At 38.1% G+C, this 59,948-nt stretch overlaps 2 protein-coding genes across 2 annotated transcripts; one reads left to right on the forward strand and one right to left on the reverse strand.

Annotated features, from left to right (window-relative positions):
- Window positions 1–12,833: 12,833 nt before the first annotated feature.
- Window positions 12,834–31,280, forward strand: LRRC72 (leucine rich repeat containing 72). Its single transcript, XM_062495406.1, has 9 exons — window positions 12,834–12,863; window positions 14,403–14,476; window positions 17,824–17,893; window positions 19,943–20,024; window positions 21,234–21,347; window positions 25,584–25,673; window positions 27,564–27,728; window positions 28,936–28,963; window positions 30,459–31,280. The coding sequence occupies exons 1-9, from the start codon at window positions 12,834–12,836 to the stop codon at window positions 30,622–30,624; spliced, it is 819 nt and encodes a 272-aa protein (XP_062351390.1). The 3' UTR covers window positions 30,625–31,280.
- Window positions 31,281–31,397: 117 nt separating this feature from the next.
- ANKMY2 (ankyrin repeat and MYND domain containing 2) lies at window positions 31,398–55,748 on the reverse strand. The gene is given in 11 exon segments (XM_062495416.1): window positions 31,398–33,147; window positions 35,334–35,475; window positions 35,888–36,016; window positions 37,697–37,832; window positions 38,965–39,179; window positions 40,316–40,476; window positions 42,548–42,646; window positions 44,454–44,592; window positions 52,267–52,331; window positions 55,539–55,674; window positions 55,677–55,748. Coding segments are annotated over 11 exon segments (1,518 nt in total). The 3' UTR covers window positions 31,398–32,923.
- Window positions 55,749–59,948: the final 4,200 nt, after the last annotated feature.

A 59,948-nucleotide genomic window follows, 5' to 3' on the forward strand; every position in this document is an offset into this window, starting at 1 on the left:
CCAACAAATGAGTTAAATAGCCTGGACTTTTCCACATTACAGCAGCGTTGGGAAATATTATCAACACCACTATATTTCTAAAGAGGTATAATACATTTCTGTATGCTGGTTTCTAGGTTAAGTTTGGCTGTAAATTTGTACACACATGCAGCCGTGTAGTACTTTCCCATTATATGATATGATAAAGAATCTTAAAATACATGAATTGTGTATGTAAAACAAAGTAACCACAAATTCTTACCATTCAGAAAGCAGCAGTATTCCTGTAAAGGGAAGACATAATTTCCTGAAGTTATTTTCATTAGGCAAGCCCAATTTTGACTTTTATAAGGCCAAGATAAGTAACATGGATTTCTTCAGTTATTTTAACAAATACTCAAGTTGAACTACTGAACTATCGAACTATTCAAGCTTTATACTCACTTTTAGGATTAATAATGCTTAACAGATTGATCCTTGCATTTACCTAAAGCTCTTAGTTTAAGAATGCAAGAAAGGTTTTACTGGGTCAGACCAATGGTCCGTCCAGCCAACTTTTCTGTCTTCAGCAATGGAAATAGGAAAAGCTATTCAGAGATTAACAAACCAGTTGTTCTCAGAGGTCTATTCCACTTTCTCTTTCCGTGACATACCACTGTTTTGTCAGGCTTGTCAGAGATACATCCTCACCCTATTGTGATATTGTTCATCCATTTGTCTAATTCCTTTTGGAATGTCTTGATGTCCTGAAATCCCATGTGATAGCAAGTGCCACTTGGATGGAAGCCCACTACTTTGTGCTTAAAGAAATGCTTTTTAAAATTTGTTTTAGGCTGATATTCTATTATTTTGAAGTTCTCATATTATAGAATAGAATGAACAGAAATTTTGCTTCTACCTTACCCAGAATTTTCATGACATCATCACTTCTCTTCCCCACCTTCTCCTTTCCCTGCTGAAGACTCACAATCTTTTTAATCTCTCCAAATAAACTAGCTGCTGAATTCCATATTAAATTCTCCTTAGAGCTACATGTTTTATACAGAATGCCAAAATGTTTTTTAATTTTTTGAGAGCTTCCCATCAACTTTATGATTCAACTGCTATACTGCAAAATAGAAAACAGAAGCTTTACATATTATCAATCTGATAGCTTCTTTTCTAGCAAGACAGGTAACTTTTCTCTATGCATAGAGGTCCAGAAATTATTTCTGGAGAACACAGTTTGACTTTCCTCCTTACTAATTTCCAACAGGTATTTTATATGTAATGCTATTCATTAACTTAAAATTTAGTATTTAAACAGTACCTAATTTTTGCTTTAGCAGGTTAATATATTTAGCTGTGCTCAGTAATACTTACACTTTCCTCCAATGTGCTATTTGCTTATTCCTTTAGTGCATTTATCTAGATCTACAGATCTTTTAATTATGTTAGGTTCTCCTGGAACATCTTTAAGTGTTACTCAAAGACTTTGAATCGTGTATATTCGTTGCCTTCTCTGACACTCAGTATTTCTTCTGTTCTAACAGCTTCAACTGAATACTTTCCACTTTCATTTGAGGGGTGTTTTTTCTACCTCATCTGCTAGACATTTAATTTTGCATTATTATCTGGTGTTATGTAGAAGCACTGAAGCTCACGGCCACAGGTAGATATCTTCTTTTTCCTCCCAGGATTAAAATACAAGCATTGTGCTGACTGTTGAGATTTATAGAACACAAAGGCCTTATTCATTCTCATTTCAGGGTCATCGCTGTGTGATCTTTGAACAACTTGCAGATAAGCATCAAGAAGTCCTCATGAATAACAATGACTAAACTGTCAAGGCAGTAATAGTATGATTGAAGAGAGCATCCCCTAAATGCAACACATCGTGAGGAATGTGGAGAAAACTTCCATGCCTTACAGTTGTGATAAAATGGCAAGTGCCATTTTTAATATAATGGTGAACTGGAATATTGATTGGAATCAAGTCTTAAACAAATGGCTTATTTGACCAAGAAGGGGGGGGGGGGGGGGGGTGTGTTGTTGCATTTTGGATAAAGCGAGTGATGTGCAGGAAGCTTAGAGAATATAGTATATTTTTCTGGCTGCTTTATTCCTCTGTAGGAGGTCACTTTATAGCATTCAAGGAAATGCTCTGATGGTGCTGCTGAGTTTCATATGAGCACATTGACAGGACGCACAGTTTGGCACAATTGCCTATTTCTAATCTGAATTACAAATAGCAGTGGTGGCAAAGATCCAAACTGACCTATACTGGTGGAATAATTCAAGTAATTATTCAGGAAACTGTAATGCATACACATTTAGCCCTTTATTTTCCTGTGGGGTTCAACATGCTGCAAAAATCTCATGGTATGCTGCACAATTGTGAATTCTATACTGCACACATAGATTAATATGGTGAAGTATCTCATGAGACTGAGACAAGAAGATACACACAACAAGGTTCTAAGGAGTGATAAACTGGGTTTATTTGATTCCTGGATAAGTTTCATAGAAGTAGGACACATGTGAAAATTGGATGGTAAAGATTCCCATGCCCAGATCAACTAGGAATGTCATGTACACTAATTAAGCAAACAGAAACAAGAAAATAGTTTCTATGTATTTTTGAGATGCATACAATTCATGATAAGACAGGTTTCCAGTCTCAGTGCCAGATAAGCCTAGTCAAAAAAGATAATTGATTGGTTTTATGCACCATTGCACAGTGTCTAAAGGCATTCATAATCTATGGTTGATTGCATTTTGAATATTGCCAAAACGAACACAATCCCCTCACTGTTGTACAAGATCACAGTATTTATATTGACAATTGAGAACTTTGAATAATACATGGTCCCATCTTCTTTTATATAAAATTAAGACTCTTTTATATCTGAAATCAAAACCAGTCCAAATAGTTAGGATTTTGACAGCATTTTAAAATTAAAATTGCTTATTTGTATAAGTTGTGTCTTTGTCATATAAATATGAAAATACATTCTCACAGTATGGACTTGCATTCAATTCAATTTTCAGTTTTTCTTAAATGTTCTTATAGTAAGCTGTCTGCCATTACAAAATGAGCTATAAAGGAAGTTCTTAGTTTGTGAGACCGAAAGAAAAAAACAATGTTCCCATTTAAAAATTCTGTCTCAAAAGTTAGTGTTAAATATGGAGACATCTTTCAAGAAGAGTGACCACATTCACTTTGCCATAGCACAAGCTGAGGGAAGAGTATGTTCTCTCTCTGAGAAATGTCCTGCTTCTCAGCCAAAATTTGGAATGAAAAGCTATTTATACATTTCTAAGGGAACATGGGAACCATCACTATAACCTGTGAATGTCCCAGTCAAGCAAGAATGCTGAATTGCTTATAAGATATAAATTGTCAGGCACTTCAAAGAATTATTCTTAGGCTCAAACTTCACTGTATGCATTCAAGTATTTTAAAAGTTTTTAAATTTATTTTATTAAAGCATCTTTCAATCCATTTCCTTTCCCCCCTTCTAATTGCAGAGAGCTCTGCTATTTGGGCATCAAGATGAGAGTCAGTAGATCTTAATTTTGTTTCCATCATTACTATTTTGTGCTTTGAATTTTGCACTGATAAAAATTAATTCTTTAGTATAAAACTTCAGGATTTATTGATAGAAATATCTATTCACAGAAACCAATGAGACTAATTTTGGTTGCTGGCTCCCAAGAAAAGCTCTAAGTTATCTAGATATCCTAGAACAAATTCGAGACCTAAAACCAAACCAAAACTGTAAATGGAAGAGGTTCACCATTGCAGTATATCCAGTGAACAAGCAGTTACATTTTGCTCATAGAAGACTTGAACTGAAATTTCTGACACAAATCTAACAAAGGAGCAATTTGGGGTCCTCTATACTCATTGGACTTGGGGCATAAATGACCTTTTCAGAGAAAAGCACATGCAGAAGAACTGATGGAACTGACATGTTGTGTAGATGCTGGAGAGCCTCTGAGACAAGAGGAATCCCATTGGGTACAGGTGTCACTGCCCAAAAACTACCTCTGAATGTTCTCCTCATTCTTTACAGGCAGAGGAAGAGGATGCTGGGGTGCTTTGGGCACCTAGCAGATGTCAGAACTGCAAATGGCTTTTTCTCTTGGATAGCTCAGTGTACAATCTGCACTGCAAACTGATTTTGATAAATTCCCTTTTGGACACCTAATTTTTCCAGCATGACAAGTTCACTCAAAATTATGAATTTCTGTAAGTGAGAAGGTTTTCACTAGTCAGGCACAGCAATACTAACTTTTCTAACTCCTATGTTTCCCTTCTATAAAATTCTTCTGCTTGCAAGTATTGAATAAAATTTTCACACAGTTACATTTCATAGTGGGATTATTAAGCCAGGGATGCTTATTTCTGGTAGGTTTGATCTTATCTTTCATCTCTATTTTTTTTTCTTTCTTCTTGTCTACTGTTTCTCCAACATCTTTGTGATACAAAATGACATGGGCTATACAAAGTAAGTGATAATGGATTGCTGATTAAAGTGTATTGCTGAGACTCAGGGTATAATGAGAAGCTGCACAATTAAGAACTTTAAAGCCCAACAGTGAAGTTCTGAAGGCCATGAGAGCACTGAAGATAGAGACGTCACACTGTGGTGCTATCAGTAAGGCTGCAAAGGCACTTGTCCATGCTGGCTGTTCTGCAAGGGCCATGAGGTCTCACTGCCTTGATGAGGGAGATGAGGATGCTTTGAGGTCACAGAACACCCATTTACTTTACCATGGGAAGTCTCAGGTGCCAGCTCCAAATATTAATTTGTATTATTTTGAAATTCTGTGAGAATTCTGCAGAACTGCTTTCTACCTTTATTGACAATTTCCAGACCATTAATTAGGACTCCTTTGGTTCTTTTAGGCAGTATGGGAAAAGATCACAGAAAATTGTTCAGGATGTACTGTTTAATTTTAGCACACAAATTGTATGCCAGAGTTGTTTATGTATGTGGTTAGCACAGCAATAGAGAGGAGGAAAAAAGAACCAAAAACCCCAACAAAAACCCCAAACCAGAAAGTCAGTTGCAATGAATGGCAGTTCAGCTTGTTCTTATTTGTAGTGGATTTTTTTGCTGGTAATTATTTTGGAAAAAACCCAGCCTTTAACTACAATTCCATCTACTCTGGAGTTAAATATTCAGCACTGCTTACTAGTGACCTAACATTAGCACTAAAATGCAAAAGTGTTACTGGCAGTCATTAATGTTCTAATAGTATGTGGTTTAACGTGTTCTGAGAGTTAAGATGACACTGTGTAAAAAGGTTGCAGATATATATCCAGCTCAAGCAAATTCCCAGCAGAGCCCTGAAGATACAGGAAATCTTGTAGAAAACTATCACAGTACCGACTAGGGAATATTTTATTCCTGCCCTTGTTGAACAAAGTATTTTAAACATGTGAAATGGTTTTATTTTCAAAGGAGCATTTTTGAAATCTGAAAGTTCTGCTATTACAATTCTCCTTTCCATTCTGAAGTTACATGTTTCCTGGACTTTCTAAAAATGTTCAGTTTTAACAAAACAATATATTTGAATTCTTTAGGTAAAATCTTATCACCTTGAACAAGCTAAAATAACAAAAGTCAATGCTCTGTGTGTGTGTTTGTGTGCGTGTGTGTTTGTGTGTGTGTGTGTGACTGGAATTCTTTTTATTGCAAGAGACATATACTTTTTAATGGGAAAATATTCCTAATCCTCAATCCACACAAAACAAGGAGCTCCCTTGAATCAATAACCTTTAACTAACAGCAAATCTTCTGGTCCCTCAAGGCAAATAATGAGGTAGCTCTGACACCTGTAGCTACTGTAAACATTCCCCTAAGAAGGAATCAAGCTAGCAGGAGCCTGGGGGAATATAAATACAGTAAATGCATTAAAAATACTTCTGGTGCTTAGAGATTGCACAGTCATGAAGAACTATTTTTTTCCCCAATAAAACAAAACCCTAGAACTCAGGATTGTAAAAGTTAGCCTACTGTGGGGTTGGAGCAATTGTCAGATACACTTAGGAGAGGAGGTGTAGTATGGATTAAAGCCATGTCCATACACCAAACTATTTTAAAGTAGAACAAATGTCTACGATGACAATTCCTTTTAAGGTCTGCTGGCATACTTTACAGAACACATCTAGCACATTTTAAGAAAAAACACAGACTTTTCTGTAGAAGTGGAAATAGGCTCTATCCATATGTGACTTTATAACTTGTGCCAGTGTTTAAAAAAAAAAAAATCACAAATTCATGCTGACAGACAAAAAGTAAAATTATCAAAGGTACCAATGTACTTAGAATTCCAATTGTCTAAATGTTCTTTACAATTAATGTTTTTTCAGCAATTCCTCTATGTTTAACAAATTTCCAAAGGGTCCATACTGGATTCAAATTGCGTTCTGCTACACAGACTGTTACTTGCTCAATTTCCCTACCACTTTTACAGAAATACTCTCAATACTTTTCTCCCCAGTGCAGTTTCAAGAACTTGAATGTGTATCTTTGTTAGTCATGGGCCTAAATAATGCCAATACATACCAATATCCATACCATACCCTTACATATCATTGCACAAAATCACTGTGAAAAAATAAGAATATGGGCAAAAGAAAGTTTTAATCTAAATTTATTAAACTGTTCCTCTGTGACAGGGAAATCCTCATGCCTACCACCTGTAGAAAAACATCTGAAATCAGTAGAAATTGTGTAGTTTGTTAAAATCTTGACATTCATGAAGCTGCTCTTCAAGCATCTCCTCCAGCTTTTCACCATTAAATGCTACCTGCTCCTATCTTCTCCAACATGAACACAAGAAAGAAGAAACAAAATCAGAAACAATAGTGAAACAAAATTATGGTATTTTTATTCTGCTGCTAATTGACAAAAATGGGAGAAATTTATGAATGTGATTACATGAACCTAAGAGGAAAACAGTAGACTTGATCTAAAAGATCTGTTCCAAGTCTAGATCCTCTTTTCTGTGCTGGACACTGCAATAGGTGGCTTTTGCCATGTGCAAAAATTTAAGAGACAACTGAGAATTAATCCATCACTTGCCTTTGATGCACTGCTCTGGTGTTCAAAAGTCATTTGACCCTGACTCTTTTACTAGGTTTAGCTACTTTTCCATAGCTTTAGCCTAGGTACAGTACTGAGTATATGGCAAGAATCATAGAATAAGAACAGAAGTAGTAACACAGTGTGTAAGAAATTCATTCACACAGTTCAGGTCAGTTGAGCTTTGATAGACTAAACAACAGTTACAGGACACCAAAATATCAAATCAGTGAGAAAGATGAGTCAGAGTTTCTCCCAGGGCAAAACACATGAGAAACCAATTTCAGTGCCAGGTAGCCAAGAGACATAATGTATTCCATATCTAGATTAGGATGTATGATCAGTATTACATAAATAAAGATTTTTTATAATTCATATAATAATTTTAAGAGTCCTGGTATTAAAATTGCAGTCCTTTTCCCCTGAATGAATGTACATGAAAGTTCTTGCATGTATAAATTCAAACTCTTCTTTAGACTTTAGGTTTATTTTGTATTGCATATAATCAATTTGTATCTATCTAATATTACAGTATGAATTCAGCATAGGACATGTATTATCTCCATGGCACTAACTGACCAATTAAATTATTATACTTGTCATTAGGAATGCTTATGATCTCTGAGCACTTTCTCTAATCCCTCCTGGCTCCACAGAGAGTGTTTAGGGGTCAGCAGTGGTTACAGACCCTCCAACACCCAAGGAAATTGATTCAGAACTGCTTTTGTGCATCTCTGTGTGGTACAGTCTTGCACTATATAAGCACAGTCTCATTGTTAACATATTAAAAAGACAATACTGGAAGTTTACATCTGATATTACATTGGCAGATATCACTATTAAATATTATTTGAAAATGAAAAGTTAAGGGTTTTTTTTCAGTATCTGCAGGTTACAAAACAGCTCACTGGAAGAGAAATCTCTGAATTAACAGGGACACTGGATCAGTCATCAGTAAGAACAGTATTTACTTCTAATTGTAGAGAGCTCTGCAGAAAACAGCTATTACTTAAAGATTAAGGTAATCAACATTTCTAGAAAGCAATATTAAAAGTTTAAACATGCATAATATGTTTTAATGAAAAATACCATCAATATTAATATATATATATTAATATATATATATTAGAATAGCTATAAACCATTGTGGAAGTGCACATACAATATTTTGAAAGAATAGAATGTAAATTTCTGAGACTAGAGTATTAGGATCATTTGCCATAAGGATGTTTTTTGCAGAATGTTGTTCACACACATAGAAGAACTGCAGCAGACAATAATTTCTTTCCTGACTGTTGGTCAGATTTGGAAGCCAAACTGCAAGAACATGCCAGTGTGCAGAATGGCCAGGGAACAAAGTTAAGCGTTGGCTATATTGAAATGAAAGATATGTTCAAATTGTGGTGATAGAAAAATAAGACAGAGTATTTATAAATCTGTTGGACCTCCTCTCCAGCAGGTTTACCACATAAGTGATGGTGGTCTTTATTCTCTAGAGTAGTATTCAGTTGTCAAGTCAGAGTGAAGCTGGATTCAAACAACATGGTTCATCCATATGATGCAGTCTGCTGGGACAATTTTGCCATAGGTTGCATCTGGACTGTTTTATCTTATTTTCTTACACTCACCACTGTGTATAATATATTAATTTATATTACACATAATACTAGAAAAATTAAATAATGGTTCCCAGGCAGCAGCCTAAGCATTCCAGTCAATCATTACCTTCAAACTAAGAAGAGTCTGAACTGTTTAGATATAGGATCAACATTATATTATTTACTGAAAAAAAACCAAACAACGACCTCCCAAAATTTTGCTCCTGAACCTGCCAAAGGGTAGCTGGGATGTTATCAGTGCCATCAGCAAGATTAATAGCATGAGTAAGAGAAGTGATTCAAATTCCTGAATGCTTTAGACAGCTCTGAGTATTTGAAACATCTGCCAGGGCTTGCAGCTACTGGACCTACGAGAAAACAGCACTCTTCTGGAGCAATAGCTGGAATGCAGGTGGGATATCCTACTGATCTTTCCTCAGGCTTCTGGCTTTCACCTGATAAACACTGATAACATATTTCCGGTTACAAAAAGAAAAAAAGGAAATACACATTTATCTGCAATATTTTGCATTTCAGTTTCCAGCTGAAACATATTTAATAACCTCAAAAACAAGTTAATTGTACTAATTTTTATGTGTCATTAGTACAACAAAAGGAATTTTAAATTTGTCCCAGAGTGCTTTTGCTCTTTGATGGATGTTCTAAAAGTAGCAGAACAGCACAAACACGTGAGATGGAAAATTATTTTGTAGTTGAATCTACTTTCTTTGGGGTCTTGGACTAGATGACCTCCAGAAATCCATTCCAATGTAAATTAAGTGAGTCTATAAAATGTAGATGCCGTTTTTAGAAATACCCTTGTGGAAAAGCTATACAGCGCAGTACCTTTTCTAATATCATAGGCAAAGAATAACTGAGTTCTGAAGATTAGAAACTTTGGTGATTAAAAATGTCACAGATTAGGCATTAGTTCTAGTATATTTAATCTTCCACAGCCATTGAACAACAGATTAAGTTACAAAGCGCTATTGTGCTATTGGTTTTTCAGTAAAATACTGTCCAAATCATTGGGAAGTAAAACAATGGCAGAATGATTTAGCACATCAGATCATCATCATGTCCAAGAGTCAGTTCCTAGACTGTGATAAAACTCTTCCACAGAAGAGCTTTCCCCAGAGATGGTGGAAAGCATGTGGGCGACAGAACAAGATAGCATCCAACAGAGACATGTTACATTTTACATCAGGTTTAATCTGAACTTTTTTGCCCCTAGCAAATATGCTTTTCTATAATGTGGTCTCTAAAGCAATACAATTACAATCTTCTGTATCCTTGGTGTATGGCTGAAGCATGGACATTGCAGGAGGCCTCTGAAGTAGAGGACAAAAGGTGTCACCTCCCAAGGCACCCGTAGCCTGATGATTTAAAGATCAGTAACCTGTTCTGCCCCACCACCTTTGTCAGTAACAGCACATCTCTCTGTGCTTTCCCCATTTCTATGTTCTGTTATCACATACCATAAGGTCATGTTGTCTTGTTGCAACTGCTTATCCATGCATAAGCACATTAAGTATTTTTACTATATAAATATGAGAAGTCTTTTCAAAAAATATGTATGGCAAGTCAGTCATTATTCTGAGTAACCCAAAGGAAAAATAATCATTTGTTCACTTATGGACAGCAATTCAGGAATAGTAATAAATAGGTGATAGGCTATGTATTTTGGAAAAAAAAAAACAAAAAAAAACGCTAATACCAAGACAGTGTAAAGTATGGTGACAGTTCAGTCTGAATAAAAAAATATTCATTTTCTGCCCAAGTTTCTTTAAACTCATTGGGGATTTTAAGCATCAGCTTGCAAATGCAGAAAGAAATAGATATTAACTTTACTGAATTTCAGACAGTCTCTATTTAATCATCCAGATTGTCTGTTGCTACCAATTGCTAATAGAGACAAGCTCCTCAGAATCCCAAAAGATATCCAAAAAACCTTCATCCCACCTTTCCTCTATGAGGAAATATAACAAAATACCTTCCAGAGGTTCCCCCTCTCTCTCTCTTTTCCCATACTCAGTTACTGAATTTTCTTGTCCTGTCATGTTAATTGGAGTAGTTAATAAGTCACTTCTATTATTAAACGTGATTTTAATAACTACCTTGCCCTTCACAATTCTAAACTGGTAGCTCTATCTTGTTGATTTAAAACACAACTTGAATGTAGAATGAAAAAATACAGAACTTGGTACCAGTTTCTTCTTCATTACAGTTCCTCTTTTCATTATTTTAAACACCCTAGAGATATTTTTAGAAGCTAAAATAAGGGATTAAAGGAATTTCTCATGACAGTTTTATACCTTTAACATGTCTAGTTTTCTTATTTGAGGTTTCTATTTGTTTAAAGCTACCTAGCTGAAATGGAAGCCACCCACAGAATTTTTTCCATGAAAATTAGATATTTGCAATATAATACTTGTACTGTAGTTCCATTCCTTCATCATACATACTACATCTAGCTTCAGTGGTCTGAACAAGCAAAGGCATGCACATAATTAATTCCATGAGGGACAGCTTATTCATATATTTGCACACACAACTTTTGTTCTTTGTATATCAGTTACACATAATTTACAATGACTATTTCTGCTAACTTGAGTACTCAGCGTAAATTAAATTCTAAATAAAGCTCCAAGTTTTCAGACATATTTTTGTTGTAGCTTGATCAAACATTTTCTATTGTCCTACTTGCACATGAGTGCGTGCACACACACACACTGGAAATGGATTTTTCTATTCTTCAGCTTGTGCTATGCAGTAAAATGGCTATAAAAATAGCAACATGGCAACATTTGCTTGCACATGTGGATGTCATAAACATTTTGTGTTCCTTTACAGCCAAACTCAATCCAAAGCACTGTCGCAGCAGTGGGCCCACTCCAGGAGCCAGCACGGGAGAGGGGCTCTCAGGCACCAAGGTGATTTGCAAGTTGCAAGGGAGTAATACATACGGTGTGAATTAGCTGTAAATTAAATGCACAAGTGTTTTCTTTATAAGTGACATGTATTTCGGTGGAATTTCTTCACAGAAAGAGTGATTAGACATTGGAATGGACTGCCCAGGGAGGTGGTGGAGTCTCAGTCCCTGAAGGTTTTTAATGAAAGACAGGATGTGGCACCTAGTGCCATGGTCCAGTGGGCATGCTGGGTTTTGGTCATAGGTTGGACTCAGTGATTTGAGAGAACTCTTCCAACCTAATTAATCCTGCAATTCTGTGATATACATACATGGACATAGGATCTGTGCTTAAAAAGAAACCATAGGAATATAGTGGGGGGGGGGGGGGGGGGGGAGAAAAAAAGCAAGCAAGCACATTTTTTCATTTTTTTCCAGGTTGTGAGTGAATATGATCCAGGAGAAGCCCAGAGGTATCACAGGTCTCTCCCAGTTCCCCTTAGCCATTGCCCACCGGGGTCTCTCGCTGGCCCACCCAGGATCCCTCCCCGAGTCCTGGCTCCTGGTGTGGGTACCCCTCGCTCGTCTTTGAGCTCCTTCCCCACCATGAAGCCCTGTCTTGAATCACGCCCAGGCTGGAGCTCCCATTCCAGTGTTACACCATTTCTACCGAGTCCAGTTCTGGGATCATCAGTTCAGGAAGGACACTGATGTGCTGGAGTATGTCCAGAGAAAGACAACTGAGATGGTGAAGGGTCTGGAGCACAAGTCCGGTGAGAAGTGACTGAGGGAGCTGGGGCTGTTTATCCTGGAGAAAAGGAGATTCAGGGGTGACCTGACTGCTGTCAACAACTGCCTGAAAGGAGGCTGCAGCCAGGTGGGGGTCAAGCCCTTCTCCCAGGCAACCAGTGACAGGACCAGAGGACATAGAATAAAGCTGTGCCAGAGGAAGAAATAATTTATTCACAAAAACGGTGATTAGACATTGGTATGGGCTGCCCGGGGAAGTGGTGGAGTCTGTCCTTGGAGATGTTTAAGGGAAGACTGCATGTGGCACGCAGTAGCGTGATCTAGTTGAGGCGGTGGCGATAGGTTGGACTTGACGATTTCAGATATTTTCTTAAACTGACTCTGTGATTCTAGGGGCGCTTTGGGGGCACTGGCCCCCAAAGCCCACGCCGGCCGCATCCGGCCCGGCCCGGCCCGGCCCGGCCCGGCCCGCGTCTCGCGATCCCGCCCTGCGGCCGCTCACGGCTGGGCTCTAAGATGGCGGCGGCCGCCCCGGCCGGCGGGCAGGTGAGCGGGCGCGGCTCCTCCTCTCCCCTCGGCCCGTCCCGGTCGTTGCCCCCGCCCCGCCCCTCCCGGAACGGCTGCGGCCCGGCCCGGCCCCGGCGGCCTGGTCCTCGCCCTCTCGTGCTGCTCGGCACGGCCACCGCGGCGGCGGAAGGCGCTCGGCTCCCCGGCCCGGCTCCGGGGCGGCAGCGAGGGCTGAATGCTCCGAGAAAGCCGGGGCAGGCCTTCCTGTCCTTCCTGGGCAGCGGCTGAGCACGCCTGAGCCTTGCGGGCCCCGCCGGGGCGGCGCGGTGCTGCGGCGGAGAGCTGGGGCTGACAGGGACGGGGCTTCAGGGTGGGGAAGAGGATGAGACCTCGCATAACGGAGAATGTGAAATACGAATCTTTGAGCACAGCCTTCCTGACTGTGGAACGCGACACCCGGGATTGGTGCTCTCTGCCGTAGGTTGTGCCTTCCCGTTGTCACCTCGGCACTCCCCATCGGTGTGTCCTCCACTGCCGCGCCTGGCATCGGCACGCTCGGGCTGTGTCACAGCTGCTCTTCTCCAGAGATCACTTGATGTTCCGTGGGCAGATTTTGCACGTAGTAGAGACAAAACTATGGCCATTTACGCCAGATGTTTCCCCTACCCGACCTCTGCAGCTGTCAGCTGTCCGTGCCGAGTTCTGGGCAAATGGCAGAGCCCACACAGCCGCTGTGTGGAACAAGCGGCCTGCGAGTGGCTGCCTGCCTCTGGTCAGAGGGTGCCGCAGGTCCCACACGTTTGCAAGTTATTTTGTGTAGGTTTAGTACACCCAGAACACGCTGGAGTGGTTGTGCGACCAATGCAGGCCGCTCTTGACGTGCCTGTGAGTGCTTCCAAGCCATTTTGTACTTGTAAAGTTGTGCCCATTTTAAACAATAGTGACCATAATGATGTTGGGCACAATAGCTCAGGTATTAAAACCTTTTTTTCTGATACATATTTTAGGTTTTATCAACCACTAGTAAGAGAGATACATCATTCTTATATTAATGGGTTTTGTTGCTTTTGCAAGTTATGACACATCAGTAATATACTTTGAAAATAAAAATAATGTGTGAATTTTTCAATGTTCAATTTACAAGCAGAGTTTTCTAGATGCCTAGTTTTAAAATGTCATGTGCACAGTTTAAAGTAAAGCTGCATAAAATAAAGTTACAACTGTAATGCAAAGTGAGCAGTTTACTTCGTACTTCTAAGTGCTGGTTAACTGATCTGAGTGAGAAGCCCATTCTCCAGTTAACATATGTTAATTTCTCACTTCGTGTCTACCAACTACGATTCTCCAAAGGAAAAGAAAACTAGTTTATGTCTAGTCTAATCACTGGAGTATTTTTATCAATTTAAAATACAGACTGGAAATTTGATACTTCTTTATCGCTCTTAGACTATGTTTCAGTTTGCAAGGATACATGTATTAACATTACTGCACATTACTTTAAACAGCATTCACATGAATCCATAATGAATCCATAGTGATGCAGCATATTATACTGACAAATGTACTGTATATTGCCAGGCAGTAGAAAACCAGCTGAAGATCTGTGGCTATAAGAGCAATGTGGATGTCATAGCACTGTATCTGGCTAGACAGTAAGTAAAATGTTTCTTGTTTTGACTTTTACTAAGTAGAGCATGCAGTACATGGTAATTTTCCATTGTGCTTTCTGTATCAGGAACTGTCTGAACATCATTTATATGTGAAATACCACTAAATCATATTCTTATGTTCTCCATACATGTTGTGAATGAAGAAGTGGTGAAGGTGCATTGACATACAGCAGCAATGTGCTCACAGCTAACAGCCTCATCCCTAGATACACAATCTGTCTCCAGCAACCCAGAGTTGCTTGAGGGTCTGTGAGTTCACAGAGTTGTACATGAATTTCTGCCATGGGGAGCAGAGGAGTGAGACCCAATGGGCTGATCCCTGCCTGTTCTAACAGGCTCGCAAGGCTGAGGGGAAGGAGTACCAAGAAAGCAAGTGAAAGAACAGAAGACCTGCCCAGTCTAAGAACTGCCAAATTTCTGACCTCCCTGAAGAAATGTGTTACTGCAATGGCAAAACTCAGTGGTACCACCTTTGAAATTACCTGCATCTGTACTGCTAAGAACTGAAGGGAGGGCAGGGCAACATGAAGTTAATACAAGCACAAGAACACTTATTTTGGGCAGGCAGTACTGATGAGAGGGCTGATCTCCTCTGAGAGCTTTATGAAACAGCTTGAGATGTAGGGCAGATGAGAAGAAGACGTGCTAAGTGAAGGAAGGCAAAGCTTTCATGAACCTGTGGGTGATCTGGGTTGATAGAGGTGTGTGTTGTAATATGAACATGCTGAGAGGTTGCCATAGAGGGATGGATACATGACAGGACATACTTCAAAGTTTTGGGAAAGCATGCTTTGAATTTCTGGCCAGGGCACCATTCCAAGTGTTGCATACCTGTCTGCAGCCTTACAACTGCATCCACTGCTCAAATGGTTGATAGCATATAGATAAAATAATGTAGTTTAATGCTACTTCAGGGACAAAGTTTTCAAGGTCTCTTGGTCCAATGAGTTAAAAAAAAAGGTGTTATGGGATTTTAGTGTTGTCAGGGCTGTTTTTAGTGGAAATCGTTTGGTCTTGAAAATCTAAATGTGCTCACTAATATGTTTAAATTCCTTATCACATCTCCTGATTTTCACCGAGAAAGTATTTGATGCTTTGTGAAGTAAAACATATAGTTACTGCCAATTTTTTTGAAATGTGCATTTTAGAAAGAAGAAAAAAGGTAAAATTTAAGTGAGAAGTTTAAATAATGAGAAAATTACAAGGTGTATATATACGTACTTTCTAAACAATACAATTATCATCTCACATGTAAAGAATTAAGACTGTGTATACAGTCTTAATTGGCATATTTTCTGTTTTTAAATGCTTAAGTGTGTGCCCTCACTGGCTTTCAAGTATTCTTTTTTTGGTATAGAATAAAAAGAAATGTTCACATGGCAGATACAGGAGTGATCTGTCTTCCCATTAAACCATTTTGGTACAGATGTGATGCAAGATGGATTTTTTCATTATTGGATAGAAGTGAACTCCTTTTATTCTGTATCAGTTTATATAAACTTGAACCCCAGCCAAGCACAGTATCAGATCATGCCTCCTTTACTGTTGGTTTGACATATTTTTCTGCTAGCTGAAATAAGAAAATAAAAACAATTAAAGTCAATCAAATAAGAGGGAATGAGTTTATATTTTTAAACCACTACTATGAAAGGGACATGAAACAATGCATTTTGGACACTGAAAGTGTCATCCCAGGAAAACTGATTAACTTAGCAGTAGGTAGAAAAATAGTGCTGCAGGCCAAAAAGGATCAGTTTATAAAAGACATAGAGAGTCTGGAAATATCTAGAAATGGACAGGCTCTTTTAAAATGTTAGAGGAATTAAGCTCTACCTGGGGCAAATTAAATGCCTTAATGTGAAAAAAAAAACAAAACCAAAAAAAACCCCAACAGATTGAGGCTTGGAGATAGTCAAGATGAGGCTGTTGCTAGACAGGGAGTAAAGCAAATTAAATGTAAAGCTGTAAGCTGGTTATAGAGTGGCAGTGGCCAAAAACATAAGAAATTTTGGGTTTGTGACCTGAAATGTAGTTCAGGGATGCACAGGAGAATTAGATAGGAGCTCTGTATGTCCTGTCAACAGCTGTCTGCTTGTCCCTGCTACTTGCAGTAATGTCTTTTTCTGTTACTTGTGACAGTAGACATATTAAGCTGCAGGGTTCATTTTTATGGCTTATCTGAGGAAGCCAAATAAACAGTTTAAAGTAACAACATGAGAGGATAATCTGATTTTCAGTAATACAAGGGACTAAAAGTACAGCACCTCAACTTTGTAGGGTTTGCTCTTGACAGACTTCATTTGCAAAAGCAAGATGAGAAAAGGCATCCACCCTCCCTTTGTCTGTACCTGGAGGGTGTGTTGGAAGAAAAACAACCCAACAAATAAAAAGACAACATGGAAAGATAGAGACCAGACTTCACAGTTGGAAAACAAACACACCTTTAGCCTGATGATGTGAGGTTAATTTTTATCAGTCCTGTTACTTTCTGAAACACTGGCCTTCATCTTGCAACACACTAAAATCCACAGGGAAAATTTTATTATGGCAATTAAAAATGTCAGGTAAAAGTAATCTATAATTTTTCTAGTGGAAATTGAGAACATTTATTTATAGTAATGAAAATAAAGAAAAGCAATTAGTTAAAATCACTTGGCAGCTCACTAGTATTTTGGTGATAGTCAGTAGGTAATTTTTTATTTATATTACACTAGCAAGCTCAAAGTGCTAGATACACAGTGAAACATAAAACCATACTATCATGTGGAAGATCATTTCAGCCTCTAGAATGTACTAACTTCCTATGAGAATAGGACTGGAGTGGAAAAAAGCAAATTATTTCACAATATACAGTAATATGAAAAACAGTAAAAAATGCACATTGCTGTGCTTGATACGTGTCTTCTATTGGCTTCACTGGCACTGTGGCTGGACAATCCTTGCTGCACCTTCAAAGGAATTTTGCTTTTAGCTTCGTGTCCCCAGGGTGCCAAACTTCTCGTCCTGTGTTCTGAACAGGATTTCTACAAACTGCAAAGTACATGTCACTCAGACTCATAACTCATGCTGTTATGGAAAAGCAATTAATGTATCACTTATTTTGTTCCTGTTTCTTTTCCACCTGCTGCCTTGTTATGTTTGCAGGTGTGCAGAGTGCTTACACTGTCTCTGCCATCTTTTCTTTGTGTCTTTCTCTGCTATATATTTTAAAAAAGTGTGCCTTTCTAGTTCTTGTATAATATTATTTATTGAAAATTAAAATATTCATAAAATTAGTAAGCACACTATTAATGTTAATAAATTTGTTAATAATTTTTTTCTTCCACCAGAGGACTAAGAAGTATCCCAAGTCTATCACAGTTTCGCAGATTAAGGTATTTGTGGATTAACAACAATAAGGTAATAAGATATTCCTTTAAAGAGCAGAACAATGCTTAATTTATACTCCCTGATTATTATTTTGTGGGGTTTTTTCTAGCATAAAGTATTATATAATTGTCAAATTAATAAATTATTTTTAATTTCCAGGCTAATTTACCAGTCAAATCTAACAGATTTGAAGAAGACTTTTTTTTTTTTAACATTACAGAGTATAAACTAATGTATTTTCCTTTAGATTCACATCAGGTAATTTTGTGTATTTAAGAAGCTGAGGTTTTGTGCTGATTCCTGAGCTCCCAGTGTAGCCAGAGCAGGCACTTCTTGGAACAGACTGAGAAATGATGTGGCTGTAGGACAGGATTGCAGGAAATGCATGGCTCTTCTTTTACATCCTTGCAGACACTCATAGTTTATTTCCTGATAGGCTGGTGGTTGAGGTCAGGCTCCTTTTTGATGTCATGCACACAAGAGTGAAATAAAACTATGTGAAATAAGCTTTCTCCCTGTGCACAGGAAGCAGCACTGCTGCAGTTCTAGGGATGACAGGGTAGGAATGTTTTACTGTACAGTAGTTTACATGATTTTCACAGTGAGCCCAAACTCTTAAATCTCCAGAATTGCTTGCTCAGGTAAATAAGTAGATCTGTGAGCAGTAGAAAAAAATACATTTAGATTCCATGTCACTTCAGAGTACACGTGTATCTGCTGCTCCAAACCAGCATAATTTATGTGGCACCTTACATCCAATTCATCAAAAGATCTCTACTATTTTTGAAAAAAGCAAATATAGATCTATTAAAATGTTGAACTAAAATTGCAGATATAATAAGGCTTTTCCTGGTATAGCTAAATGACATTAAAAAAAAAGAAGAAATGATCTGATCTTTCTTCAAAAGAAGAAGCAGAACTAATCTTGCTGAACAAAAAAGAGAAATAAATTGGAGGTTTACACAACTCTCACTTTCCTACCTAAGCAGTAGCAAAGAACATTATTTTGTTCTATATAACTTGTGTGGAGAAGTTATCAATAGCTTTTCATAGGAAAAGTCTTACTTAAATGTCTCAATAGAAGGAGCATATTTTTCTGTACCCAGTAATTTTATCAGAAAAAAGAAAACTTCAGATGATTCTGAAAACAAAACTTGACAAAAAATAGGGAAAACCACTGTACAAGGAGTGGAAAAACTTTTGTCTTGTGCTCTTCCTTCTGGCTTTTAAATACTGTTAATACACAAAGCAAAGTGCTTTTATTTCAGAGCCATTGGCAAAATTCAAAGACTGAAATAATTCCTTTCGTTACAAATTAGTTTTCATTACAGAATTCAAAGAGTCAGGAATAAAATTCTGTTGTTTGTTCTTGCATTTTAACTGTAGGGTAAAAACTTCACCATTAGTACTCCCAGTTTCAGTGATTATAAATGTCAGCTTGCTATCCCACTGCAGATACTTTACCTTGCACTGGAGTCAAAAGTATATTGGAACTGAGCTTCTCCAAACAAAGACATGTGATTCCATAGGCACTGACTCTTTACTGGGAATATACACCCATACATATACTGATATTTTTTCCTGTAACTCTAATTGATTCTCTATGATTAGATGACATTTCTGGTAAATTACAATAAATTTCTACTCTTTGAACCTGCTTGCAAAAAAAAATAATTTACAGACAACATGCTGGGTTTATTCCAGTGATATATTCCAGGAATATTCTTAAACCACCATCAAATAATTATGCTCTACAAGGGTCTTCTCTCAATAAAAATTATTTCAAATGTGACTAGAAGTAAGAGAAAATGTAGAGATCAGTCATCCAACAAAATCTGTTTCCAAATACAAACATTAAATCTGTAGTTCAAAAAATTAGTTAAGGCTGTACTGCTTGTATTTGATTTGCAATTAGTATTTCTAATGAAGGCTCAGCTGTAAAGAGAATCCTTAAACCCAGTCTTAAAGAGAAATATAAGAAACTACCTGTGGTTAAACAGTTTTCCAGAGGCCACATTTATTATTCTCCAACACTTTATTCAGAGTGATGTATAACAGTTTGCCTAACTCTAATTTCAGATCCAAGATTTAACCTTCTTGATCAAAAACTATTACTTAACTGAACTCTATCTCAACAATAATGAGCTGACAGATATATCAGGTACCAATCTTCCCTTTTTAGGTTGTATTTTTCTATATTGGCATTCAAATTTATAAAACTGGATGACAGCATGTAACTTATTGGTAGAAAGCTCCCATGTATGCATAATTAATATATGTTAATTATTAGATATTTAATTTTTCCAGCATACTTGAGTAGCAATAAGGTGATGTGTTTATTCTGGTCTAAGGGATGAAATGTAATTCACTTTATGTCAGGAAATTGTGAAATATTTTTGATCTTACATGACCATATTTTATATTGAGAATTTATAACCAGAAGTATTTTACAGAGGTACTGCCAAACTTGTTTTATTTTAAAAAAGCATGTCTTATACTTCTATTTTAGTTTTGCTTGACCTTTTAAATTAAAATGGCTTTACCACACTTGTGAATTTGGGAGTGAACAGGCCAAAGCATAATATATTTGTAAGTCTTTAAGACATTTTAAACTTTTTTTTTTTCTGTCCATATAAAATGCTGGGATGAGAAATGGTGCTGATTAGTGTCTGTGAGATTTCAAGCAAACTTTATCTTTGAAAGACATAAACATGGATACAACAGACAATACAGGTGATAACAAAATATGGGTAAACAGAAAGGTATTATTAGTAGAGAAATTTGGATAAAATTTGGAAATTTGGATAATTTGGAAAATGAGATGTCTAATCTTGATGTGGTGTGAGGATGTGAACACAGTCTGGGTCAAAACAATACTTTGTAATAGCTTTTTAATACATCAGTAATTACTTGAAACAGAGCTATTTTCTAAGGAATTCACTGTTTCTTACTTGTGAAACAAAGGTAGTATTAGGGATTGTTTGTAAGGCAAAGGTTATATTAGGTCAAGGTAAAAGGAAGTGAATTAACCAAACATTACAGGATTATAGGAGGAATGAAGGGAAGTAGAAGAGAAGTTGCAGTTGAGGCTGATTTGTTGATGCAAGAGTGATGTGGACAAATGGAAAAAACTGAAATGAAGAAAAAACTGGAATGAAAGAAAGTGTGTGTTTAAAGGGTATGACTAAAAAGGTGAAAAGGATTTGAAATATTTTTATTTATAGTTTTAATTAACATGTCTTGCAATGTGTTACCAAAAGACAGGCATAGATAGATAACTAAAATACCAAATTCAGTTTATAGCATAGCAAAATAATGTTCTTATAAGGGCAGCTATGGTGAAAATGATTAATTTTTCATTTTATTTCAGGTGCTCTGAAACACTTATGTTCATTACAGATTCTGTTTCTTCACAACAACGAGTTAAAAAAACTTGGCAAAACAGTGAAGGAATTGAAAGGAATGATAAGCTTGCAGACTCTAAGTAATACCTTATTTTTATTTTGCATAACAGCAAATAGTAGCTTTTTCGTTTATTATCAGGACATTTCTTGTCTATTTCCATATCATTTGCCCATAGCTTCTGAAGGTAATTAGCAATTTCAGCCAAATTTGACAGAAGAAAGAGATTTATAAGACATGAAAATTCCACAGAGGACCTCAACTGAGGAAAAACTGCTAAGTGAGTTCGGAAGTTAACTTTTTGGCTGCTGGCTAGCCAGTAGCTTGGATGAGTAGCCTGGAGGGTGTCTAAGCAGTTTACAGCTGCCTCTTTATAATGGAACACAGGAGTATGGTGAGATTATCATAGAGGTGAAAGAGTTGAAAAATGGGTATTACTGCTCTTAAGAGTGTGAGTGATAGGTTATAGAACTCAAATTCCTGCCTCATTAATTCTCTTGCTTACAGAACTTCCTTTCTGCATCTTTTTGGCAGACTGTGGATTTCTAAAGTCTAAGAATAAATGTACTTTAGGTATTATTCATAACAGCTCCGTAACAGTATCTGTTAAGGAGCATACTTTCTGATGTACTGGCTGAAAATGAAAATAGCACCATCTCTGAAATTTCAAATGAAATTACACAAATCCGTGTCAGCGTCACTAAGTTACAATATAAGAAGTAGCCTCCAGGGGAGGTAGGATTATGTGCTATTAAGATATTGAAAGTGAAAATATAAGCAGTCTTTTTCCATGATTCCTAAAGGAATGTCAACATAGGTCATGCCAAATGCTTAGTACTTGGAGAAGACAGTAAACAAGTTTTGTGCCTTGGTGACATGGTTAAGGAGGTGAATGTCAGAATCTTACCAGGCCATCACACCTCCTTTAGCATCCCACTGATTGTGGAAAAGGAAAATATGAATGAAAAATTAAACTTTTAATTGAACTTGACCCTGGACCAAAACTAAGAAAAACAAATCCCGTGTTAGGAAGACAACATGCCAGCCAAATTATTGAAATTCTTTTCATTATATGCAAGATAGAAAAATTAGTCCATTTAAGAATGTAGTTGTTTGAAGTGATTAGGCAGAATCTGGAGAGACATCCTATGTATGAATGGTGCAGTCACTTGAATTTAATGTTAGCTCTACAAATTAATAAGGAGCCTCAACAAGCACACAAGACAAGTTTGTTATACTTGTTGCAACCCTATAAAGGAAATACACAGCAGATAGTCAAAGTGCTGCTGAGTTATAATAAAGGGCAGTTACAAAGGCACAGTGAAAATTGGATGTATATTGGACTGGCCACCACCATAGAAAAGGAAGTGTTTGAAAGAACAATCAAGCAATATATATAATGTACTGATCTACCCTAATTAAAAAAAAAAAATGTTGTTTAAAGATTTGTACAAGAGTAAATAATAATCAGCGGAAGAAGCTTAACAACATTAATAACCATAACTTTAATGTCATTCCTTCTTGAGCTTTGCAGCCGTGAAAAAAATGGTCAATGTGTTTGCTTCAAGGGGATTTCATAATAATGAATTCTCGAATTAACAGGTCTCTAAGGGTTTAATAAAATGCCCTGTCATATTTGAAGTAAATTAAATCAGTAAATGAACAAAATACATTTAAAAAGTCATATCCTATATATCGCATTACTATGTAATTTATCTGCCTTCTTGCAATATGAATAAATATTAAATGAATGCAGAATTTGCACTGTGTAGCTTTGAAAAGGGCTGTGTCCATAACTCATTTTTATAAAACAAAACCAGTGAAACTTCTCCTTGTTATGAGGTAGATCTTTTTTACTGCCAATCTGATTTAAAAAAAAAATCACTTGCTAACCTTCAGTAGAGCTCCTGGATGCTTAACAACGTTTTATTATTTTGAAGCTCTTGGGGACAATAGAACTACTAAAACACACTATTACTGTTTGCTTCAGGAGTAGCATCCAGCTGCCAAAATGTTACATTTCTCTTCTTGAAGTGTCTCTCGTGATTTTAGCCACTGCCCTGCACTGGATGTGTAGCATACCATCCTTCATCAAGTATCTAGGGAAGACACTCAGCTTCAAAAGATTTACTGCACATGCTGCTTACAACTGCAGCTTTCTGGGAGATTCAGTGTTTCTTTATGGGCTCACCTTGTGCTCACATCTCCCTTTTGAAATCCAGGATTTTTGTTATGTACTCTGTAAATTGCCTCAACTGATTTACTGTCTGCAGCTGATTTACTGTCCTGCTCAGAAAACTCAGACCTCAAAAACTCTCTTGTTCACCACGTTTCTGCCCCATGTGGCAAAGGCACACTGTTTTCCTACACTCCAAATAGAGAAAACAGACAAAACTCTGGAGGAAGAAAGCATTATCCTAATTTGTAGAACTAAAATTGCATGACCTTGACAAGAAAGTAGATAGCTCAGCCAGGAATTGATCCCAGATGTTGTGTAAAACAGAACCATCTTGATTTGTACAATGGTTGAATTTATTGTAAAAATGAGTAGTAGGAAAATGCACATTCTCTAAAACAAACCTACAAATGAGTGTTGTTGAGCAGGGAGGTAGTCCAAGCAGCTCCAGATTCACAAGTGTTTAATATCAGACCTGGTCTGTACCTTGGAAAAATCTCTCTTGAATCTTTATTCTATTCCACTACCAAACATATCTGCTTTTAACGATCTTTCAGAAATATTTTTCTCTTTGGAGTGCTATAGTATATTTTGTTGACTCAAGAACAGACATCAGATACTTACATAATATCTTTTCTGATTAACACTTTCTAGGAAAAAAATTCGTTCTATTAAAATAGAACTTTCTTTTGCTACCACCCTGTGGGTGTCTTACTAATTTCAAGTACAGCAATTTAAAAACAATTGTTAAAGAATTAAAATAAAAAGCTTTCCTCTGAATGCATGAACAGGTGTTTTCTGTGTAGGAGAGGACAAATGCTCATTCCAGCCTTGAAGCTGCATGTTCAAAATACCTGCTAAATCCCATCAAGCACTGAGGCCTCTCAGCAGTCATATTTGTCCTGAAGAACATGAAATTACATCTTGTAGTTTACAAATCTGTCTGGAATATTTTGAAACTTTTTTCTTCTACTATCTCTTACTTGATTCTGTAATAGCATCTTCTTCCCTCTAACTTCTAAAACGACATATTTTTTTTACCTTAGAGCAAGTATTAGCCACAGCCTCTCCTCAGAAAAACAGATAACTGTAGACTGTAGCAGTAGTTGTAAAAATGATCAATTTAAGATTTTGTTCCCCTGCTCTAGTCTCAAGGTGACAGCCTCCTGATTATTTTTACTATCTTAGAGGAACAGCATTTGTATAAGGAGATAAAAAGCATTATGTTTTTTATTTAGAAAAGAGGTCCCACCCCACAACACTTATTAGCTCATCTGTGAATGAGCCAGTTTCTATTTTAATCAGCCTCAGATATCCCTGTCACTAAACAAACTGATTTGGCATGTGAGCTATGCTAACGTTCCACACCTGGCAAAACAGCAGCACAGCGTTGATACCTGTCTCTGTGTTACAAAGGTTTGGTCATATAGGTAATGTGGACTTAAACAGAAACATTTTAGCCAAGTTGCTAATTGGCTTTTGTAGCTTGGCATCTCCAGTCTCAAGGAAAGCAACTGGGACCCAGGTTCTTCGGAATTTAGGCTCTCTGAAACATTTTTCTCTTACGTTTCTTGAGTTTTCAAACTCATCATGTGTCAAAATATCAGAAAGCTGTGTATTTGCATTTTATGTTGTATCTGTGGGATACAGCCTTTTATCAGCTCTGATAAAGTCTTAGGTGTCCTAAAGCCCATGTGATATTAATAACTTCACCCTCCTACAAATGTTGTATCTTACATTGAAGCTGTCACACCTAGAAGACCATTGCTATTTAAAACAGGCATTACCTAACAATACATAAGAAAATCAAAGCTAACACTTCAGGTTTTTTTCTGTAGATCTTAAAAAATGGACAAAAACTGTAATGATTTGGAGTGCATGATGACACCTTTACTCAGTTCTTGCCTGTGGTATTTTGCATACTCTGCAGTAAGTCACTTCCTGAAGTCCATGTTTGTATGAGTGATTTCAGGTGTGTAAAGAGACAACTTTGTTTACCCAGCCTAAGAACAATTTGAATTTGGTATTTCGTACAAAATCTTTGGCTCCAAGTCACCTTTAATTTTCCTGCCTTGCAGAGTTGTTGTTTTGCTGGCTTTGGTTTTTTGTGACTTTTTTTTTTCCCCTGTATACATTTTGCAGACCTATTCCAAAACCCTCTGGCATACGATCCAGACTACCGGCTTTATGTGATATACTTCCTTCCTTCAGTTCAGCTCCTTGACAGGAAGTGTAAGGATTGCTTTCCTCTCTCACAAAGCAGAACAAGATACCTGCTTTTTGTAAGATTTATTAAGCAAAAAGAATTTGCATGGCATAAACACTTTGTCAAATGTTTTTTATTTCTCTTTATTTTTAAATTGGGTTGGTTTTTCTTGCATCTTGGTCTATTTGGGTAAAGATAAAAGCTTGAGCTTTTATCTTTACCCAAAGACAAGAACTACGTGTACCTACCTACCTGTGTGCTTTCAGACTGTATATTCACATGGGTGAATGTGCTTACTTAGGTTTGGATAATATCCTGAGCTGTCTATATGCTTCTGTACTGTTAAAGTATATATATGCACATTTCTTGATAAAGTAAATGAAGACCATGCTTCTGAATATAATTAATATTCACAAATTATCAAGAGATCTTTCACTGCTTGTCTACTGTAAATTCAACAGAAAAAATTGTCTAAAGAATAGCCTGATTTAAATCAGTGAATCCATAAGCACGCCACAATGTACCCAGAAAATCGCTTTTGGTGATTTTTGTCTCTGGTATTTGGAGAGCTCTGTGACTGACAGCGCTGAAAATTACTGGAGAGCAATGAGAGTAGCTGATTCCTACCTCAGCTGTGTAACAAAGTAGCAAGGAAAAAACAGCACCTTTTTGAAAAGAGACTGAGTAAGGCAGACGCAGGACAGCTGCAGGTGCTGGGAAGCTGTGCAGCTGCCGTGAAGGAAAGCTGGTGGATGGGCCCCAGCAGGTGCCAGGGGTTGAAGAGGAGTTGCTGGATCTGACCAGGTGCCCATTTGCTCACAGTCATTTTGCACAGATACCTCCACTCTCCTGAGCACTTGCTTTTGTGTTTCACTTGTGCTTAACGCATCTGTCAGGCTATTACTAAAGATCACTTTTTGACTGGGGAGTGATAACTGAAGCTTAATGTGCTGAAAAATACCTGTTGCATTTACATGTCTAGAAACACTAACATAAAACTTCCTGGACTTCATCTCCTACATACAGTTCTACTATAGTCAGTCCTGGACTAAGACTTGAGGCAGTAATTTGTATCAAATTATCCTGGATAATTTGTATTATCCAGGATAATACAAATTATTATGTATCCTGGACTTGCTATTTAGTGAGCTATTTCTCTAAAACATTGTAAAGCTTCTTCACCATCTGTAGAACATTACCAGCATAGTCCGGGCTGTCTCCTTCACACAAGGCATGTGCTTATGTTCTGTTACCTTCAGGCATGACTACTGCAGTTCCTTCCTAATTGGCCCCCTAGACACCATGACTCCAAAACTTCCTTGAACTGAACATGCTTCTGCCAGTTTCTTGTTCTAAAAGTTTAGCTGACTTCTGTTCCATAGCTGAAGTACTAGATTAGTGTAAGGTTCATAAAACTGAAGCTACCATCACCAATTTGACTTAACAGTCTCAAATTATTTGTTTAACAATTAAAGTTATTTCTCTTAAAGTGCAAAACTGGAAAAAATTGAACTTTCCTGTTGATTGCACTCCTAGGGTTTTCTCTGGTAATTAACCAATGGGAATTGAACTGGCCTTAAACCAGGACTTGTTTTTGCTATTGATAAAGACACTTCCAAATATTTACTGACTTTTGCAGGATATTTCATTTAAACAGCATGAAAAGTCCTGCTCTCTGGCATCTTCATTTAAAACTTCTGATCCTATTGCACTCAGAACAAAATACTTTAGTGTACAGGGCTTCACCCTAAAGCCTTAGAAAGTATCACTCCATCTTCCCATTTGGAATTGCCATGAAATTGTGTAATTAACATCACTATTGTTAAAAAACTGCACAGAAAAGATAATCATCTTTTGTATGCTGCCTTTTCAATTGATGGACATAAAATTATATTTCTTATACCCCCTTTTAACAGTAGTTACACAAAGAGAAAGGGAGTCAGCACTTCATCTCTATAACCCCAAAAGGACTTGGGTCATGCAGTCAGTAGCGTTTGGGAAGAGAGCAGATACATCCCTGGCGACCACGGTGGGATCTAGCAGATACACTCAACAAGCCAGAAGACCAATAATGCCTGCAGGTATTTATAATACTCAAAGGAAGGCATACATTTTTTTTTTTAACATTTGAATTAGAAACTGTTTTTTTCATTCATCTGATAAAACAGTATTGGTTTTAGTAATAAAATGTAAATGCATCAAGAACTCAGCTGGTTTGCTTCATAAAGTAAGTAGTCAAAGCAGCAGCAGGCAATAGATGAATCCTTCCACTGAGAGTATTGTGGCAGATAAATTCTAGTCACATCCTGTAGTTACAGAGTTGTCTTTAAAGATAACTGAATTTTTTTTTGGTCAATATTAGTCTTGTGTTTAGTTTTACTTATATTTAAAACATCCCAAGACACTGCTGACTCTCAGTGCTCAGCATCATAGAGTTTTGATGCCCTCTAGTGCTTTTACAAGATAATCTCTTGAGGAAAATACTTTCTTCTAGTGTTCTAAGTTTTATGTATCTTGCCTGGTTTTGTAAGCAGATTCATCTTTATGCTTTCTAAGCTGAGAATATTTTAATCATGTCTTATAATAGCAATATAAAGCAATTTCTATAGTTCTTAAAACATTCAGATCTGGAAGACAGCATGATCCTGGCACAAGAAAGCAGACAAATACCACCTGAAAGCATGAGGCTTGTATCACAGTCCAGAACCAACTTTGAAATCCCACACAATCTTAGCAGCTTCTTTCATGTTTTAAAAATAAAAAATCACCATTGTGCATAGATAACTGAAATTGTAGCATTTTAAGTAGTGTAGATGGAAGTCTGGAAAGTAATCAAACACCTGAAGTTTTAAGAAAATGTATATATCACAATAGTAAAACTGAAAGCACTGCATTTAACAATGATTTCGAAGAGGTTGGAAAAAGGATAGTTTAAGCATATGTAATAATTGGTTCTGCTAATGATTATCAAAGCAGGCAGGCAGCTATCTTTATCTCTACCCTGCAAGCATACATATATACAGTGGCATCATTTTCTGTGAAAGAAAAAAAATACCTGGGTGTGTATGTCTATAGGAAATAAAATACAAGAAACTTAAAACTACATACACTTAGAACCCAGCAAATACTTGCTTCCATAGTAATTTAATAAAATGTTATCTTAAACACTTCAAACTGTGCTAGTTTTGAATTAATGTGAACAAGAAATTTAGGATCAGAATAGCAATAAATTCTCAGCTACTCAAATTGCTGTACAACCATTAATGTCATATGAACTTTCTGTTATAGGTAATGAATTTGGAAATAACACAAATAGGTAAGTAATGCTTTCAGTGTCTTCCCCCTCTTGCATCTCTGAAGCATCTAAGTTCCTCTTCCCATGCCAAAAAAATACCCTAACTAGAGAAAATGTCCAGTAAAATGAGTTTTTGAAACAGTTTCAGGTCTTTGTATTCAATGTAGCTGCAACTCTACACTAGGTTTGTTGTCTAAAATTTAGTATTGAAAGGTATTCCACATTTGGAAATGGGTACACAAAAATGCCATTTATTTGTAAGATCAAACACTGATCACTAGAAAAAGCATGCTTGAAGTATTAGAGAATCAGAATAGCTGTTCTGTATTACGTCCCAGAAAACATTCTCCTGACTGGCTGTTCAAAAATACACTCTCTGGAAAATATTATGACTTGTAGAATGAATTTTTTTTTAGTCTGTACATGATACTACTTTTATGCTGTTCAGTTTCAAAAACAGAAATAGAAATAAATGTAAAACTTGTATCTCTGTGTCTGGATTGAGACAGTAGAAAGGTTGCATTTTAATGTGATGACATTTTAGATGCAAACTTTAAGAGTGGATTTACAAACTTTGGGTATCAGGCTTGGCTTTACTTTTTAGATTTACACATGAAAAGATTTGAAAAATGCATTGAAGGAAATAAGGAGAAAACTACATATAATATCCTTTAACAGTACTCTGAGCACAGCTCTTTAAAAATCAAGCTAAGTTTTGTCGAAAAGTTCTTACCTGCCTTCAGTGCAGTTAGCTGTCCTCCTTGATAGAACGGATGTACAGCTGCCTCGAGTCTTATTATGGAAATGCTGAGGCTTTGCAAGGTGCCTTTTGGTGACAAAGTGCATTATACTCAGTGGTGATAGTCCTGTGGCTTACATGAGGTGTGCTACTACAGGGACATCTTTAAGAAATAAGTTATTATAAGATAAAGTTTTAATATTGTATGTTACTTGGAAGGTTTTGGTTCCTTGTCAGTGGTGCTTTGATGTGAATCTGCTGCTTTTCTCTCCCAGACTGCAGCTGTGGCGGGATACACGAACATAAGCTCACAGTGATGTGGATTCAGAGTTTGGATATTTCCATGTGGAGTAGTTAAAAGTAGAAATAAATGAAAAAAAAAAATAAAAATGTAGAAATAAATGTGCATTTCCATTAATGGGGACCAAATCACTTGAATCATGTCCATTGAATCAGAGCATTAAAAGTATACACTTATAACTTTTCTGGAGGAAAAAAACTGAAAACAAAGAAACATTTTCAAATACTATAAATGTTTTAAAAATAATTTATCATTATTTTTTCAGATAGAATCCCATGATTCTGACCGTTCCTCATTTTGTTTTGTTTTCTTAAACTTGGTAGAAGAAAACCTTCCAAAAATTTAAAACTTTTAAATCCTCCCTCTTTGTGTCATCATGACTGCTACTTTCACTTTCCAGAGAATGTGTGCTGTAAATTAGTTCTGAAGTGGTTTGGAAATGTTCAGGTAATGGACTTGCTTTGTTCTTTTTGCAGAGTACCATTTGAGGACCCTGAAGATGCGGTTTTAGTGCGGGCAACCACAAGATCTTTAATGGAATTTTCCTCTGTGGACTGGAACAAAGTAGCCACCTGTCAAGAAAGACGGCTTAAAAACAAAGCAGAAGAGCCCCTTGAGAAGCTGACAGTCCAGTTTAGATGAGAAAAACACAATTTCTCTCTGTAATGTTAACCCCATAAGTAGGTTAACAGCTCAGTAAAACAAGTACACAACAACCCACATCTAATTAAGGGAATTTCCAGAAAAAAAAAGTTAGTAACATCTCCGTTACTGTATGTAGCACAGAGAGTGAAGAAATTAAGATAACAAATGATAAATAGTGGCAATGTTACAATAAAAGTTGCTGGAAATGCAATTCTTACCATAATTTTGTTATCCAAAAGTACTAAACTGCACACTAATTTTTTAGCAAACGAAGGATAAATACTTTTATAACACACTTCCTCACATGTTTTTCCCTCCATTCTGTCAACACTTTAAGTCAATGATGCTTTCTAAACATATCAAAGCCCTTCTTTCAGGTTGTAGCTTGTCTTCTGAGTTCCTTCCTTCTCTCCTAAGTGAGCACAGAGCCACAGGACAGTCTATGTTGGCAGGGATCTCTGGAGCTTATCTAATCCAACCCTCCTGTTGGAAGCAGGTCAGAGATGAGGTTGTTCGGTGGCCTGTCAGGGGGAATCAAAGATTTCCAATGAGCAAGGCAGCACCACTGGGAGAATGTAAGCAGGATTGGTGCTGGGGATTTTAGCACACTTCCAAAACCCTGACTTTTTTGCCCTGAAGGGATGGCATTTTCAGAGAATCCCTGAAGGGCAACACACCCCTGTGGGCCCCAAACACTATGAATGGAACAGGAAGGCAGCAGCACTTCTACGTTCCCAGATCTGAGTGGAGGGTGACTACAGCATGACTACAGATCTGAGTTCCAGGCAGACATCTCTTGCTTGCCAAATATCATCAAGTTAAACTTGTGTACTCAAGCTACAGGAGGCCCCTGCATGTCACATGAGAAAGTCACCATGCTGCAGATACAGGAAACAGAATTGCCACATAGCCCCCCCTTCTTTTAAAAAAATTCCCTTTATTCTTCACAATCTACTAATTGATTGATACTTGAAATTAAAACACAGGTACATTCCCTGCACAGGTGCATTTATGTATCATCACTCCTACAGTTTTCAGAATATTCAATAAAAACTTTCAACATATTAAAAAGTAAAAAAAAATTAATAGTGTTTTCCCTCTGTTTTGAGGATGGTCCTTACTCCTCTAGTTAGAAGAACACTGCCATGTTTAGAACACCAGTGATTCAGCTGACAGTAGGACAGTCTCCAATTTTGCCATCCTTATGCAGCAAGTGGTATTTTCAGTTGTGGCATTCCCACTGATTTCATGAGACACAGAAATAAATCTGACTGAAAAACAAAGTGGTATTTTCAGTTGTGGCATTCCCACTGATTTCATGAGACACAGAAATAAATCTGACTGAAAAACAAAGTTGAGGGAAGCTATTTTCTAGATCTGGTATTTAGCTGAAAGCCAAAGTGAAATCCCAGTTGTATCAATGCACACATGAATTTTCTCATCTAACTCACTGTGACCAGTTCAGCATGAAAAATATTAAGCATTGTTTGTTTATGAAATAATTCATAAGCAACATCCCACTGTGCTCTAAGGCATCTTTACCTGAAAAATTATTTAGAACGCATTATTCTTGTCAGTCAAAATATTTTGAGTCATTCTGGTCTTCCCTTCATTAGACTTTGGAATATTTCTGACCAAACCAATAGTGAAATACGCATTTCACCATCAGCTTGAGACACCTGAAACAGCGGTTTCATTCACTACAATTGCCACAAAATATACATTATTGTTGTGCTCTCACTAGTAAAAAATATTTACAATAACATCACGAAAAGTTGAGACTTCAGATGATTATCTTCAGGAACTTAATTGCTACTGAATTTGTTCAGATAAAGCTTCATAAAGTGCTGGAAAAAAAGCATTTTAACAGTTTGCCTTCCAGTGCTTTTAACTACAGGTCTATGTACTTGCAGAAAAAAAAAAAAGACTAAAATACTTCTTAAGTTTGGAAAACATAAATAATCCAAATCAGATGCTGTTCATTTTCCACCAAGTGGTTCATTAACCACAGAAACTCAGATTTTCACTAGGCTTATTATTGGTATACATACAGATGGATTTATGCCACTAATTTTTAGCAGATAATAAATACCTATCTTGACAATTTACAATAAAACCTGGGGTATTTATAGACAAAGTAGCTAGTATTCCATCTCTTGATGAACAGAAACACTCTTTTAAAGGAAGTCTTTTAAAGGAAGTCTTTCACAAGCCATGCTCCAAGAACTAAGACATGGTCAGGATAAAAGAATTCTTTAGTACCCTTGAGAACTCTCAGTCCCTTCCTACCCTCTTCTTACTCCTCAGAATCCTGAGTTTTTTCAAGATCAATATCATCTAAGGCAGTTTCACTTTCCAGCGGACTTTCAGCTTGCAGGGCTAGCGCCTCCATCTCTTGGGTAAATTCAGGTTCTTCTGTTCCATCAGTAGGATGATTTGGATCCACTTCTTTTGTAGGATCTGGACCAGGATCTGACTGTTGTTCACTTGTAGAACTACTCTCCATTACTTGCATTTCATCTAAACAAAAGAGAAATCACACTATTAATAAACACTGAACTCCTTTGAAAGCAAATATTTTTACTGTTGAAGAACAGTAACACTGGGATACTTTGCAACAATTGCAGAAGTTATTAATTTAGAAAATCTTCATTAAAAAACCCAAAACACTAAAGCTTAGCTGAAGTTGGTATAAGGTTACTCTGGAACTAACCCTCTACAAAGCTCTTATTAATTTATCTTCCAATTTTTGCCAGCCTTTTTCTTTTACTATAGAGAGGAGCAGAGTAGGACACTACAGTTATTTTAACTTTCAATTCAAACATGCTTTACTGAAACTATTCTTATCACCAGCTTTTCAAAGAATGGCTGCAAGCCAGTTAAACACTAAGTACAGGTGAGGTTTGTTTTAAATCAAAAAGGCATGGACACAACTATATAGGAAGCATTTCTGCATGAAACAGACTGAAGAAATTATGTACTTAAAAACAATGAACTTTGGGTTGAAATGAGTCATCCTAAAATTTGTAACTTGGCCTCATGGAACAAAATCAGCTATTGCACCTTTACTCTTCAAGTAATGTTTTCTGAGAAAATAAAATTGTTAAGCGACTTTTCCTCTGATTCTACTAAGCATGACTTGCATGCTAGGAATTCTGAAAAGAAGGAAGGGAAAGCCTGATTGGGAGCAGCAGTTAAATCTTGGTTTCTTGTTCTCTGTTGTGATTGATAACCAGCCAAAAACAGTCACAGCTAGCTCGCCACAACTCTGCCAAGGTCTTAGATGGCAGTGGGCTAACAGCCTTCAGCACAGGCTCAAGTGTGGACTTCCTTGACACTCACCCCTGTACAGGGTGACAGAAAATGCTTAAACTCTTGGGTTTGCTTGTAGGTGTAGCTCTTGCATTTGTTTATTTAATTATTACTTTCCTGATGTACAGGATTTGTAGGGGGTATCACTAACTTTCTGAAATAAAACTGCTGTTGATATGAAATGCTCTGATACAACACCATTCACAAGGTGACCTGAAGCTCAGATGACTTCAGTGTCTTGCTAACAGTGCATAATCTGATAAGGTCTATAGTGTGCTGGCTGTGTACCTGAATCAGTTAGTGGAGATTAACATGTAGATAGTGGAGTAGAAACATAACGAAACATGTTAGCTTTCCTTTTTAGGCAGGGAGGGACAAGAGGCATCCACCAAGACCCTGCCCTTCCCTCTGAAAAGAACAGCACCTGGCCACTAACTCCTTCAGCAAATATGAACCTGCAATATGAACCTGGTGTATGTTTGGCACCAGTGTGAGGCATCACCACTCACAGCTCATTACATTTTGTTGTACTGGTATGCAGGGATTTCTAATATCCTTGCCTCCAACTTCCACAGTCATCCTGATCCCATGTAACACTGCTCTTTTAACAGGATCCATAGAGGAAACTGTTGAAAACTTCAATTATTATTGATTTATTACTGATTTATATCCTGCTACTTTGAGTATAGCTGAAGTGAACAACTTTACCATTGTAAGGCAACCATGATTTGTGCAGTGCACTTCTACAATCCTTAAAACAAAGGAAAGGAAATTCAGTAAGTTGTAAAATACAAAAGGTGATTTCATCCCCTACTTTCCTATTATTTCACTTGGAGAAATATGAGAAGGGGTAATACAGTGTTTATTCAGTAATTATGTTTTAATTACTTGTTTCTTGAAGAGAGAAAACCACCATGAGCAGTTTAAAGGCTACTTTGCTTTGCTCACATTCAAAGCACACAACACAATTAACTTGATACTGTGATTATGAAGAGAAGTATTATGGGAGATTTAACATCTACATTAACCTTTGCAACTGGAAGGAAGCTGCTTGCTTATTATCCAACTTGTCCTAACACCTCCAACAAAACATAGAGCAGCATTAAAGTTCTGCACCATCCTGACTGAAGATCTGGATTTTCAAACGGTGCAGTATAAATCAGAATGCTTTCATTGTAGAAATATTTCTAACTGCATCATTAAAAAAACACCTTTGGAAAGTATACAGCATTTGTAAATTGAAAGGCTAGAATCCCAAAAACCTCAGCTTTGCTGTTATGTTTCATCAAAGATTTTTCTCCCAACCTCAGCTGCTACTGTTTTAAGACCTGTTAAATTGCTCTTTGTGACGCAGTTAACACAGCATTAGCTTCAGCAAGGGAGCAGATTCTAACCTTTCTTTTGCTTCTTTTCTTGTTTCCTTTTCTCTTTGGCAGCTTCTAGTTCTTGTTTCTCGTGAATTTCCTTCAGGGTCTTGCAGACTTTTTTGTGGGTAAACCAGTGTATTTTCTGGCAGTTCTGGTCACAGTACATCACCTGAAAGTTACCAGAGTTATCAATCCATTTTCATGTACTAAAAGAATAGACCATTTTCTTGCATTTCTTACTGCAGCAAGATAAACATCTCTGCATAGCATTTAATTTTATTTTAAAAGCAATTTTTATGGTCATATGGAGTAATTCTAATCTATGTAAGAATCTATAAAGAGCAGTTTTTTATTAACTCTAAACATACAGAAAATTTACTCTTACTTCGTTCTTAAGTGTATACACTTGGAAATCCAAGTACTCCTTCCTACTTGTGAATTTCAGGCACCTTTCCCAGAAGTAGAAGGCTTGAACATCTTCAGCGCAGGCATGTATGCCATTCCTCCTAAGTCTACACAGTAAATAGGGAAACATTCAAAATCCTCAGCACCTCAGTGGAACTATTTTCTTTGATTCTTACCATTTTACATACTGAGCATCTTTTGTCTGCTCCCTTTCCCCCACAAGTTGTACAGAATTCAGCATCCACAAAACCCACTTGGCCAGTAATCGCTTGTGTAAGCACAGAAAAAGCTGTGGGGTCAGAGCCCTGAAAGACAAGAGGTGTCAATGAGATTAAAACCCAGCACTGTTGCAGAGAGGGATGCGTCTCACTGAAGCTGCTGCAGCAGTAAAAATATAAAACCAAACCACAGAACTTCAACTAACATGCACAACTTAAGATTTATCTTTAGATAAACTTTTGTATATGAAGTTAACATAAGCCCTGAGCTTCTGTAGTATTTCCTCTCTAAGTTATTAATAAATTCCACATTCTTTACATCTGTAGATCCAATGCAGCATATTTTTGCAGCTCAGTCTCTGTGTGGGCACACAAAAAAAAGTTTCATTTGTCACTGTTGTGCTCAGTGCTACACAGGTGCTACAGACCAAATGGTCAGAACTCGAAATTTTCTACTATTTAGATGTTTGCAGCATCCTTCCCATGCAATGCAAGCAGTAAGGTTTAGGTAACCATATATTAATACTATTCTTTTGGGCAATGATGTAAATATTTGTAAAAAGTGTCAAGTTGTTCTGGCTGTAAGTAATTCCTTAAACTGTTAGACTACCATGGAATACGTACAATCATTAACTACTACAACACCACCAAGATGCCCAGACTAAATCAAATAATTGTGCAATGACAAAGGTCAAAGGCTTCCACATAAACAAAAATTATAACATCTCCTCCTTTCCAGTTCTGCATAATGGACAGAAAACCAATGGAATAAACTGTCATTGCTTTAAAGGCAGAAAAGACTGCAGGCTCTTCTAAGAAAAAAGCAACAGGAAAGAAAATGTTTACTCTAAAGCAAGTTGTAATGCATCACAGTGGCTTATGTTCTCACACTGTGTTTATCTTCCTGGCTTAGACAAACAGTAGAGATTGCTCTAAGCCTCAGGACATTTTAGCAGACCTGGAGCCACTTAAGATGGAGGCTATATTTAATTGGCTCTGAATAATCCAAACACGTCACAGGGTTGTTCCAATTCCCCAGTGTTTGTGTGTACAACATCTCGCTCTCAGAGACCAGAGGGAACATGCTTAAAAAAGAACAGCCATTCTCGTGTAAAATTTGTTATGAAGCAATAAATAGTCCTAAAATGAAGAGTGTGTTAGCAAAGACAAAAGAGGACAACTGAGGTTAGATTATTAACTTGTAATTTTGATTTCCTAATTTAGATATAAATTTTGCTGCACATTGCATCATCTTGCCTCTCCCTCTGTGTGATAAAAGGAACCTCACAGAACATTTCTCCTTTTTCTACCATCATATATTACCAACTTCTTGTGTACAATAGAATGAATGAATGCATTAAATCTAGGAAATTATTCAATCTTAAACTGAATTTAGACACAGTGAAAACAGAGTGCAAATTAAGCTTCATTTTTGTCTGAATCTACCATTTCAATAAGTGAACTGGCATAGAAAAACAGACATCCCAGAGGATGAAAAGAAAGCTCAGAGACAAGAAAAACTGCATCAGTTTTCTTTAAAAGCTGAGGTGTTTAAGCATTCATTATGGGCATGTGAAAAAACATGCGAGTTGAAGTATTTTACAGCGTTTTCCTGCAATATGTAAAATCCAGCTCCAGAGAGCTTAGGGACATCAAAACCCTTTGCTTAATATAGTATGTTGCAGAAGCTGAGGACAGAACGATGTCTCAATCTGGATTTACTATGTAAGTTACTGAGAAAACATTTTCTTGACAGGAAAAACTTACTATTTCAACAGGAGCAATACTTCTCACAAGCTGCTGGAGCAATGTAGCTTCACAGTAAGGAAACTTCCGGATACTTTCTCGAATTAGCTTCTCTTGATACACGGGGAAACCATCTTTATCTCTCCCTTTCAAGAGGCTAAATTTTTTCAATGTAAAATACAAAATCACATGGTAAATATTCAAGAGCAAACACACAACATGCTATACTCTGTCCCCTTTCAGATTATAGAGAAGAATTCATGATAATTTGGCAACTTCATATGTTAAAATGCAAATGAAAGTGTTTTTATTCTAATGCACAATCATTTTGAAATACACAATATATAAATGTATGCTTTGAAACAGGACTTACTAATTCAGTGAAATTCAGAGAAAAATAATAATCTATAGGTGAACTATCTACTGTCTACATCTGACTAAAATATCACAATGCTGTGTGCTGTTTAAAAATTATAATTGTAATAATAAACACTGATAAATGAACAATACCCTGAAACACAAATTCCACTTTATTATGTTTAAAATAACATGTTATAGTCCTTACACCTCTTTGGCTACTGATTTTTTATATGGATGACTGATGAAATATTCAATTTCATTACATGAAATCTGACTTCATAATTTATTTACAGTCTCACAGAGGACTTCAGTAGAAGTCCACAGAGGTGTATAGAGAACATGATCATTCTAAAAGCCAGGTCACTTACTTTGATATGCAAGATCAGGCAGCTGGTTTGTAACTCAGTAGATTTTGAAGATCTGTCTAAGTGATTTAAGAGTCTAAGTCTCATGCAGAGTCTGTGGGATTTGCAGTTCTCACTTGCTTAAGTGTTTTTGAAAAAAAATAAAAATCTCTACCTTCATGACAGCTGGAGAGCAAAATGGCACAAGAAATGCTCCCAGATGAACCATACTGGACATTGAGAAATTATTTTTTTCAAGTCTATCACTCCCCTTTTTTTTCCATCACACATTGCTGTCTGCTGCTTCATGGTGTATATGTAAATGCCAAGGTTAAACCAGCTCCAGCAAGAGCTGAAAGTTTAGGAAAGCTTTCTTTGTACCTTGGAAAGGACAATGTCACTTAAGACACAGAAAAAAGGGACTCAGTGCTGCCCTGAAGTAAATGCAGCTGGGATTATTTAACAGGTTATTTGTCATAGCCTTCACAGAAGCCAATCCAATGTATTCCTTCAGTTGTCTGTTTCCTGGTATCTGTAATGCCAGGCCATACATGTGCTTTCAGATCTCTCTGTAGAAAAACTCACCTTTTGATAAATCCATCTAGTTTATCCTCTCGCTCTTTTAAAAATGTAATACATTTCTGGAAGATGCAACTGATGTAGTGCATTTTCATAGCAAGAACTTCATTCATGTCTTTCTGCTTCATACACTTCTCACAAATGAGATCCAGAACCCTGTAACATTTCTGCAGTGCTTCTACTTCGGCCAACAGAGGGTTCTCTTTCACCAGCAACACAATCTAGGAGAAAGAGTGAAGAAAATGTAATCCAGTTAAGAGTTGCATATTGGCATTAAAGCTTATATAACTCATTTTAGCTAAATTTCAGTGGAGTTTCTAATCTTCTTCTGCTTCCTTCTTATGCAGTCTTCCCTTTTTTTTCCAGTCATTATTATTCAGTATATTGTAATTCACAGTTCCCATACAAGAAAACATTTAAAACTAAGACTGGTATTAAAAGTAGCAAGTTTTTTTTTTTTTGTTTGTTTTGTTTTTGTTTTTTTTTTTTTTAGAATAAGAGCCTGAAGAATCAAAACTACTTGTAAAGAAAGTTATAGAAACCACCATACACTATCCTAAGATTTCTTTCCTTTTCAACACTAAAATAAACTGGACTTGTATGATTTAAGCAGTTGCGCAGAATACATCAACCTCACATAATTATGGAGTACTTCTTGTAGCCTAGTAAAGCACTGAATAAAATGTTCTAAGAGGAAACTGTAGGCTCTACTCACTCAATTAGCTGCCACTGGTGCACTACTGTCTCTGTGTACTGCAGATACCTGGCTGGAAACTTTTAACAAATTCTGGACTTTGATTGGCAAGCCCAAGGAATTTGTATTTGAATTTAGGTGTATTCACTTCTCTGAACTACACTGGAGGAGCAAACCATAAAAGACATTATTGTCAGCAATATCCTGGGAAGTAAAATAAACATTCTTTTGCACATACTTTCAGAAAAAGCAGAAGTGGTAGATGTTACTGTGGCAAACCAGTGATGAAGGTAGGAAGATACATGCTAAGAAAAGCATTGAGAGAACAATGATATTTTGTGAAGACATGAAATTGTTCTATGTTTCCAGCTCAAGTGGGGCTGAGAAATAAAGCCAAAAAAGGCACTATTTATGGTTACTGATAGAAGAAGTAAGAATCCTTCCACTTAAAGCTGTTAGTTCAAGATTCAGATGTATACAAACACTGAAATAATTTTTTAATCACATCTAAACACTGAGCCTGATTCTTCCTCATTTTCAGAAGTAGTTGAATTAGCAGATAATGCTTTTGATCTTGGTTGAACTTGCAGAAGAGCCAAATGCTTTCTGGCACAAAGGAACAGCTCCCACACCAACAAACATACAATTTACATGTAACTCCACCTTAACAGGATGCATGTTGGTAGTAGTAATAATTTTATGCAGAGGCCCAGCTAATTTTACTGGCAGTTTTGGTTCTTTGTCTAAGCCTTGTGGCTTAGTATAGTAGTCCAGCCTTTCACGTGGAAAGAAGTTGTTGATGACAGTCACACAGTCATGTTGACCTAAAGGCACACAAGAAAAAAATCATCAGTGAAATAACAACAACAACAAAAACCCCTAAACCCAAACCAAATATAAACAATACAAGTAAGAATTACCCACATGCAAAAGAGCCTTGCATGATATATTTTGCACTGCAAAGTGCCAACTCTTGTCATTCTCTTGTGTGTAGCTTTAATCTTCAAGTAAGTGTTATTAACATACTGACTTCCCAGCAGGGAACGGCCTCATGAAAATTCATTTTGAATATCCTGTCTGCTTCCTGCATCCTCTTTCCCTGGTAAGCCACAACTAAGAATAGTTATTTCTCTCCCAAATTATACTATTCTAGTAGTCACAATTGGTGTTATAATTTTTGAAGGTACGATTTTTCCACTTTGTACTTTTAAAATTAATGACATTTGCATTGAGACTCTTCAGTTTTCAGACCTCAAGCAAATATTACTGTATTAAACTAAGGTGAGTGAAGTTATAGGAACAGAACATACTTAAAGTTTACCAAAAGTAAAAGGACTGTAATGAAAGCAACAAGATGAGAAGTTACATCCTCTTCTCATTTTCGACATCTGACAATACAATGGATTACTTGACTAAAGGGAAAGTAAAACTTATCTTTTCTAGACCAGGACCATATTCTTTAAATTGATTGATTTGTCTTGGCACTAATCCTATAATCTGTAGAAGACACAGCCAACCAAATTCCAGCATTTAAAATCCTCCACTGTTTTAGAAGAGACAGTTCTGAGCTAATAGAGCACAGTATAAGACAAATGACAGGGGAAGAAGTATCCTCACTTCCCACACACAGGCAGATGAATTAATGTTGATTGGACAAAGAATAAAAAAAGGAACAGGAATAGATTCCAATGTGCAGACTTTGATAGAGTAGTGTATTTCAGTATGCCTGAAAATATTTATGCTACCTTGGTGATGTGATTTTAAACAAGAATTCTCAACAATTATGCTGGAGATAATATTCCCCATTCACTCCATACAGCATCACACTGGAAAAGACTCTCCAAATCCAAAGGATAATTAATAGGAATAGACTTTTCTCATACATTAAGTGAATAGTTAAGATTCTGCTGCTCGAACCTCAAGTGAGCAATTCAGCCTTTTCTTCTTTAAAACAGCAGAATGGGATAAAATGGAACCTGAAATTTAGCACTGAATCACTGGTCAAGGAAGTAAATCTGAATGGCAAGGTTGGCTTGAATTCAGAACACCAAAAGAAAGGACTTGAAAGGGAATTCTCAAGCATTTAAACACCACATGAGGGCTGTGTTTGAAAGAAAATATAGGTCCTCATTTTTTGTTTTTGGGAAGCAATAGCTGTGCCATTGAAAATTACTCTATTTAACCTCATAATATTTTATCAATTCTCCTTGCTAGAGGAAAAGTGGAACATTAAGTCAGGAACCTAGTATTGTCAAGTAGGGTAAAAAAATTAAAAAGGGCTTATAAAAGCAAACAAAAAAGACCAAAAAAAACCCCCAAAAACAACAGCAAAACAGCCTGTTCCATATTTTGCCACGGATAATTCCGCATGCTGGAATGACAAATCTTTATCTTATTCTAATGAAGTTCAGGTCAGTAAGTGGTGACTACCTCAGAAGAGGTTCCAAGACTTCTCCCTTTCCCAGAAGCTGGGGAGAAGGGCAGGGGATGGCTCGCTGCCAGCACACAGCTGCAAAGCCCAGCTGAGTTCCTGACTCCTGGCACTACAATTGTCCTTTCCCACATGGGAAGCTTCAATTTGCACTTGGTGCTGCACTTCAGACCCCTCCAATGTAACCAGCTTCCTCTTAGTATTTCCAAAGTGGTGACATTGCAAAAACTTACACACCTGAACAGTAGCACCTGTTCTCACAGGTAAGATCATCTCTGTTTTTAGGAAATCAAACATGGGAATGGAACACAAATAGACTCTTACATGATCAGATGTGGAAAACAAAGCTCAACAATGTGTTAGTTCAGAACAAGTAATTATATGAAGTTTTCTAACGAAAAGCTTCAGAATCTAACACTTTATGTCTTTAGGAGTTTAGGAAATTATAATAATTTTCATCTTACCCACAAAAGCAGCCATCTGAGCTGCTGTCCTTCCCACAGAGTTGACAACATCGGTTTCTGCTCCAGCCTCTAACATCATCCAGGTGATTTCTTTATTTCCTGAATTTGCAGGAAAGATCGGGGGAACGAGCAAGGACAAATCAGAACTTGTAATTCTCTATGCTTCAGAAAAAGATGTACTGAAATTGTTAAACACCAAGAACAACACTGAGGAAAATGAATGTTCTTAATGTCGTTATTTTAAGCATGGATTAAGAGAAAGGCATGTGCTTATTTAGAGTTCCAGCTGGTGTAACTCTGCTTTCTGTAATGCACAATCAGCTTCCCATGGAGCTTATGGGAGTCATACTCATGTAGCTACACTAGAGCTTGGTCTCTCTGGAAAGCAGTATAGAGTGAAATTCTAATCTAGTTTAATAGTTCAGCTACATTCACTTTTCTAAGAAGAAAAACACATTCAGGACTATGATGTAGCAGGAACACAGTGAACAGAACAGATTGTTCCTTTCTCCACAGTGGGAACTGGGTGTTCAGACTGGGCTAAAAACCAAGTAAAATGAAGCTAAAATTTGATGGGAAGATTAGATGACTTAATTGGTGCCCTTCAGAGACTAAAAAAGGACACTTGTCACCACTCCTGCTGGTTCTGCTTTCAAAAGTATTCTTACTTTAACAGTTTTTGTGCAGATGCTAAGTACAGAAAAGTGAATACAAAAAGGGGATGGTGGATAAAAATGAATGTTTAAAAACAAAGTCACTGCGTCAGTAGTGCTCATGTACCTTTTGTGCTCACAGGTAACAGACCCTAAAGTCAACATTCAGAAGCTTTCACACCCAGGATGACAGGTTAAAAGCTTAAGCTATGAGAAAATGGTAAAAATCCAGCATTTTCCATAAAGCTGCAGTCCTTTAACAGCCTTTAAGAGTTTGTTCTCATCTATTTGCTGTAGCTGTGATATTGCTCAATACCACCGAACACTGGAATTTCCCAAATCTTTTTACCAAAGTTGTAGCTGAAAAACAATCTGATGATCTAGTTAGGGTTCATATACACGTATAAGCCTTATATATATATATATATATACTTACAATGAAAGAAGGCAGTTTAAACCTGCTAAGAAACCTGATTCCCTAGAATCTCATTTTTTGGGAAGACATAAGTGGTCTAGTAAAGAAGATATTTAAATTAACCTAATATTCCCAAATCGAATCCTTTCCCCAAAAGGAACAATGTTTTTTTAATGTGGTGTCTTTTTTTCACTCAAGGAAATTACTGTTCCTGCCATCAGGAAAAAAGAATAGCAAGAGGAAAGCTGCAAACCACCACTTGAGACAGGAGAAGATATATACAGCTATAAGCACTCTTATAAAAAAGAAAAGTAAGAGAAGAGTGAAAATTATTGTGGGAAAACATGTTTTTAAAACATGCTAAATATATTTTTAAAAGCCCACATGATAGCTGGAAAAATAATGTAGGAGAAAGAAAAATTTGAAAAATACTGAATTGAGAAGTCCCAAATATTACCAAAAGCTACTGGTGCAGCATCATTTTCAGTGTAACACAGTCTAAGTAAACAGAATGTATCCCATTGCACAAGAAAACTGTCCCAAGAAAGTGAATGTTGAGATCTCTAACAAACAGGACAAAGTAGGTACAGGACAAGTAGACTATATGCCTCAAAATGCTGAACAAAATCCATTTCTATATGAGCCTGAACAGAGGCTCTCTTGTTGCACAGCCCACAGGATTCTACTGGTCATGATATAGTTGCATGGTTCATATAAATAACAGCAAACCTGAATAATAAAAGCACATCAACACTTTTAAATTATTAACTTATGGCAAATTGTACTCATTGATGTCATAAATGTCAGTAAAAGTGATCTGAGTTTAGTAAGAAGTTACCTGAAAGTCCAGCAAACATCAAGGCAGTATATCCATGCTCATGTTCATTGCAGTTGACATCAGCTCCGTGTCTCAAGAGCAATCTGCACATGTCCACCTTCCCTTTGTACGCTGCGTGCATCAGAGGGGTCATGCCATGCTGCCAAAAGAAAGAGAAGCAAGTAGCATAAAAAAAAAGAATGTTACATGTCTTGATCTTCATACCACTGATCAATTTTACTTGGCCATACATATTCACTGTAACTACCAAACCCTGACATAGTATTTTATTTACAAAAAACCTCACAAAATCTTGATGAAAAAGTACAGTTACTAACAGGCAGCAGATTTCCATGTCACTTTTCTGATTATCCTGTGCTATAGACTTGAAAACAGAGCAGTGTTGAACAGATGAAAACCATTTACAGTCAATTTATCATTGTCCTTTTATGTAAGACATTAGTGTTGAAGACACCTAATGTCTCTGCTAGTTGGAAAAGCTTAGTTTAGAAAACTTGTTAGATTCCCACGTTATTCTTTTCTCCCCTGCTGTGGCTCATATGATAAGCAGCAAGAAAATTAGAAAAAGGCTGTTGTTGTTTTAAACATTACGAAGATTTGCAGTTTCTGAAACCCATCTTGCTCATTTTTAGTCATGACTTCTGGTAATTTTGCCATCTGCCTCTGTCCCACTTTGCCACCCTTCAGCATTGTGTCCATGATCAGCCAAAGCTCTGAAAGGCCTCATAAAGATACCCAGTTCTTGTCAGACTTTAACAGACCTGGCTGCTTTGATCAACTGCCCCAGTACAAAAAGGATTCACTTCAGCATGGGAGGACTGAGGTGCCATTATAAATGTGGAGCTGGGCAAACCCCAGAGGAAATTTTCAGAACTAGCATGAACTGTTAGTGCAGGCTCTCTGTGCATTTTCAGAATATAGTATGCTTTTTCCAACATGCTGTTTATTTTCACTTAACACCAGGTCAGGATTCATGTTATTCAAGACACTTTAACTGCCCAAGAACACCCTCCAACACTGCATACCAGTGAGAGTTCTTTAGCTTGTCTCTGAAGAAAATCAAAATGCCATTCTTCTCCTTTCTTTGCCAGTCAAGGCTGTGTGCTTGAGTACAGTAATGTAAACCATTACTGCAGCTCTGTAAATGCCTGGTAATGTGACATTGAAATAATGTAATTGTCAGTTTGAGCCTTAACGTGTTCCTTGTTTCAATTTATGTCTGAGTGAAACCCAAGTAAATTTAATTTACCAGCATAATTTTCAAAAAAATTCCTAAAGGTGAGGGAAATTGGAGAAGTTAAAAGTATAATAATTTTTAGGTATTACAGATTTCTTATTCTCCATCCTAACTGGAAATAATAAAATGCACTTACTTGATGCATTTTATTTTAGCAACCTACGTATTTTGCTAAACTGCAATATAAACTGCCAGTGAAGAAACAAAATACCTAAAGAGATCACTTCATGAATACGAAACAGACTGTTCTTGCTAGATTTCATGTGGGGTGTCACAAAAGTTGAATTAAGACTTTCTGTCCTACTATATATAACATATTTTATTATATTACATTTCATTATGTTACATCAAAAGCAATTTTACAGGCCAATCCCAGTCTGGAGTCAAACTAGGGATCTGTCTCCTTTAGCAGCACAGAAAGGTACTGCAGTAAGGGAATATAAACACAGCACATTTTTTGATGGGAGAAAAGTTTTTAGAAAACAATGACTTTCAAGTTTGGTTATATCTTGAAAACCAGTTGTTTCAATTAAGATCTGAAGATTATATAACAAAATAAAGAACTGGGTTTGTTTTATCCTCTCCTCGCAGAAAACTGTTTTTAAAATCCTTTGATTAAATTTTAGAAGTGTCAAGCTGTGGTGTGGATTAAAAAAACATATTAGGCAGAAAATATGTGGACAGTTGTTATAAAGTAGGATTTAAAGTCACATTAATATCACTTTTTCACATTCACAGCAAACAAAAGAGGGTCAGGCTAGACACAAGTTTATCTGGAAATGCTTGGTATCCTGTATTATGTCCCTACACTGAAACTGGCTTGACTGCAAATACTTTTCTCAGAGGTATTTTTCTTACCTCTATTTTCTCACAGATGGCATTTGGATTGTCAATACAACAAACTTAAAAGACAAAACTTGCAGATGGTTTATTTAGCATTCAGCTGAAACAAATTTTTGTTCCACTACAAAACATCAGATGAAGGATCCTTTTTCTAGCAGTTACCATGCAACATTCTTCTGACCAAAAAAAAAATTGAGCTTTTTAATCTTATTCCCCAGGACAAAAATGAATCCTTCCAGGTTTTTTTTGCAGGTATGTTACATGGTACCATCCCTTTTCTGCAGGGCTGTAAGTATTCTCTGTATGCCTACCATACAAGAAGAATAGAGTTTGCAGTGCCTCTAAAAACTGCCTGGCACATCTCTTGACTGGGTGCTCCAGCTTACCACCAAGGCACTCCCTGGCACAACAGGGCCCTTGGCACAGGCAGCATGGCCATTACAGATCATCTTTCCCAGTAGCTCATGTTGAAAATAACCCAAAAAGCAGACTGAGGAATGGGATTCCAAGAACTGCTGCCATGGTGGGGAAGTCAAATGATGAAAAAAATCCCCAAACAGTGAACTATAGGGTCAGTAGAGGGGCAGGCGTTTTAGTACCAGAACTGGGGAGAGGTTGGACTCCACCACCAGACACAGAGGAAGAAGAAAGGTCAATCTCTCTTCAGCATCTAGCTGAGGTGTGCTTGAATGGGATGAATAAAAACAAATTTATAAAGATAATAAACTGGAAAAGCAACCTTCTGCCTCCTAGGAGCTATAAAGGAAGCTTCCAACAAAACTCCGGCTCAACCTTCATCGGGGAAACACAGGACAGCTAGGGAACAAGAAGTGGGACAAACAAACAAACAAAAAATACACAAATCTCCCACTCCAGTGACATGTGCATATTTGGCACAAAACCTCTCCATTTCGTGAACATTTAAACATTCATGCTGACTGCTAAGATCACAGACATCATGTGTATTGTTTTGTGGATAACATTATGACAATTCACCATGGAAATAGCCACATAAACCTCTGCTACTCGAGTGAAAAGCACTATCTAAGTGCTCCCAGCGTTCCCATGCTCACTTCCCCCTTCCTCTCAACTTTGTCAAGTTGTGGAGTTGTGGCATACAGGCTGGATCACACTGGAGCAGTCCCTCAGCAGGTACTGGGTACACTAAGACATTGCACATGTGAGTGCCAGCTATTTAAATAGAGTGGGAAAAGTAAAAGAAAAAAAAAAAGAAAAGGCTATCAAAACCCTAGATGAAAAACTGCTGTAGACACTTATATGCCAGCAATATTAAAGCATTCACCTCTCCCTTTCCCAGCTCATTTTCCGGTGAGGAATGCAGTCCCACATTAACACAGAAAGAGTGTCTTATTTTACCCTTTAGATTCAGGCAACAGTTTAAGTCAGAAAATTAAAAACAAAACACTTAACTCTAGGTTTGGCTTTTACTTGAGACAGTATTTGGGACATTACTGAAAATGATGTAAAAAGAACAGGTGCTACAAGGCAGAAATACTTGTTGACTGTATCTTTAAAATCAACTCTCTGGTACAGAATGCTGCTAGTCTAGAAATATAACTTGACTCTTTCCTGGAAGAAAGCCTTTAGAAATTTCACCCTTCAAGCTTTTGAATAAGATTGCCCTTACACATCTTAAATTTCCTAAAAAAAACATATTTGGAAAGAGGTCAACAGTTACATGCACAAATAATTTTAGCTGTAGCTAAGTATGGACTAATTAGAATACGAAATACTATTCAGTAAGTGTCGATCACAGCTATACTTCTCCTTTACAGTCATCCTGCTCCACTGCTGGTTTCACACATGTAACACATTAGATTCCTCTGATGATCTTTCAGCTCATCTGCAGTGATGAAAAGTTAAAGGCTACATCAATCAGCAATCTGAATTGAAACCAGATAATTCGTACTAGCAGTGGAGTTTTCTTTGGTTTGTGTATTTTGAAGTACTATGTAAAAAACATCAAAAGACAGAACTCTCCCTCTCAACAAAGGCCAAGGATCTGGGCATTTCCTGCTAGCATAGGCTATTTACACTAGAATAGCAAGATAGATTACCTGAAGAACCCTCCACTGAACATACTCAGTACAATGAAGCTACATACATCTCAGCCATGAACAAGTAGGCTACTGCTGTAATTCCCAGGAAGTGCTCGGTTCTGTAGCATACAGAAGGGGGCGTTTTCTAAATGATGTATTATGGAACTGAACAGCTGAATTACCAAACTAGAGGAAAGAAGTAATGCTGCTAATGCCAGATGATAGTTCTGTATGTAAGAACATTATGAAAAAACTTAGTTATTTTAAATAGAGAGAAACTATGTACTTTTTAGGTCAAGTCTGTTGGCTTGATCTGCAGAAAATAGGGCAAATATAGTAACTACAGTGCTCCATTGCAACCTCAACTACCAACAGGATCAGAGGAAACTTCCACAGCCAGAAAGCCCATCTGCTTCCTCGAGCCCACCTTTCTATAACCATCCAAAATATTTTAGCCACATGCCACAGATGGAGTACAAGTCACTGAAGTGTTGACAAAAAGTCACAATATTTATAAGCTCTGCACTCTCAGGGGAAAGAAAAGCCCTGAGCACTTTCTCCCATACTAAGTTTCCAAATTGGCATCCAGTCGATTTAAAATGGGACAAAAAATTACTAGGTAGTGTGCATTTAAGTTGAATATATGTGTGTTTATTTTACATCCATTTCTACAGCCCATATATTTGTCCTAATGTTTCAGGACACCTGAACTTAAACATCCCTGAAGTTTTAAAGTTGCAAAACTGTTGAAGACCAGTTTTTCAGAAAAGCCACTGCGTTTCTTTGTTTTCATAAGACAGCGATTAAGCCTAAATATCCTTCCTTTCTTTGTCCACCTAAATCCACAAAGACACAACAAACCAATTTACTTCGTCAGAAAGGGCGTTGAGAAAAATACAGGACTGCATCTGCTGGATATCTCCAACCTTCTGGAAGACGGGCATCTGGGAAATTCATTGCAGTGAATCTTACTCTGTGCTGACACTTGCAGCAGAGCTTGGCAGACAGCAGGAGGTGAAGGGTATGAGAGATTCTTGGAACAACGGCAGGAAAAGCAAGCAGACTTAGAGGAGTAATTTTTTATTTTTAAATACATGTACCAACAGCAGAAGCAATGCTGAAATACTGCATCCAGCTCATATATACGTTATTAAAGTAAGAAGCCAAAAAAAACTGGAAAGAATTTGAAAAAGAGCCACTGTTACAGCTCACTTGCTGCAGAAATGTAACTTTAGGCAAGATACTTAAAAGGTCACCACATCTGGAAGATGTTAAATTGTGACTTGGTCCTTGTCTAAAGGTACATAGAGAAAAGACAGCTGATTTTTTAAATGTAGCTTTTAATCTACAAGAAATCAGATCCAAGCAGTTAGAATATGTGGTCAAACCAAAAATGAAAGGAACAGATTTTGTGTGGTTTTTTTTTTAATTAGGAAGTGCACTATATACCAGCCTGCTTCTGGATGCTGCGAGTTCTTCAGCCTGAAATTATTAAATTGTGATTGCATGCTTGCTGTACCACAGCTAGAAGACAGAATTACATTAAACTTATTTTATTAATGTTAATAAGTAAGGAGCCCTGAAGATGGAATGCTTAGGTATTGAAGTGGGAGGTCAGTTCAGTTAGGAACTCATTTCCATCCTTAAAGACTTTTTTATATGAGAGAATCCACAGAATAAAATAAGTAACAGTAGTAATACAAATGTGAGTTTCAGGATAAGCATCTAAGGCAACAGAGAAAAAATAATACCTGATGCACTGAGAGCAGTCTCTGGTTTTGGCAACAACAAGTAACAGATGAAGCTGATGTTTAACAGGGATTTCACACACTCTTATGTATCGATATTGGAATAACACATTGGAGCAAAAATGGGTAATGAAAGAAAAACCACAAAGCTGACATGGCTAAAGGATTTAAGAAACCTAAACAAACCTGAACCCTTTCCTGTTTAATATGCATGATTACACACCATTCTTGGGGATAAAATGGAGTCTGCAAGAAGTCCATTGCATGAACTTTTAAAGTTTTATGGACCTTATGTGTATTTAGGCAGACATGAGCCTTAGGCAAATACTGTTAATACTATTTCCACAACAATAGCCTGAGGCATAACTCAGATATGGTTTCTTTGACTAAGCCCTATCCTCTCAACACTAATCCTGGATGTTGGACTAATACTACAGCAAGGCTCATCATTCAGCACAACTTCAGCAATTACACTTAAAGAAAACCTTTTGATGTCCATACAATAAAGCACACTCGCAAGAATACTTATATTGTATCCTGGGTACCTAAAGTTCCCTGTAAAGCTTAGTTTTACACAGATTTGTTGAAATTCATACAACAGAAATTCAGGTTTAGTATTTAACTTAAGAACAACCAGAAAACTGATCTGTTGGCAGAAAAAAAAATAGGCTAAGAAGAATGAAGACATGAAGACATCTGGAAAAAAAGAAGTAGCAATTTTTCTCCACTGAGCATTCATGAGACCACATCTACAATATACCCTGTCCCATTTTGAGCCTTCCAGTGCAACAAAGACATGGATAAACTACAACAAAATCAATGGAGTACCACCACTACCCAGCAGGAACCTGAGCACTTGTGCAGTGAAGAGAGGCTACAGGAGCTGGGCTTGCTCAGCCTGGAGAAGAAATGGCTTTGGTGGAACCCAACAGCAGCATGCCAGAGCTGACAGGGAGATCACTGAGAAGACAAACTCTTCACTTATGGTGGCAGCAGGGCAAGAGACACTGAGCCTAAGATGAGGTTCAGACAGAAGTTAAAACACATTTTCACTGAAATCACAGTAAGAGAGTAGAACAAGTTGCCCAGAAATACTGTGCATCTCCATCCTTAGAGATTTACAAGGTCAGACAGGTCAAAACTCAGTGCCATCTCATCTGACCCTGGAGCTGCTTTGAGCCAGAGGCTGAACTACCAGAATTTCTCAGTGATTCCTATGAAATTATAAAGCTGTGAAAAAACCACAAGTTAACGTTTAAATTGATAAATTACACATGGATTTAACACGTATGATGGGAAATTAGTTTTGCTTGCATGCTACATTTCATATTAATGTTGCATGCTTTAGAAAAACATTGTAAAAACGAGAAGAAGAAACATGAATAACAGATAAGGTTCCTTTCTCCACAAACTTATTCCCATCTTCAGGTAGCACTTCAGGATTTAATCTTCTAAGTGTTTACCACACCCACCTGTATAAAAGACTGTGGTTCCATTTCTGATTGAGCTACTCACCCTCCAAGTATGTTTATAGTTTGGCAAAGACAGGGCTTTGGGCAATGCTGTGTCTGCCACACAAGGACTAAGCAGAGGGACTACTGCTTGTGAAAGTGACAAGAAGTCAGGGAGCACCCCCACGTGTTTTGCTGCAGTGTTTATCTCTCCTTACAAAGCTCAGGCTGGAACTTGAGACAAAATACAGTACAGTCCTTTAAGTAATATTAATCTTTAAATTTTCTTATAAAAACAGTAAGAACTCTTCAAAAGTCCATTATTCAGCTGCAGACTGGAAGTAACTTGACAGTAACTTATTTTCAGGGCTATAGCAATTGCAGTTAGAGCAATGTTATTAACAACATGAAGACCTTTAGACCCAGCATTTTCCTTATTAAACTCAGCATAAAGCTTGCTCAGTTTTGCAGTACCTCATCCAGGCAATTGACACGGACATTCTTGCTCCCCAGTAGTCTTCCAGCTTCCTCGGTGTTTCCTTTGATTAAAAATAAAAAGACACAGAAAGAAAAGGGGGTGAGAAATAAAATAAACTGAGAACCTGAGGAAAATAGTCATTCCCATTTCTAATTAGAATCAAAGTATTTGTATGTTAACTGCTTGGGATGTAGATTAATCACCAATAAATTATTTGCACTTAGTGAAGAAACCTAGGAATAGACAGTGTTATGTTCTAGAAGCTAAAAGCTAAAAACATCAAAGAGCAGTTGGAAAGCATGAACTACATGTAAACATCTATTTTTTGCGAAGTAACTGACCTACACACACAGGAATGGGACACTCATGTCTCATCATAAACAGCACATGAACAGCTCTTAATGAGTATAATGATATGAGCATTTTGACACATTTTGCTCTTTTGGAGAATCTTTTGTCTAAAAGAGCTGTCTAAATTCTCAAAAAAAAAAATCACCTCACTTCAAAGACTTTTTTGTCTGAATGAAACATGCTTTATCATTTACTCACATAATTTTTCCTGTTTCAATTTGAAATTTGCCACATATCACATTCACCAGAGTGGAATTAATTTGCTTTTGGTAATAGAAAATAGAGATAGAAAGGACAAGGATTTGGGTAGTTTAATCATGGACATTTCTAAAAATTGCCAAACACATAAGTAGACTGAAGTCTGAAAAAGAAGTGCCAGGAAAAACAGGCTACATCTGTCTTTCAATTCTACTATCCTACTGTTTTTCAATTCCTTACCAAAATCCTTCTGGCTAAGCCACAGGTCTAAGAATCTGATATATGGCCCATTGGATGACTATTCAGACATTGCCAATGCAGTTTCTACAGGCACAAACAAACAGAAACAAAAGAACATTCCAAGAGCCTGAGTTTGGAGAATATTTATTGCAAATTAACAGAAACTTCTAATTACTGATTCAGTCACAAACAAAGCTCTTTCAGCAGTGGTGTGCTTCATAAAAATAAGCACTGCATCCCTTATTTTAATCATTTTCATGTTTACCTTTACTCTTTCAGAAAGAGATAGCCATCCAGCAATTTTTCAGCAAAACAGCTCTTGCAACTACAGTTTTGGCTAAAAAACCCATTAAAATACAAGAAATAATTTCTTTTCATAAGGATTTTTGTGTGGTTTAACTACACTACAGGAGCTTAAATAATTATTCTTTTAATTTAAGGAAAAAAAAGACAATCACCTGAGTCATCTCACACACTTGATAAAGACCCCTGACTGACAGTCAGGGAACCATCCACTACCTTACTTATTCTAAACATGTTAGAAGCTTCTTAAGAACTGGATCAGTTTCCAGAAGAATATCCGAGCCAAAGAACAAACATCAGTAAGAGAAAGTCTTCAAGCAGTGATCTTCAAGTAAATTTTAATACAAGCAAAGCAAAGTTGCATTTACAAACTCAGAGTTCTGTATGACAAAAAACTGAAATATTTTCAAACAAGACACTAAACTGATGTAAGTCAGACTTCTAGAACTGGCCAGAGCTAAAAGTTGGAGCCAGTCTCCTCATAGTGGTGGCATGGTAGGAAGCCAAGAGGTAACAGGCAGCAGCTGAAATAAAAGGAAGCTTCTGACTAGATACAAGGAAAAGCATTTTCACTATGAATGCAGTAAAGCAAAGAGGTTGTCCAGAGACACTGTGAAGCCTTCCTCCTTGGAAGTTTTCAAGACCTGAGGGGATAAAGCCCTGAGCAATCACATTTGACCTCACAGCTGATGTGTTTTGATCAGGAGGTTGGCCTAGAGACCTCCTGAGTCTTCCAACCTGAATTATCCCATGACCCTAATCAGAAGCATTAGGTAAGTTGGACAGAGGGGTCTGCAAGACTGAGGTCTGAAACCCTTATTAAAGTGAGTGAATCAAACTGGTTCTGGTCCACAGTAAATTCACTGCTGCCTGTCCTATGCTTGTGTCTCTGACACATAGGAATATTTTAATACAACTGAGAGTGAAGCACCAAAAGCGTAGTAAAACTTTCACAGGTTCAAATGACCTGGAAACTACACATAGAAATGTATGGAACACAAAGTGTTTATAGTTTACCTCCAACTAATGAATGTTGCTCATGATTTTCAAAATACCAGTCGGAGGGTAACTAGTTGGGTTATGAAATCCACGTTGCTGGACCAGGAAACCCAAATGACAGAATGGTCCCCTGGCAACAAGCATGTGTGCCAGATAGTGCAATGAAACGACGACACTCACATGAAATGCAAAATCACAGAATGGGTCATTAGAAGGGACCACAGTGGTCTGGTTATCTGGTCCAAACTCCCTGCTAAAGCTGGCTCATCCTAGAGCACATGGCAGAGAACTGCATCCAAACAGCTCTTGAATATCTCCTGTGAGGGAGACTCCACAACTTCTCTGGTTAATTTGTTCCTGTGTTCCTGGTCAACTGCACAGTAAAGAAATACTTCATCTTATTCAGCTGGTATTTCCTGTGCATCAGTTTCTGCCCATCGCCTCGTGTTCTGTTGCTTGGCACCACCGGGAAAAGCCTGGCTCCATCATCTTGACAGCCTTCCTTCAGACAGACATTGATTCCCTTTCCTCTCTCTAAGAGGACATTATAAGATAGTATAAGGAATAGTAAAATAGAACATCGTAAGGGATAAGAGGCACACAACACCCCAAACAAGCTCAAGTTCTGGCAATGTGAGAATAACGTGTCTGCAAAGACGCCCTGGTCTGGTAACAGCACGTGGGGAAAACCTCACAGCACGCTAGAAGATTGGATTAACCCCAAGAAAAGTTGGTGTTTTTTTGGCAGTGGACATTAACACAAATAATTCGGCAAACACCAACAGACATCGCCAATAAGATGCAAGCTTTCCTTGGCAGAGTTAGACCCGCCCAGCCGAGCTTCCCCAACTCGACTGCACCGAAACGCGCCCCCCACTGCACTCCCTGGGTGCCGCGGGCCTGCCCGAGAGGGAAGTAAGCCATGGGAACAGCCACTCTCCCCGGCAGGGACAAGGGTGACGGCCCGAAGGCGGGGCGGGAGGGCAAGCGGCCCTCAGCGCCAGGACCCGAGGAGCGCTGCCGGGGGCGAGGGGAGCCCGCGGCGAGCGGCCGGTAACGGCGCCTCACCCGCCGCCCCCAACGTGCGGGAACACGAAACCCCTCCCGGGGCACGGTCAGCCGGGCCCGGGGGAGCTGCGGCCCGGGGCCGCGAGCGGCGAGGGCCGGGAGGGCTCACCTGTGGCGATCACTGCCAGCAAGTCCTTCTCCTCCGGGCTCAGGTCGCCTTTCCTGGGGGGAGCCATCGCGGCCCCCGCGCACGGTAAGGCGGGATCAGCCCGGGACGGCGCTCGCAGCACGCCCGGTACCGCCCCCACCCCGCTCCGCTCCTCACGGAGCCTTCCGCCCGCAGCCCCGCCCTGCCGGGGCCGGCTTCGGGGCGAACCATTCATGCCCGGGCATGGGGGACACTGCGTGCCAGTCTTTCATCCTCCGCCACCTTCCCACCCAGTACTGTCGCAGAGAAGGAGTCCGTCTGCTCTTTGTCCTTTGTTCTCAATTTCAGAAATGCGTTCCTCTTTTCTTTTGTCTCTCCTTTTTGGCTTCTCCGCGGCTCCTTCGTTCCTTCCCCCCGGGGAGGTGCCGGGAGTGGTGCGGGCGGGCGGAGGCACCGGTGTGTCAATGTGTCCGTCCTTCACTCCTCCATTGTCTCCTGCCGTCGCTGCTGCCGTCGCGCTCGCTCGCCCTCCCCGCCCCGGACCGCGCAACCACCGGACAGGTGCGGCCGGGACGGGGAGAGCGCCGGGCGGGAGCGGTGCTGGAGCCCTGCTGGAGCCCCGCGGCCGCGCTGCCCAGGCGACCGCGCATGCTGTGGGGCAGCTCCGGCCGGGCGGGTGGGCTCGGCGGCCATGGCGGGGCAGGGCGGGCGGCGGCGTCAGAGTCCCGGTGTCGGTGCTGGAGCCTGGGTTCGGAAATGCCGCCGTTCGCAGGTTTGCGGAGCACCGGCGGCGCCGGGTCCGCTGCGGGAGGGTGGCGGTGCGGGCTCTTGTGCGCGCCTGCCCTTCCCTCCGTGCTCCTGCTTTCCTGCCTTTTTATGGCATCGGTTGGCTGGGTGTTTGGGCTTTTTGTTGTTTTATTTTTTCCAGGCAGGAAGAACGTTTTGTTCGGCTGAAGCGGCCGAATGGAGCCGTGGTTGTGCCACGGCATCGTGTCTCCGGGAGGAAGCGGGCGCTGATGGATCGGGAGGGGAAGGAGCGCGCTCGGGGTGTTCAGAGCGGTGCCTTTTGTTGGCGCCTTTCTAAAATTAAACTGTTGGTGGAAAAATAATCTTTGTTACAGGTCCAACTTTCCACTATTCCAGCGGAAGCTCGGTAGGCGCAGGGACGATCCTGCAGATTCCCTCCAAGGGACAGAGACTGAGGTTTAACATCCTTGATTTTTGCCAGTGTTTATACCAGAGAAAAGAGCAGGACCCTGGTACTTGGTGCTGACTTTTACCCTCCTTTGCCCTACTGTTTGATGTTTTTTGTATCATTCCTTTTAAAGAACCTTTTTATTTTTTTTCCCTGTAACTAATTTTTGAAGGCATGGCTTTATCAGTAAGCCAAATTTTTCATTTCCTTAGTACTTGCAGGTCATCTCATGTTTACTTAAGTATTGAAATTTCTCTTTCTAATACTTATTTTATTCTCTATTTTGATATTTATTGATGACTTCTTGACTGACTTTCAGAAATGGTGAAGTCTCAGTCACAGAAGAGCATGCGCTCTGAATATAATATATCTTTGTAACTATTTGGGTAAAAAAGCCACCATCTAGTTTTACTTGCGTCAACAAGTGTAAATAAAAGAGATTGGTTTGGACTTCAGATTATAACAGATTCTCTTGACTTTTTTTGTGTGAAACAAAAAATGTCTTGAAAGAAATGCTGTTGAAGCACAAGTGCTTTTAATATTCTGATCCAGAAAATGATCCCCATGTAGTACTAACAGAAGTGTGTCACTGGTTCAGCCATGAAGGCTGAAATTAGGGTTTTAAGTGGTCTTTTGTTGGCTCACTGCAGGGTATGAATTTTACCTGCTGTGAAGAAATTTTTTGATACTACAGTGCCCTGAAAATCTCTGGCACTATTAAATAAGAAGAGCCTTCAAGCTTCCTTTTGCATTAAAAAGATAACCAACCCAAAACCTGTGGAGCATTCAGTACACAAAAGTATGCATATTACATTATTTTTTTAAATGAGAATATAATTGTTGCCATCCCACCCTTGTTCACAGAGTGGACAAGCACACAGTTTTTCCTTGGCAGCTTCACTGGATCTCACTTGGTGACTAAGGCTACAGGAGTGCTCCATCTGCATGGGTAATAAAATACTTTCAGTGCTAGTTGAAACATGTTTCTCACTCTTACCTGGCTTCTGTATGACCTTCAATCCTGTATTATCCAGACATTTCACAGTCTCCAGTTTATTCTTGTGAGATTGTGATGAAGTGGCATTGCCTCCATTTTATGAGCATGATTTGAAGCATGGAGGCAACAAGTGATTTTTTTCTTCCAAGGGACTGTAGGGAGTCGGTGTGAGGGCAGGGAACTGGAACATGAAAATGTAGGTTTTGTGCTTTTGTGTCTCACCACTTAATGCATTTTCTTTTATCTGCTGCATCAGTTTGTTTCACATATTTAAGATGTGTGTATTACTGCTTAGTAATTAATAATTTATTTTTGGGTATCACAGAGGGTTAAGGAAATGTTAACCTCACTGTGATTCAGAATATTTTTTAGTTTTTAAATTAAATGCTTATATATTAAAAATTCCCTATTTCCTCATCAGGTGATACATCTGGTGCTTGTGATTGTGAAGCAGGGACCAGTGGTGACATTTTTCCCCAGTGGTTTGCTGGTTTTACTGCATTGAAGTGTGCTCATGGGGATTTATGATAGCTATTGTTACCAATTTATAGGTGATTCTAAGTGCCTGTGTGCAGTTATCAGGAGTAAGATTCATGCAAGAAAATAATAAGGATTTCTTTACTTGACTTTCATTTTGGGAGAATGTACAGGGCAGTGACCTTTTTCTTGGGTCAGTTTGGGTAGAAGGGACTGCCCTGTGCATTGGAGAGTGCACTATGAAAGTCTCAGTCTTTGGACATGGAAGGGAGGGACAGGAAATGCTAAATTGGTTTCACCATTTTCTCTTAAATGACCTACCTTCACTTTTGTCTTGGAGGATTGCCTGAATTCTGGGCATGTACTTTGCAGAGGTCAAAGATCCTATAGTCTCTTTCAGTGCCTGGGCCTAGCAGGGTCAGAAACCTGTCTGACCCACTACATTTTGTCTAGGGGAATATGAAATAATAGGTCAAAGCAGTATGCATGGTTCTGACTTATTTCCTAGCTCCCATCTCACTGGTTCAGCTAGGGATTTCCTCAGCGAGAAGTGGTGTCTTTGTGTTTACCTTAATATTTGACAGCCTAAAGTAGGCTGGTAGGCTTTTTAAATTTAGTTGAATTGTATGTATGCAGTATTCCATGATTATAACTTTCATGACTGCTTGAAAGAGGACCACTTCTTTCCTGTTTTTGAACCTTCTGCTTCATGGTTTTGTTCAAACCCCAGCCCCCAGTTCCTGTTTTGGGAGCTGGTGAAGAATTGGTTCCTGTTCAGCCTTGACCTGCAATCATGCCTTGACAAACCCGTGGTGTCCCCTGCCATTGTCTTTTTGCCAAGCTGAAATCTTAGGTGTATCGAGTCATTCCTATGTAAAATCAATTTCTTGTTGTTGCCAAGTGTGTTTTTGTAAATTAGCTGTGTTTTCCTGAATGCCCTGGGCAATAGGAAATCTTCAAGTGGAACTGAGCCTTGCAGACAGACCCCCACTGAGTTTTGGTCCTGCTGTCTCCAATCCTTATAATTATATCCTGGCCAAAGTTAAGAGGATCTAATAGGATTATTCATTTAGATCAATTCAAGTTCATGCAAGTTCAAGGGGTTTTTATTGCTAGAAACATCCTCTGTTTTTTCCTTACAGATCTCACAAATAGTAATCTGTGGAGAAGTTGCTTCTTCCCCCAATTGATTTGCATTGTATAACTCTTTGACTTCTTTAAGTGCTTTTATTCTATTGTAAGGGATGTTTTTCAACTTTCATCTGTTTCTGGATCTCAGGACAGCCACTTGGTCTTTGTTATGATCTGTCAGCTTTGCTAAGGCCTGTTTTGTACCAGAGGGTAGATTATAAACATACAGGAAAATAACTGAAACTGGCGAGCGCTGATGATGGTTTTGAATACAATTGATGTATCCACAATAGCTATACACAAGGTATTCCTGTAGCTAAAATGCTAATCTGAGACCTCAATAGAGATCTCCACCTGCTACCAATTCCTTGTGAGACCTTGCACAAAATTAGGCTTTTTCTACACCTTGAACTTTAGGAGCAAATCCCAGGACTTGACTCTAGCTGTATCCAGGGTCTGGCAAGATGAGGCTTATGCTTCTTTCATCTTCTCTTGAATCCTTGACTTGAAGGATTCTTACATATATGGGACAGAGGGACACCCAAGTATTTTCCAAAAGGTTGATCCAGACTATAGGATGAGCGCGGTTGAGGTGAGCAGTGTTCTCTGGCAGGAAATACAGATCAGAGCA

Source organism: Cinclus cinclus, chromosome 1 (genome assembly GCF_963662255.1).
Source record: "Cinclus cinclus chromosome 1, bCinCin1.1, whole genome shotgun sequence".
NCBI classification, from domain to species: Eukaryota; Metazoa; Chordata; class Aves; order Passeriformes; family Cinclidae; genus Cinclus; species Cinclus cinclus.

What these genes read in the sequence shown, in the direction of transcription:
- LRRC72 (XM_062495406.1), top strand. Translation starts at nt 12,834, where the DNA reads ATGGCGGCGGCCGCCCCGGCCGGCGGGCAG. An exon ending in CCGCCCCGGCCGGCGGGCAG is followed by an intron (nt 12,864 to 14,402) that starts GTGAGCGGGCGC and finishes GTATATTGCCAG; the next exon opens with GCAGTAGAAAACCAGCTGAA. An exon ending in TCAGCTCCTTGACAGGAAGT is followed by an intron (nt 25,674 to 27,563) that starts GTAAGGATTGCT and finishes CCCTTTTAACAG; the next exon opens with TAGTTACACAAAGAGAAAGG.